Source organism: Cynocephalus volans, chromosome 2, assembly GCF_027409185.1.
Source record: "Cynocephalus volans isolate mCynVol1 chromosome 2, mCynVol1.pri, whole genome shotgun sequence".
Taxonomy (NCBI): Eukaryota; Metazoa; Chordata; class Mammalia; order Dermoptera; family Cynocephalidae; genus Cynocephalus; species Cynocephalus volans.
In genome coordinates, this window is record NC_084461.1 from 204,059,035 (window position 1) to 204,118,663 (window position 59,629).

Here is a 59,629-nt window from a genome sequence, read left to right on the forward strand (position 1 = left end):
ATTAGCTTGTCAGAGTCTGGATTTGAACCAGGCTCTTACCAACTGCTTATATTGGGAGGGATTGGCCAATTTTATCTGTATGGATTCAGCCCCCAGAAGCTGACTTTTGATCCCAGCAATTGTCAACTCTTGCAGCTATAATAATGGCTCCTCACTTAAGTCTAGTACTTAATGGTTTACAAATCACAAGCATGTTGTCATCTGACAATCCCCCACAGACCTGTGGGGGAGATGGCCAAGTGGTGAAAAGAGATTGGAAGAGTTAGACCTCAGCTGCAAGGCTTGGGACAAGCTGCTAGGGGCCCCAAGGCAAGCCCTAATAGGGGGTCTTAAGCCTTGAGTGATTTCACCAGCAGTTCCCTTGATGTCACATGGCTCACACATTCTTGAAGACTTCGCTAAGCAGTCTTCACATTCCACAGGTTTCTGGTTTTCAATAAACAGGGCAACAGCAGACATGGGAGTGGGCACAGGCTATTTTGGTCTTAAATCCTCAGTTTGGGAGGATGTTCCTCCTCTCCAGAGTGGTAAGTTTTTTGTTTTTTTTTTTTTCGTGACGGGCACTCAGCCAGTGAGTGCACTGGCCATTCCTATATAGGATCCGAACCCGTGGTGGGAGCGTCGCCGCGCTCCCAGCGCCGCACTCTCCCGAGTGCTCCACGGGCTCGGCCCCAGAGTGGTATGTTCTTAGTCCCCCCAGCTCCCAGGAGGGGCAGAGTAGATCTTACATGAGGAGTGTGGGCCTATCCCAGGAAAGAGAGAGGAGCCAGACATATCTGGAGACATGAAGCTGCAAGCACAGTAAATCAAAGTATCCATAACCCTTTGACTTCATAATTCTGGTCCTAGGGTCATATTCCAAACACGTTCTTACTCAGCTCTGTAAGGGCACATACACAGAGACATTCACCCCAGGGGTATTTGGGATGGGGATGGCGGGCTGGTTAGAGACACCTGTATGTCCATATTTGGGAGACTGGATAGATGTTACTCCGGTTAAGGCCTTGATACCCCAGTTCTAATTTTCTTACATCAAACCACCCAAGATTCAAATTTCTGTTCTGGCTGTCATCATGTGACCTTGAGCAAATCACTTCTCTCTGAGCCTGTTTCCTTATTTGTAAAATGCAAATACTGAAAATACTGAAATACTCCTCCTCAGAGTTGTTCTGAGACTTTAGTGTGACAATATGTGCTAAGCACCTGGCACATGGAGATGCCCAGTAATTAGTAGCTAGGAGCGGTGACATTTTTAGTTTGCAAAGCACTTGCAAATTTGTTATGGTCTTGAGTGTTTCTCACCACAGCTGGTGGCTACAGCAGGGGAGTTTACCCAATTTAATCAATGGCACGACTTAAGAGACTTCATTTCATGGTGGGGCCCCTCAGTAACCGGGCGTTCTTGAGAAAATTGCTTAACTTTTTGGAACCTGATTCCCTCTTCCGAAAAATAGGAAAGTCAATAATTACTTGGTAAAGAGGCTTCCTCTGAAGCCTCCAGCTCATAGTAGGCACTTAAGTGTTAATTTCTTTACTTCCTTTAATCTCCAGAGCTCTTTAACTTATGTAATACAACTATAATAGGCTGTGCATTACTCTAGTGAACAAGAGAGATTAAATTCTGGCTCAATAGAGTTTACAGTCCAGTGGAAGAGGGAGAACATGAACAAGTATAGAACATATGTCAGGCAATGTGAAGAAAATAAAGCAGGGTAAGTATAGAGAATGCTGGGGTGGGGGTGGGGGATGGATGGAAATGAGGTAGCCCATCTGGGGGATCTGGGAGAATAGTATACAAGATGTGGGACAGCAGGTGCGAAGCTTCCCCTTGAAGAAGCAGGCTCAGAATATGGTACGGTTAGATTGGAGTGAGAAAGCAGAGGGAGGAGTGAACAAATAAGTGATTAGGAAGGAATGCCCTGCAGAATCACGTGGTTCACTGGAATACAAAATAGAGGCCTTAGGCAATGCTGTGAAACATACTGGTGGACTGGTTGTTGTGGGCATTCTTTGAAAGGTGAGAGATGTTTACCAGGGCTACAGGAATGTGTTGATATCTTGGAGTGTCATCCTGCTGGGGTCATTCCCAAAAGCTGGGGCCGAGTTCTTCACATAGGCCCCTCTCCTGGATCCTGGAACACGTAGTTTGCATGTGCTCAGGTAACTTGTCACATGGGCCATGAGCAAAAAGTCCAGATGTCATAGCCTCTACCCATAATAGTAGAGTTGAGGCTCAGGAGGTAGACAGCTGGTGTCCGGCAGCCTACAAAAAGCAGGTAAGTTACAAAACTTAATTATTCCAACATGAAGGATAACAGTTAAGAATCTTTTGGCCCAAGTTGCAGAAAACACAACGCAAATAGGCTTAAACTAAAACTGTATTTAGTGGGTCCACAGCTTTGGAAAAAAAAAAAAAATCATAGGTAGGGTAAGCTTCAAGAGAAATTTGATCAAGAGGTTGTATCACCAGAGCTATGGTGTCATTTTTCTTATCCCTCCTTTTCTTTGTCCTCCTCACTGTGGCTGCTTCATCTTCAAGCTAGAGCCCTTTATGGCAGCAGCTCCTGGCCTTACATCCTTCCTCACACATCCACAAGTCTTCTGGTAGCTTCTGTTCAAGGGTGAGGAGGCTACACTCTCTCATGTCAACCACTTACGCTGGGTCACATGCCTACCCTAATCATCACAGCTCAGGGATAGGAATCACTGATGGGCTTAATTGAACTTGGTTTAAAGCAGCAGTAGTACCTTCTCTGTAATGATATAATGATGAGCAGGAGTTTATTTTGTCCTGGTTCATGGATTATAGGGCCCAGGGATACCGAGATTTGCTTACATGCTCTTTTTAAAATATAACAATGCAGAATAGTTAAAAGCAAATCGCCAAATCAGGCAGTTAATGATCATAACTCCAAAATCTTACATTTTACTTTTATTTTTAAAAAGTAAACTTCTAAAAATCTCATATACTAGTGTGTATACTCACATATACTCTTAAATATGAGCTGTACTATACTTTTCTGATTTTTTTAATATAATTTTTTAAAAAGTTGAAACATAGTTGTTATCTTGATTTCTTAATTATGGGGATAAATCATATTACATATGATTGCTGTAGTTACAATACATAGCAGATTTCCATTCAAGTATATATCCTAATATAACCATTACATATATTCTCTAACACAATATATAACTTTAAAGTGAAATGGGTCTGATCTAGTGACCTCCTCAAGGCTACATAAGTATTCACTTCAAGCAGCAAGTTCAACTGAAAGTGAAATTCCTTAATGTTTTTGACTCCTGGAGCTCTCTGCATACAAGTCTTTAAAATTATAGTGACTCTGAAAGTGTCAAGTTCACCTGGTTTTCCCAGGGGTCTCACAACGGGAACATTTTCTCCCTATTTCACAGCCTGGTGTGGCGGAGCAGTGCAAACACTGTGGTCACCAGGAATGGATGAGCTGCTTTGGCTTTTCAAAGCCCTCACTGATTATGTGACCTTGGGTATTATACCTCATTTAAAAATGGGACAATTAATCCTCAGGAGATTGCAGTGAGAATCAAAAAAGCTGTGCTAGCAGCTTTGTAAAGAGCAAGGTGCTACCTAGTGTTGCAGGCCCTAAACAGATGTGCAGTACTGGACCACATGCTGGGCCCGTCACCGCTGATGGTCACAAGGCCTTGTGGTCGATAGGCCTTCTGTGACTGAGTAGGCCAGGACAGATGTTCATTCAGGAGGTCCAGGAAACTGGGCTCACTACCCACAGGGTGGCTCAAAGAGCCCATTCACTTACATTGCGCCCAGCAGCATTCCTGAACCTGTCACAGCCTCAGCCACAGAGGCCCTCTAAGGTCTGTAAGTCCACGGAAGAGAGTACTCTGACACCATGTCCTGCCCCTTCCCACTCCCAGAAAGAAATAAGAGCCTAGAGTGTGGAATTGCCCCAAGTCCCTTGACCCCTTTCCCTCTTGGTATAAGACCCAGGTAGTCCTCAGGGGCAGTTTTGATGTTGGCCATGGAGAAGCAACCAGCAGTGGGCTCACTGTAGGTACCTAGATCATGAGGCCCACCTTCAGGAAGCCAAATCTTGACTTGTTTCCAAGGGCAAACTTTTAGCAATCAAGCTAAATGCAAATTTCAGCCAGGGTGAGGAACGATATCCCATCAACAAAGTTAAAAAGGTGATGAATCCAGCAATTTGTAATGGAACCATGACTGCACTGTGTAGAGGGGCTGCCTGAGCCCTAGGTTTGGAATTGGAAGCTCTGAGCTTGGCTGAGGTGGTGACTCGATTACTGGTTCTGTGACCTTGGCAATGGTCTCACCCCTCTGAGCCCTGGAGATGACCTGATGGGGCAGCTAGGAGGATCAAAAGCATTGGGAACTCTCAGGGGCTACACACGTGCCATCTTCAGGATGCAATGTGCTTTAGGTTTAAAATCAGGAAACGGTTATCAACAGGCTCTGACCTTCCTTCCTCTGAACACCCCACAGCAGCACCTATCTCCATCATAGTGTGATTCCAAAAATAACAGCCTTTGTCTGGCCCTTAACTCAGGGACCAGGACTATAACAAGTGTTTTGCATACATTCTCTTTTCATCTCTGTATTGTGTGGCTGTGGTCACGTGACTTACCCTCAGTCTCGGTGTCTCAGTTTATTCAATTGTTAAATAAGAATACTCTCATGAGGATTATATCAGTTAAAATTGATAAAGTGCTTAAGACAGTAAGGAGTAAAATAGCTAAATTTTATAAAGTCCTTAGAATAGTGCATGGCTTTGGCACTAGGTGTTTGTTAAGTAAACACATTTTAAAGAAACCTCATGTCCGTGTTCACACCGGGTGAGTCACCTGCCCAGGGCCACAGAGCCAGTCAGGTGATGGGTGATCCAGGCTTGCAGGAAACTGCTACCTTCAAGTCTCATCTCCACTGCCCACTGACCCAGGGACTGCGTCATGTGTCTTTGTTTTTCTGTGCTGCCTGGCATGCTGAAGGCATCCTGTGTTAGTCTGTTACAAACACAGGGCTAGGCCTTTGGAAGTTCCCGATGTTTTTTTTTTTTTTTTTTTTTCAAGATGACCGGTAAGGGGATCTTAACCCTTGACTCGGTGTTGTCAGCACCACGCTCTCCGAAGTGAGCTAACCAGCCATCCCAATATAGTATCTGAACCCATGGCCTTGCTGTTATCAGCATCACACTCTCCCAAGTGAGCTACAGGCCGGCCCTAAGGTCCTGATGTTTTAAGAGAGCAATACAAATACTTTGCTTTTTAAAAGTTTAAGAAGATTCTAGTACATAAAAGATATGATGGTGGCAAGAATTTACTTACAAAGCCTAGGATTCCTCAGAGCAGAGGACCCACATAGCACTGTATAGTGTTCCCACTGCCTCAAGTCTGGACAGGGCATAGGTGGCCAAGGGACAAGTCTCATTACACTGATTTCACAAGAAGGGTCCAAAAGGTTTATTAGCCCATGGCAAGATACAAAATGATTAATGACAATAACCATATTCTATCAGCCAAGTGCCACTTGGCACTATAAAACTATCCTACAGGACATCCCTGGGCTCTCAGTTCCTAATGGACTGCCCAAAGAAATGAATGCCCTCAAATCAAGTCCCTAACACAGAGGGATTCCAGAGAGTGGCTTAAAAGGCCCTGATACTCCTACCAATGTGGAGAAGGGGTGGGGGAAATGAACCTCTGCAGGACAATCTGAATTCTCAAACTGAGTAAAAGGGACACAAATGTACAGGCAGCTCCTGAGGCCCCAGGTAGGCCTCCTCATCTGGGGCAGGGGGTGGGGGACAGGAGAGACAAAACGGCAGGGACCGGACAGCGGGTTTCTTTCTTCTATTTCTTCCTCCCGCCTCTCTCCTTGAGAGCCAGGTGGATGACTGCACCATTGGCCATGTTGTAGTAAGCCAGTGAGTTGGAATCCTTGATGAAGATGCCCTAGAAAACAGATGGCATGTCTTAGTGCGGGACAACCTGGCCTTGAGCACACTGCCACAGCTTCACAGCTCTGAGCTCAGGCTGCTCACACTCTGAATTTAGCAAATACAGGCGCTTGAGGGAAGGTGGGGGGGAAGGGGTACAGTAGATTGGAGGGCTCTGGCTCCCCATCAGTATGCCTTTTCCTTCCTTCCCATTGACTTATGCTTCCCCTTTGTCAGCATTTGGCTCAAAGATCAACTCCCCAAGAAGCTGGCCCTGACCAACCCCTTGAAGTTTTAATTCTCAACTCATAAAACCTTTAGAAATCACCTGGTCCACAGCCTCACTTCATAGAGGATGAAACTAAGGCCCACAGTGGGGATTTGTTAAAACTCCAAAGACAGATAACATAGCACCCTGTGTAACCTGGTGGGCATCAGGCTGGGCTGGACTATCATCTCCGTGTCCACGCACAGAGCCATGTGCCTGACGTCACACTGGCTGGGATGGCCCCACCACTAGGTCAGAAACCCACCAGAGCACTCCCAGGTCTTGCCCCCAGATCTCTAGCCTCAGTTGCTAAGGTAAAGGGTTTTCTGGATCCCATACAAGACTGTACTGTCAGAGCCTCATGCTGTCAGGATGATATTGGCAGTGGGCTTGTCATATATGGCTCTTACAGTGTTGAGATACTTTCCTTCTATACTTAATTTGCTAAGAGTCTTTATCATGAAGGGATGTTGAATTTTACACTTCCAGCCAGCATCATCACTTCTAGGATGGACTCAGATATCCATACCCAGATATCTCCCCACTCCTGTTTGTTTCCACAGGGGATTTAGCTTCTGGGACAGCAGAGATGTTGCGACCCAAGGGGCAGGACCACGGATGCTTTGGACTCACCTCATACTGTAGCTTCTGTTTCCCTGCAGGCATGCCTGTGGCTTCGTGAATCTTCACCTTGATGACAGAGACCTGTGGGACAAGGAAAGGTTATTCACTCCCTTGCTAAGGCCAGCTGGAGGAAGCTGTCCCCTGATCCCTTGGTTCCCATGCACTTGATGTCAGTTGGTATTAGCAAGCCATACCTGGTCTGTGAGTGGGAGGGTGAAGACCAGCACCTGTCCATTCAGTTTCCATTCTGTTTTATCCTGCATGTTGGGCACCTGGACTTTGATGGACACTGGACCCTGCAAAAGAGGAGATGGCCTTATGACCTATGCTCTGCTATCCCAGACCCAGTGACAGATAATATAACCTGTCCATCTAAGCTCCTGGATTCTGGCCCTATTCACTACTGACAGCACTTGTGAGGTTGCACTAGTCATTCGCCCTTTTCAAGATTTGGTTTCTCTTCTTTAAAATGATCCCTGCCTTGCCTCCTGATAAATCTGGAGCTAAAGTGAAGAAGTTAGGTAAAAATTCTCTGTAAACCCCAAAAAATACCCCATGGGGAAAGAATATGACCTGTGAAGTCAGAAGACCTAAGTTCTCAATTCAGTTCCCAGCTGACTAGGTCTTTCTGAGCCTCAAGGTGATTACCTGTAAAATAGGGTCAATCACAACTATAGCAGAGTACTGTTGTGAGCATAAAACAAAATAGTGCCAATAAAGGACCTGGTTCTATCCTGGCACTTGAGTGAGTGCTCAAGAAACGAGAACTATTATTAGAAAGAAAACAAAGATTTGGTCAAATGCATTGGTGGAGTGGGGGCTAGGACTGTTTTCTGCGTCCTCACTGGAGCACAACACTTCGCCAAGCACTGGCAGTGACAAGGTTCCCATCTCTCCTTATTCCAGCACCACAACAGGATTCCACCCCAACATGCAGACCTCCTAAGTGCTGGAGCTCAGAGGAAGGCCACATTGAACTTATGTGCGGTGCACCCAGGATTTCCTCCAGGTGTCTAGAGGCCCTTTGTTTTTTGGTGGCTGGCCAGTATGGGGATCTGAACCCTTGACCTTGGTGTTATAACACCACACTCTAACCAACTGAGCTGACTGGCCAGCCTAAGAGCCCCTTTCATACCCAAGTCATACTACTACTGCAGCTAGGTCTCCTTGCTGGCCTCCACAAGAGTCCACACCAGGGGTGTTGATGACCACCACTGCTCTCTGCTCCTCCACTTGCCCCACATTTAGTGTGGCAAGAACACATTTACTGTGTTCAGAAGCCCTCAGAAGCCTTCAGTGGCTGACCTAGACCCCAGAAGCCAAAACTGTAGGAGTGGAACAGGATCAGCCAAAGGAGTGACTGGCTGATCATGTGCCTGGGCAGTATTGGATCCCCTGCTAAACACTCCAGGCCACAGGAAGCACTCTGGGATCCCGTACCTTGTTCCTACGCAGGAACTCCTCCTCAGGCATGAGGCTGTCCTCTGTCTTCAGTTTCTTGGAGGCAGGCTCATCTTCCATGGGTGGTGGAGGGTGCACAGGGGGCATTGGGGCTGGAGCTGGGACAGGTGCCACAGGTGGAGCAGGCACAAAGGCTGCAAAGTCAGGAATAATCAACCCCTTGAGTCAGGGAAACGGGGTGAAAATCTGACAGGGGAGACTGCAAAGGTTTTGCCCAGTCAGAGGTGTGAAGTGCTACTCCTTACTGAGTCTGGAAGCCAGCAGCTTCCCCAGCAGAGGGACCTGGGAGGCTGCCCAGATTGGGCAGCAGGGGACTGGAGGAAGGGCAGGACTGATGGATGGACTGATGGATGGAGTGGATGCCAGCTGACAACAAGCATCTGTCAGGTCTGAGCCTGTCTGGGGCCTGCCCCTCGTACACAGACTCCAACTACACTATTTTAGCCTCCTATCCCACCCCCTGCTGCCCCCCAGAGCTGTGGTTTCTGGCTCTGGGATCTTTCACTTAGGAAGCCAGGGCTCTCCTCTGTACTGGATACCAAGCTGGAACAGCTGGCACTAACATCAGCCACTGCTGTACTGACAGTGCTTAGCTTGTAGTCCCTGACCCAGTGGCCTGAAAAGCAATATGAGAGACACTGACCTGTTGGCACAATCATGGGGGGTGGGCGGGGTGCCATGATAGGAGGGGCCGAAGGAGGCATGGGCACCACATTGATCCTGGGCGCATGGATGATGGGCGGCATGGGGGCAATAACTGAGCCTGGGGGCAGCCGGACCACAGAAGCCATCGGGGGCCGGGGCATGACAGGTACTGCGGACACAACTGTAGTGCGGACGGGAGGTGGCATCTGTGGTAGGGAAGAAACCCACAGATCATAGGAAGAAGGGCACGCACAGCTGGTAGCTGGCAACATGCAGCTCTGAGGACTGGGACTGGATAGCTCCAGCTCAGCCCCCAAAGACCAAGAGACTACAGTCCCACACAGGTATCTGACAGAAACTGCGCTGCTGAAAGGCCCACTGTGACATTCTCTCCTCTTGGGATTTGGCAGGTCACACCCAACCAGCTGCTCGTGGAAGACGCTAAGAGCACCACTAAAGAGGCTGACCTTGACTCAGCTTCCTGTAGATGGGCTAGCAGTTTTCAAAGACCTTGAAGCCCTGCAAACTTTCTCTGCCTCAAACCTGCTTCTCATATTTGCCACTTGCCTCCCTCCCTGTTCTAATCGTCCTCTGTGGAGAGATCAGGCTATAGATTCCCACTTCCATTTAAAGGGTTCTCTTTCAACTTGACCCACTCAGCACCCAAGTCCCTCTATAAGGCACTTGCCCTTCGTAGCCAACAGTATCCAACCCCAAGAACCAAGCTCTAAAAGATCAGTCACATGAGGCTGCTGGCTTACTGCAGGTGGTCGGGGCACTGAGGTGATGGGTGGAGCAGAGCTGGGGATGTTGGTGGCTGAAGACGGAGGTGGTGGCTGCTGGGGGATCTCATTGGGCTTGCTAGGGCCAATCTTCTCTTTGGTGTCATCTTCTGGCACCAGGCCCTTGGCTTTGTGGATGGCCTCGATCTGTTCCTGGAGGGTAATGTTGGCCTGGGCAGCCTGCTGGGTCCGGGCCATGCTGCCTGAGTGGCCATCCCAGGTCACCTGCAAGGGAAAAAAGAGCCACAGCTTGTCAGAGCTCTTGGAACTGAGCCCAAGTATGGGAAACTGAGGGCAGGAAAGGTACTAAGATCCACTTTGGCCACACCTTTTCCTCTGGCTTCTGAATCTCCTCCTCACCGATCTTCTTACCGATGGCTGTTTCCTCTACACCAAAGATGTCAGTACGCCGCTCGGCCAACTGCTTCAAGCTGCTCTCAATATCCAGACCTGTACACAGTCACAGAGTGGAGGCAGGGGAGAGAAAGAGAAACTGAACTAGGTGCTCTCCTCACAAGGCAGCTGCTTTTCTGGTGTGCAGGTTGGAGGCCGATTCCATGGGATGAGGCTGACTCTAGGGCCTAACACAGCATTCTTGTTCTCCGAGCCTGGGGAAAGCTGCCCAGTCGGCACTAAGCCTATAAACCCAGTACTTGTCCAATCTCTGGACTTACAAAAGGACGGTGGGCCAGAGAGGGGAAACTGCAAGGACAAGGTCACATGAGAGGCAAGGAGCAGAATCGGGACAGAAAGCCTGGCCTCCTGTCTCTGGCACAGTTCCCTATCATACTGCTTCTCACACAGCAGGAACAGGACCATCGTTATTTCGTTTCAAGGACCTCAAGGTAGTCCAGCCACCAGTGCCCTCAGGCTAAAACAGACATGGGAATGAGTGCCCCTCCCAGCTATAGCCAGATCTTGTTCTGGGATGTCAATAGGCACATGTCATCTTTGCCAGTGCCTGCCTTTGGAGAGTTCCTGTGGAGAGTCCTACTGGAAAATGGGGAGTTCTTTTGCAATATCAGAGGCTATGTCTATCATCAAAAGCTTTTGTGGACCTTAATTATTGCTTTCTATGTTTGCTTAAAGCAAGTTGACCGTAATTCCATAATTTGGAGATTCCCATGGGCTCTCTCATAACCCCCATCTCACCTGGTGCATACACCTCATCGTCGCTCTGCTTCTCACGGATGGAGCGATCGCGCTGCTCCAGCCAGCGGGGGTCGAGGAGCCCGATGCGCATGTGTTCCTGCATTTTGCTGGCAGGGATCTTCTCCCCAGTGATAGGGGACACAAGATATTCATCTGGAGCAGGGGCTGGAGGCAGGGGCTTGGAAGCTAAAACGAAACAAAGATGGTGAGAATACTGGGTGGCAGCCTGGGTTAAGAGGGTGGCGTTTCATTCATGAACCATTCATTTGAGACATATCCATTCAGTGCCACCTGGCACTGCACAATGCACCAAGGCACCAGAGACAACTAAGCCCTGTTCCTTACCTCAAGGCCTAGAATAGAGGGGCTAGCAATGCTTTTATAGCAAGCTGCCTCAAACCCTCTAAAAAACAGGTCTGAGGAACCAAGAACACACAAGACCTTTCTGGGCAGTCCAAGGGCTGGGAAGCAGGCCCTACCTTTGGGATCATAGTCCTTTCGGACAATGACTTGGTCTGGAGTTGGGGGCAGAGGAGGAGGCATGGGCGTCTCTGGGGGTGGGGGCACTTTCTGCCCGTCTTCTTCATCATCTGAACCCTGAAAAGCAAAGCAGAGGCAGGACTCAGAGAGGTAAAAAGAGGTCACCTTCCTGCAGCTGATCCCTGGCCTTGGCTTCTGCCAGCCAGTGTCCATGTACTAAGCCTCCCATGGCAGTAGAGGCCAGCCGGCAGCAGGCCAAGCTGCTTCCTCACACCACGAATGGGAGCGCTGAGGGCCTTGGTGCTAATGCTCCTCCCAGGCATTTCCAGCAGCTGGCACCAAGCAGTCCCAAGAGGCCAAGGGCACTTAACATGCTGGGGAGGGGTGAGGGAGGGCGAGTCAGCACTCAATGGTAGCCGCTCATGGAGCAATGCTGGGAGGGAGAGAAAAAGTCAATTCCCACAGACACAGAGGCCCTTTCTTCTCAGGCTACACACAAATTCTTTCCAAAGGGTGGGGAGAACAGCTTGGCTCTGGCGACTATGCCTGCTTGAAGGGCCTGGCTTGAAGGGCCTGCTTGAAGGGATGTCTATAAGTGTAGGCTACATTTAGAAAAGCTCTGGGCCTAGCTAAGAGCTCAGAATGCACCAAAGCATAGGGCAACGTCGAATTCCCTAACTGAGGGCTGGCATGGGAGGGGTGGGGGAGCACGGCCTCTGAGTCAAAGAAAGGCCACAGAACAGGGCCGGCACAGCTTTTAGATCCTTGCCTGTGAATGAATCTTTGTTGCCAGAGCTGGAAAGAGACTCTGTGCTGACTGGGCTTCGGCAGCTGTATGGCCTTGTTCAGGGTCCACGCCTCCTTTCCAGCCTCACAAGGGAGCTGGATCTCTGACTCTGGTGGAGAGCACCCTGATCACCTGGGACTCCAGGGAGGAAGGTCACCTGCAGGCCTGCCCAGGAGCATACCTCATCCATGTCTTGCACTTGGGTGTCCTGATCCAGCTGGGAAGGAGGCTCCTCAGCTTTTTCCTGTTTCTCATCCTCCTCATCAGACTCAACCTCCATCTCGACCTCCTCACTCTCTCCAAACTTCTCATAGCGCTCCTGAATGAGGATTCGGGCTCCCAGCTCCTCCGGTGTGGTAGGTGGAGGGAAGTTCCCTGGCAGAAGGTGAGCCAGAGTCAAAGGGATTCCTGATCAAAGGCTCGTCTATTTGCCCTGTCTGTCTGAGCTCTCCAAGGGCCAGGGCTATGTCTGACTTCTCTCCCTATCTCCAGAGGCCCACCCAGGGTCTGGCAGAATATGTATTTGTTGAATTGTGTTTTATTTGGGCAAAATGGTAGAACTGAAGTCTTCTGGGAGCAGAGAGGAAACAGACACTGATAAAGCCCTCTGAGAGATACTGCTGCTCCCTGGGAACACTTGTGCCACATCTCCCAGGATGGCTCAAAGCTCCTGGCTCCCCACCTGGAGTCACTTTCCTCACAGACATACCCTGCTCATTGGGTTGGAAGTCCACTGTTTCTACCACCACAAAATCATGCCAATCGATCTGAGCATAGGCCACCCGCTCCTTCTCCTTCTCCTCCTCTTCTTTCTTCCTCTCACGCTCCTGGAACTTGGCCCACTCCACTCGGTAACACACCTGCAGGGACAGGAACCAGCATGTTGCTGAGCTGAATCGGGTTCTGCTCCTAATGAGACTGTCACTTCCAGAGCCTTCATCAAACCCAGCATCTCCTTCAGAACAGGATGCTGCTCTGTCCATAAGGGGAACTTCCTGGAGCAAACTATGGCATTTGCGTCTCATTTCAGCCAGGCCCAGAGTTTGGACAGGATAAAAATTCTCAATGCTACAGAAACCCTCTGTCTGGGCCCCAAGGGCAACTGTTTGTTATAACCTCAAAGTTTTCTGCTTGAGTTGGCAAGGGGATCTTTGTTCACAGAGCAGCAAAATCCTCCAGGAAGTCTGCATGACAACCTAGTGTCCTCAAGAGGAGCAGCAGTCTGACTGCCTGAAAAACAAAAACATTCACACAGCCTCCCCAAACACCCAGCACCAATATGTCTTTGCGACTCTGACAACATGGGAGCTTCAAAAGGCATTATCACCAGAGGATGTGCCTTGGAGTTGGCCTTCTAGCTATAGTAGATTAGAGAGAGACCTACTAAAGCTGAGAGCTAGGCAAGAAGTAGCATTATATCAGGAGGCATATGGAATCCAGGTTTCCTTAGCCTTTGTAGCCAGACAGAAGGCCTTTCTTCCTACCACTCCTATGCCTGGAACATAATAAGGTACTACCTCAGAGACTGTTTCCAAACACTAAACAGAACCCACATGGTAGAATTTGCACCATCAGTTACTTGTTGCAAGAAATCCTATTTAGCTTACCTGATCCAAAACTTCTCGAGGGTTTTCAGCCTCTTTCTTGAGCTTTGCAAATAAACCTTTGGGTGGAATCAAGATCTGAAACAGAAGAGTTAAAGCAAATATCAGTATACCACAACCCATGGGGCAAAGATGTGGCTCTCCTGAGCCTGCTGTAAGGCCCCGGAGATAGGAGAATATGGCACTCTAGGTCCCAAATCCAGCTCCACTTGGCTGTGAAACTTTGGGCAAGTTACTTAATCCCTGTAATTTAGTTTCTTTCTACAAAATGGTGACACCACCACTTAAAGTTGGCACCATCAACTTAAAAAGGTTGCTTCAGGGCCGGCCCATGGCTCACTCGGGAGAGTGTGGTGCTGATAACACCAAGGCCCTGGGTTCGGATCCCATATACGGATGGCCGGTTCGCTCACTGGCTGAGTGTGGTGCTGACAACACCAAGTCAAGGGTTAGGATCGCCTTGCTGGTCATCTTTAGGAAAAAAAAAAAAAAAAAAGGTTGCTTCAAGGATTAGTAGGGAAGAATACAAAGCACTGGCAGATTACCCAGAACACAGTATATGACGGCTGCTTTCCTGAAACTGATCTGCTCCTACCCTTTTGAAAATGCTACTCAGGCCTCCTCTGACTATCCTATTTAGGACTGCAGCCTACCTGCCCCACATCCCTATATTTCCATCCCCTTTCTTTCTCTCTAGTATTTAGCACCATCTGACATACACTGACATCGCACTTGTCTCCTCTCCACTAGACTACAAACTCCATGAAGACAGGGATTTCTGTCTTCTGTTCACTACAATTCCAGCACCCTGAATAATGTCTGACAATGTATATTTACTGAGCGAATAAATGCTACCTGTTCTAAACAGCCAGCCATTCCAACTACCCCAACAGTTATCTGTTGCCATTGGCGAAGTGGCTCAACCCCACCCTGATCCTCCCCGTACCTGTACCCCAAGGAACTATCTGCTCATAGAGGCTTCCACGGCTAGAGACAGACACCAGTACCCTCAAGTTAGAATAGTAAATGCCAATACCAAAGTTCTGAGGGGGAAACAAACAGGAAAGTAATAAAATAAACAGGGATCTGGGGATCTTCAACCCCAGAAGCAGGCCACTGGGAGAAATTAACCCAAGCCTCAATGTTTGATATTGTGTACTTAAAGTAACCCTTTGGCCTTGGGCCTTCAGTAATTGTTATTTTAACTACTCTACTACTAGCTTCTGGATTTGGTCATTTTCTTTCTTTCTTTCTTTATTTTTTTTCTTTTAAAAGATGACCGGTAAGGGGATCTTAACCCTTGACTTGGTGTTGTCAGCACCATGCTCACCCAGTGAGCAAACCAGCCATCCCTATATGGGATCTGAACCCATGGCCTTGGAGTTATCAGCACCACACTCTCCCGAGTGAGCCACAGGCCGGCCCCAAGATTTGGTCATTTTCTAAACACAAACATTTTTACAATTTTTTCTAATCATATACTTAGAGTGAATGAAGTTAGAGGAAACCCTTATGAGTTCTTTCAAGTCACATCTTTAATGTACTGTTTCTAGATATCAAGAACAGATGTGTAGACCATCCCACTGAAAAGTGAGGAAAACAATCTCTGCTATATATGTAGCAAGAAAAATGTGTGACAGGCCAATCTATACCAGTGCACTTTGCAATGAATTAATGATCTGATTATTTTATTTTATTTTATTTTATTTTTTTGTCTTTTTCGTGACCGGCACTCAGCCAGTGAGTACACCGGCCATTCCTATATAGGATCCGAACCCGCGGCGGGAGCATCGCTGCGCTCCCAGCGCCACACTCTCACGAGTGCGCCGCGGGCTCGGCCCGATCTGATTATTTTAAATACCAGTATTGACTTGTTCAGATACTTGATTGCAGTAATGTCACATGGTAATTAAGATCTTAGGGTCTGGAGTGAATAATGCCAGAGCTCAAGTCACAGCTCTGTAACCTCCTAGCTGTGTGGCCCTGGCCAAATTAACACCTCTGTGCTTCAGTTTTCTCTTCTGTAAAGTGAGCATAATAGTGGCTACCTTATAAGACTATTAGAGATTAAATGAGAAGATGCTGCATATGTAAGCTCTCAATAAAGGTTAGCTATTCTAACTTATATGAGTATTAAATGATTTCCCAACACCTATTTAAATGATATTTCTGATTTCAGGTATTCTGTAGGGTAAAGAACAAAGGTTTTAGAGTCAAATGTGGGTTTAAATCTCAGCACAGCTACTTAATAGTTGAGAGACCATGAGTACATGACTTTACCTCTCTGAGCCTGCTTCTGCTTCTGAAAAATGGAAAAAAACACTTCCCTCATGGGTTCTTGTGATGATTAAATTAGGTAATAGGGGGCAATTGTTAAGGACTTGCTTCTTTTCAGGCCCTGCACTAGGCAACTGAAAATGGAAAAGTAGTTAAAAGCAGCTAGCGTATCTTGACCTTGATACTTAGCAGGCAAACACCTAATGGTAGTAAGCAAGCATGTGTTTCATTTCTCTTTAGAAATAAGAGGTCTGTGTTGCATTTAAAGGAACAACTGAATAGAAAAAGGCAAGATTTTTTACATTAAACTGGGATTCATCTGCCCAGAGGCCCCACAGGGAAGCGATGTCCTCATAAATAGTGAGTGGATGGAATGCTTCCAGTGGTAAGATGCCTTTCTTTCCTGGGTCCAGCCCACCCAGCCCCCACTCGGCCCCTGCCCTGCCCAGGCACCTTGGTATACTGTTCCACCAGCTTTGTGAAGTAATTAAAAAGGCTGTGCTGCGGACGGAGAAAATCAAACTGGTAATTGCGCTGCTCTTTCTGCATCAGCTGGGTCAAAAACTGGCGCCCATTCCTGGCCACAAATTGAGCAGTCAGCTTCACCACATCAAGGTCAAAGGCTGAGATGGAGGGGGGGTCAGCAATGAATTCAAACTCAGGAGGAGGCTCTTTTGGCACGATGGTCTCTTGGATCACCTGGGCTTGGACCTAAGATGCAGAAGGAATATGAGGCAAGAGGTTCAGAGGTGGACTGACTCCAGAGAGAGGGGATGAGAACACACCCCCAGCAGGATGGTCATGGACTTCTACGCTTCTATTAATTATGCACATACTACTGGCACTTGGTGTGAGAGAATCCTAACTCACAAGGGCATCAATTTCTAGGCCAACTGCTGTTTCAACTCCCTGAACAGCTTTGAGTGTCTAAGACCCATGACCGTCTGTATCTCTGCTACTGCCCTAAAATCTAGGGTCAAAAGTGGGTGGTGGAACACCCAGGAGGAACATGGCTTATTAAATCCCACCTAAGGGGGACAGAAATGCAGGAAGGCCTACATGTGTGCCAAGAACCCTACTGTACACCAAGAACCCTACTGTACAAAGTGTTTCCACAACCTCCACATGAACAAGGCAGACAGAGCAGGTACTGTGAATCCTTTTTACAGATGAGGTAACTGAGGTCGCCAGAGGCCCTAGAAGTAATTAATTGCAATCCAAGATCTTAGAACCTGACTTTAACCTTTACATCCCACTGCAAAACAAGGGGCTACTTTTCCACCATGGCTCAGGAGAAGAACAAAGTGAAGAGACTGGTCCAGGTCTACACAGAAGCAAAATGTGTTGGCCCTTCCTATCTTCATTCACAGAAGTCCCCAGTGCTGGACCTTAGTGCAGGGAAGGTGGTATTAGGGCAGGTCAAACAGAGGGGCCCTGGGAAGATGAGACAGAAGGGAAAGGATGGCACAAGAAGGGGACATAGACCACACTGCATCCTTCAGCACAGCCAGGTCCTTCATACACCATGGCACTGCTCTCACACCACGGTCAAGGCCTTGCATAAATCACATTTCCCTAGGCCTCAGATTCCTCATCTGTAAAATGGTCGCTCTGCCAGCCTCCTCATGCAGTGCCTGTGAGGAGTCAATTAAGACAAGGCTCCTAAAGCACTGAGCACACAGCTGGACAAGCAGTGCTCAGGAACTGCCAAGCGTCATCAGCATTTCACTGCCTCAGCCTCAGCGTCTGCCTCTGTAAGATGGGGACAACCACCTCACTTCTCTCCCTGGCTGGTTGTGAGTATGGACAGCAGAGTTAAATACTATGCACCTGCTTCCTGTCCTTCCCACCCTTCTCAGCCCTGGGGAAGTAAGGGGAGGGTTTGGGAGGGGCTGGGCTCCAAACCTTCTGAGGAAGCTGCTGCTGAGTGGCTTGCTGCTGCTGCTGCATAACTTTGGGAATGGCAGCCGAGGGCTCCTGAGCCTTCCCCTCCTTGAACTCGCTGACCTTGTGGCGGTAGTAGGCATGGTAAGGATCATTGGGGTTCAGGAAGTTAAACTTGGGGTTATTGATCTCGTTCTGTCGTATCCTAGCTTCAAATTCAGGTCCATTTCTAGAAGAAGGAAAAATAGAAGAATAACACCACAACCTCATGACTGCTTAAATCCAGAATACCACCATATGAGCCTCCTTCTTGCCACCACCCACCCACTGCTTAAAGCAGCCTGTGTCTCAGCACAGCAGACATGATCCTTGAGCCCTCTAGCATCAGCGGGCAGTGCCATCTGCCTTCATTCCACCTGACCCAGGCTATCTTTACCACAGGGTCTTCCTGACTTTGGTCATTCCTTAGCCCCTCTGCCAATCTTGCCTTTTCCAAAACCATCTGGGCTATTGCTTTTTCCTCTTAATAAAATTAATTTACTTGAAAAAATGTGTTTAAAAAGGAAAGTACCTATTACTATATCAAATAAAATCAGTATGCCTTTACTAAAAAGTGTTAGTCAAAAATAAATACTGTACAAGACTACTTAGAAAAGTTCATGGAAAAACAGAAAAGATAATACATTCAGCAAAAAAAGATAATGCAAATCTTTCCATGAACTTTTTGAAGTACCCTCATACAAAGAAAAGAAAATAATGTTGCCAAAGTTTAGCTAGACGTTTGCTGAGACTAGTTATCTTAGTTAAAAGTGGGCATTAGTGCTAGAGTGATGTTAAAGATATACCAGCACCAAAAGGACTTTGTCCTTTCAAGAATGAGAAGGATTGGAAAAAAAATGAAACTTTAGATGATTTGACTAAAATACCTCGTCCAAGTACTGCCTAAAATCACCTCATTTCCCACTGGTGAGGCCCACACTAGTAGACTCTCTGCAAGGCGCATTCAGATGACATGGTGTGGCAAGGTAAGTGGGGGTGGGGGGGTCCTCCCCCTGCTCTCTGTACCCCAGATCTTTCCCATGTTTCCAGTTTGCATGCCTTCAAAACCTCAGGATAATGAAAAAAAATGTCCCTATCATGATGTTTAGGCTACCCTGATTTTTAAAGAACCCCAATGTAATATTTGAAGGCATCACCCATACAGAAAACACTTTTGTCAGTGAGAAAGCACAGTAACCTTAAAGACACAAGATGTGTACGCATTCAAGTTTCAGGTTCACTACTGACTCACTCTGACACAGCGAAAGTTACCAAAACTACTCTTTGCCTCGATTTCCCCATGTGTAAATGTGGCAAACACTGCCTTCCTTCTGTCTTGAAGAACTGTTGAGATCAAATCACTTAAGAAGATGCCAAAGTCTTTTTAAATCATACAGTAGCCTACAAATGCAAGGGGCTGTTCCATAAACATTTGAGATGATTTGGGTATTAGGAGATGTCTGTCAGGTTTCCATCACTCTTTAGGCCAGAACCCTGCACTAGAGATGCCCCAAACACACCAAGGGGCTGGTGCCAGTCAGGTTGCTCCACTCTCCTTAGACTTTCATACCCCCCTGGCGTTTTCAGTTAAAAAGAGGGCAGAAGACAGGGTACAGGCAATGCTGTGCCCAGATTAGGCACCACAACAATATGCACCAGGCTGGTGGTCATCAAAACCCAGGCTGGTTCCTCAGCAAGTTCTGGTCACACCCTGTAGTGTGACTAACACCATGAGGTCTCAATTTGACAGTATATTAGCCCAACTGAAACCTCATGCTTTTTTGAAGAAACATTTCCTCCCTCCTAAAATAATGCAAACCACACACAAGGAGTAGGTTGAATGCATACTTAAATCCTGCTAAACTAGGCCACCATCCCCAGCAAGTGCCCAGGGCAAATGAAGAGCTGCTAGAAAAAGGTTCCCTGATTGTTTCCTACATTACTGCCTCACCACATCTGGGAACAATCTGAAAGAAAAACAATGAAAAGGCAGACATGTTCATTCCAAGCTATTCTGTTGTTTTAAATCCTAATGTTAATTTTAGGACTATATCCTCTAATATAGAAGGAATAGATTTCAGCAGAAAAAGACATGATTTTGACTAAACGCAGCCAATGGGACTTTTTAAGGGTAATTTCCACTTCAGTTTCTTGACAGCAAAGTGCAAGGAAGGGAAGATCTAATCTGGAGGAAAAAAAATCTCCTTTTGCAAAACCACACTGGGTTGTTGATTTCTACTGCATGCTCCATGAATGTGTGTGAACCCAGCAGAAGTAGAGCACAGAGTCCTGCTTGCTTGTTTTATCCTAGAATGAGATATTGGTCTGTCCCTTCATTGCAATGTAAATGAAAGCAAGTTTGCAGATTTTAGAAATGCCCACAAAAGCAATCACCATAGCTAAAAATCGATTTAGAGATGTGGATGTATGCTCATTTTTAAGGGAACTTGGATAAACAAACTCTTATTTCTGTGGCAGCAGAGGACGGCATAAAATTAATTAAAAGCTACTTGGCAAAATGTTTAAGAAATCTTTAAAAACGCTCTTTCAGCCAGTAATGTGCCACACAGAATTTTATTCTAAGGTAACAATCTAAAAGAGAAGGAAAATGCTCAGAGACTTCCCCACAGCTTCATCTGCCAAACTGAAATGCTGGAAACAACCTCAAAGGAAAACATACAGGAGATGGTCAAGTCAAGGACGGCCTTCACCTCAGCAAGGTGCATCCTCTCAGAGAAGGACCGTGCAGTATCAGGAAGACCACAGAGCAATGCGGAAAAATGCTTACAACACAGCATGGGAGGGAAAAACGGGATGTGAATGTTATCTCTGCTAGTATTACAAGGACCGAAAAAAAGGATGTCAAGGGCTAGAAGGAAACAAGAAAAAGTGAAACAGTTGGTAGAAACTATACTGGTAGTAAGACTGTGGTGATTCTTCACCCAACACCCTTTTCCTATTTATTCGGTATCGGGGAAAAGGGGAAACATGACCGTTGCTATAAGACATTAAACATTTATCTTAAACTTGACACCTGCTGCCCTAAATATGACATGGCACAGAGCAGCTTTTAATTGAATAACCAAGTTAATCAAAACCCTCGAAATGTGATAAGATGAATCTGTACAGAGCTAATACAGTGAGACATCAACCAGAGTAATTTCTTTCTATGTTTAATCTTATTAGGAGGCTGGGAAAGGAAAGGTTTATTAATGATTTATTGTGATAGGGATGCTGCCTCGGGGGAGTGATTGTCAAGGTGTGGCCCCCCCAGAGAGCAAATGCCCTGACTGAAGGCAGCAGTCTGCTCAGGACCAGCTACTGTTTCTATGCAAGAAGGTGCTGTTCAGTTTATCAAGAGAAGCCAGAAATCCAGATTTATTGTGAAATCTCCTCATTTTAAAATAGCGGCGACTAATTTGAATTTAAAAAAAATATTTCTAAGGGGCCGGCCCGTGGCTCACTTGGGAGAGTGTGGTGCTGATAACACCAAGGCCACGGGTTCGGATCCTATATAGGGATGGCCGGTTAGCTCACTTCAGAGAGCCTGGTGCTGACAACACCAAGTCAAGGGTTAAGATCCCCTTACCGGTCATCTTTAAAAAAAAAAAATATTTCTAGAACAAACAAAACATCTCTAAGCTGGACATGGCCTACTAGCTGCCAAAGGAATACTTACTAGGAAATGCATTGACCTTTGGAGTCAAGTGGCCATCAAGAAGATTTCATCTAAGGATATGTGAGTGTGTAAAAGTACAAAAGGGAGAGACAGGAGAAACTCAGGCCGCTTTCCACCCCATCTGAGAAGACAGATAACACCTACGTCATGTAACAACTACTTTCAGTCCCATTACCGCACTCCTGCCCCACAACAAACCTGAGGTGGCATTGTATTCAATCATTTGAAGCTCTGTGGAATGTGGTCCTTGCACAATGAGAATGCCAAGCCCCCTTTTTATCTTCCTCAGGCCAGCAGCTCAGAAACAGACACACATACTGTCTGTGACAAAGCAGCTTTCCAGGGAAGATCTAACCTGGAGGAAAAAAATCTCCTTTTGTAAAACCACACTGGGTTGTTGATTTCTACTGCATGCTGCATGAATATGTGTGAACCCAGCAGAAGTGGAGCACAGAGTCCTGCTTGCTTCTTTTATCCTAGAATGAGATATTGATCTGTCCTTTCATTGCAATGTAAATGAAAGCAAGTTTGCAGATTTTAGAAATGCCCACAAAAGCAATCACCATAACTAAAAATCTATGGCCACTTGACTCAGGCCCATTTGGAAACAGAGATTCTTGGTGACTGTGGAAGTGGGTGTGACTCTCACTTTGGCTACTGCTGTGTTATGCTGGAGATGCCAGTCTGCATGTTAGGTAACATGTCACTGCTGTGAAAGTTTTGTTTTGTTGGTGGCTGGCTGGTACGGGGATCCGAACCTTTGCCCTTGGTGTTACCAGCACCATGCTCTCCCAAGTGAGCTAAGCAGCCAGCCCTATTGCCATGAAAGTTGATGAAATCACTTTGTGGGACCTAGACAAAATAGAGCCAGGAAAGGCAAAAAGAAGGCAGGGCTAATGCTTGCTTGTCCGAGGTAAGAACTGTCTCCAAGGACCTTCTAAAAACCCATCAGAAATCCCTTCATGTCTTTCATGCATCTCCTGCTTTGCATGTACACACATGTTTCTGTGACAAAGTTCATCATTAGATATTCTTTAGAACTGTAATAATTCGATAAGATGCCCGGAGAAGAAACTACATGCTTGGAGAAGAAACTATCCAGTTACAACACCTCAACCAATGAACTGGTGACAAATCTGACTTTGAGACTCTGAAACCAATGAATTCTGTTTCCAAGCAGCTTACATGAACCTCTCCCTTTTTGCCAGTATAAAAGTATTCTCTTACCCTTCCCTCACTCAATGCATTCATGGCCTGCCATGGTATGCATTCCAGATTATAATCCTATTTTTTCATCCTTATTTTTTTGGTGGCTGGCCAGTATGGGGATCCGAACCCTTAACCTTGGTGTTATGACTCCATACTCTAACCAACTGAGCTAACTGGCCAGCCCTATAATCCTATGTCTATTCCTAAATAAACTCAATGTACTTGGAGATATTTTTCTCTATGTGTTTTTTTTAGGTTAAACTGCCGTCTTGTAGTTTTAGATTAATTAACAGGCCTAAGCCAACAATGCCTCTCTAAAATCCCCAACATTACTCTTGTGCTGATTCAAGAACTCTTTGTGCCAAAATCCACTTCTGACCCACTCAAACAGAAGTAACTATCTTACCTGGCCACAAAGCTGGCAGTCTTGTCAACGATATTCCTGACCTCTGGAGGAGGATAAATAATCCCCACCACTGGCTTGGAAGGGGTAGAATCATCCTTTGAAGATGCTTCTTCTTCTGTGGGCTGTGAAAACAGGAAAAGGAAATAAGGTATTGAAGTCCCTGGTTTAGAGAGGGATCCCCACCATTAAACTCCTCCAAAATATTGTTGAGAGCACAGACTTCCCTTGGGTTAGAATGCTCTGCTTGAGAAAAGCAGTTCTCTTAACCACACTGTGCTTGCATGGGCTGCTCCCGGAGAACCAGTGAAAAGAGCAGCCTCCCTGACTTTGCCCTTGTTAGACTGTCTTAGTGGGACCCAGAGTCTGCATTTTTACCAAGTGCCCATGTGATTAAGATGCAGAGGCTTTGACTACATTCTGAGAAACCATGTTCCAGAATCCAGAAGGCCACATCTGTAACCCTGCACCCAGCGCTGTTTCTGGTACGGGATAGTTAATGATTTTTTGCTGAATAAACAGGAAATTCCCTGCTGGCAGCTCCTTTTTCCTTGAATGCCCTTTCCCTTTGCATCCATTCCACAGTCTTTTTCGTTTTGTTTTTTTGGCGGGGTTTTTTTTGGCCGCTGGCTGTAGAGGGATCCAAATGCTTGACCATGGTGTTATATAACACTGCACCCTAACCAACAGAGCTTTCCAATTTCACAGTCTTAACCACAATTCAATGCTCAAATGTTTTGTTCAACTCCACTTGAATATTCTACATTAACTGTCCCATCAGTTCCAATAGTCTTCCCTCAGCAGCTCCTTCCCTTTAGTAAACAAAGGGTCAAGTCTCTCATCATAGACAAATAAAGTCTCTCCCCTGCCTTCATGTTCTTTCTGCTGCTGCCTTCTTCCTCCTCTTCCCTCTGGTAGCTAAACGTCCTGAGTTCTCTGCAGTCTTGCTGTTCCCACTTCCTCACTTCCCCATTCATTTCAAGTGCTCTTGCCAGTCAAAAACCAATGCCTACAGCCACCTACAACCATCACCTGAGTGGGACTCGTGACCAGTCTTTCTCAAAATTCCCTACTCAACAAAACTCCCCACTCAATTCCCAGGCCCAATTGTCACCTGTCTTTTCTTCTTGCTCACCATGTCACCCAAGTTTCTTTCCTGGCTCCTGTTTTACTTCCTGCCCTGTAATGTTGGAGACCTTCAAAATTCTGTCCTTGGTTCTTTTCATAGTATTCCCACTGTCCTCCACTTCCCCTACCACCTGTAGGTTGAACAGTCCTACCCAAATTGATGTTCCAGATCATTCTTGTGTGACACAGAGCTTTAGATCCAGCTGACTCCTGGGCACTTTCATCTCTAACCTCTTTCCTCGTGAACGGCTACCCGGTCATCCATGCCAAAAACTCAGGCCTCCTCTCCCTTCCTCAGCCTCCACATTCAATAATAAAAACATTTATCAAGCACAGAGTGGGTCCCAGATATTTTTCTAAACACTTTAAATATATTAACACTTATAACCCTTATGAGAGCCCTGTGGGGTAAGTACTCTTATTATCTCCATATTACAGATGACAAAACAAAGGAATAGAGCTTAGCTAGCCCAATGGCAGACCAGGATTCCAACACATCATTTTGGCTGAAGAGCATGCACGATCAGCCGCTTTGTGACAAGAGCTTGCTTATCCCCTCTGCCCCATCCTCTGCCACAATCTAGGCCAGGCCCCAGTGTCTTTTGAATAGAGTATGACTGGTCTCCTGTCCTCCTAGCTATTCTCCACATCACTGCCTACCTGAATTTCTGAACCACAAATGTCACTATCCAGCTTAAAATTCTTTCTTTTCTCCCCACTGCCTTCAAGGAAAAGTTCTAATCCTTAGAATCACATCTCCTGCTACCACTGTTCCAACCTTATACTTCAACCACGCTTATTCATTTACCCTTGACTGAGGCACCATCTGATTCTTATCTCATTGTCTTTGCATTTATTACCTGGTATTAACTTGTTTATTTTCCCCCAGTGCCTGGGAAAATGCCAGGGACACACAGGCACTTAAATATTTGAGAAAAGGGCATGAGTCTCTTGAGTCACATTCCTCATTGTATTCTGAACTCAAAGCAGTGATCAGTACCTAGCATATGCTCAATAAATGTCTGCCAAATGAATCAAGGATGCTATTTCTCTTCCCCAATCTCCAACCCAATGAAGTCCTACTCATCCTTCCAAAAGCAATTTACCTCTCACTCCTGTGAGCTTCCCCTACCTTAATCTCTCCTCTACCCCAAAAAGCAATGTTGATTGGATTATCACCTCCTTTGTACCTGACGTTATAGGGCACATCATACCATACTGCAATTATTTATGCCCATCTTTCCATCTCAGCTGATTGAGAGCTTTTTAAGGGCTGGCCAGCACTGTATCATTTACAGCAATCTAAACAATACGTTGAACATTCAAGTATGTCTGTCTTCCCACTAATCTGAGCTCCCTAATGTGCCTATTCATTCCAGTAACCTCAGAGCCTGGCTCAGTGTTTGGCTTATGGTAAGCATCAAGTAGGTGCTGAGAATTAACACCTGAGAAAGAATGTAGCTCAGAGAAATCTAAGAAACACAAGGTTTGCTAAATTTAAAAGGCCCAAAGCACAGGGCTGCAGTCACATCTACCTCACCCTTGTCTGGCATAATTGCTAAAGCACACGTTTTAGCAATTGTTTCCAGACTAGATGCCACCTCAACAGGTATAAACTACCTAAACGTAATCACAAGTTGTACAACACAACCCTCATCCTTGCTGTATTTCAAGGGTTCTGGAATTTATGACGCAAAGAGCAATGTATAGCCAATAATTATGTTATTTTGGTGAACCAATGTAAATTCTTGGTAAACAATTTGGAACGGCCCCTTTAAGATTCTCCTTTTTCCTTTAAATATTACTGACTCCTCTTTTGTCCTCCGGAGCTCATTTTCACGACAGCTTGAATTTGTGGTTCCCGGGTTACAATCTTAAAATTTGGCCCAAATAAGCTGTTTTATATTTTTGCCTCAGTTTCTTCCTTTAGGTCGAAACAAACACAGATGTACCGGCCAGGCTGGGAAATAAAGGACTACTGGGCAAAGGCTGGGGGGGCCGGGGGGGCCCAACTGGCACAGAAGACCAGTGAATGGGTTGGTTCAGTGCTTCTCACGCTTTAACGAACCACCTTGCAATCTTGTTAAAATGCAGATTCCTATTTAGAAGGTCTGAGGTGGAGACTGCATTTCTGATCAGCTCCCAAGTGGTGTTGATCCTGAGGGTGCGCGGCCCACTTTGAGAACCACTGTTCTAAAGAGCGCGCTTCGCTACCGGAAGGCGGCGCAGCGCGAAAAGCGCGGTGCCTCCTGGGACTTGCAGTCCCTCTAAAACTTCCAGAGCCATCTCTTTCCTGCGCGAGCGAAAAGCGCCCGCGCCGGCGGGGAAGGCCCAAGCCAAGGCTGGGGGCCGCCAGTCGAGGTGAGGGGGGCGCCGTACCTGTTTGGGCTCGGTAGCCACGGGAGGCGGCGGAGGGACCGCCTGCACGGGTCCGGCCGGCATGACTGCGACGCTGAGAGCTGCCAGTCCGCCTCGGTGTCAGTGACCAGTGCCGCGTCAAGACAGGATCCCTGAACGGACGATACGACGAGCTCACAAGATGGCCGCGGCTCAGCAAGCAAGTCGTCCCTGGAGCGGCGGTGTGACGCACTTCCGGGACCCGCCCCCTCGCGGCGACGTGCCTCCCGCCCCTCCCTGCGGGCACGGCTGCACGGGACGCCGTTGCCACAGCAGTGGTCAGGGCGCCAGGCAGTGGGTTTCGGGGGCTCGCAGGAGCCTCAGGTTCGTCTGGGGCAGATCCATAAGCTGGCCAGACGCAGAAGCTTAGGTCGCTTCGCCGGAGACAGGTGAGATATCCTATGTCATCCTCCAGACGCCCCCTGCACTCACCTCGCGGCCCTGGCCGCTCCTTTACTCCACAGGCCAGTTCCTCTCTCCCTGTTACCCCGCCTTCCAAGGCCCCAGCTCCCTCCCGTTGGCCTCTCACTGCCGAGAGCCCCTCGTTCCTCAGGCCCGCCGCGTCAAAGCCCCACCTCCTTCTCCCTTCGCCCCCTCGTTCGCTTCAGGCGCACCTCCTCCAAGTCCCCTTCCAAGTCCCTCTCCCTTAAATCCCACTGATCCCTTTTCCCGTGGGCCTGCCTTTTCTAGGTTCCATCCCCTGCCTTCCACAGCCCCGCCCTCAAGCCCCTTCGACCTTCTCAAATCAGGGCCTCTTCTTTAGGCTTCACCCCTCACTCCCACAGGGGCAGCCCTCTCTTCCCAGAGGCACACCTTCCCGCCCGCTTCTCTCCCTCTCCTGAGATCCTCCCATCCCTGTCCTCTCTCCCCTCCCTCCCAGCTCCGGAATGCGGGGAGCAGGCTCTGAGTCCCTGCCTGGACCTCAGTTTCCTCTCTGTGAAATGGGGCAAGGATGAGAAGATCTCATCTCTCTCTCCCTCTGTCTCTCTCTCTCTCTCTCTCTCTCTCTCTCTCTCTCTCTCTCTCTCTCTCTCTCACACACACACACACACACAGAGCTGGTTTATGTCATTGTTGTTATTATTAATGTAGAATAATAATGATAGCTAGGATTTATTGACTATTTATTATGAGCCAGACCCTGTGTCAAACAATGCATGTATTACATCATTTATTTCCTATAGCAACCTATTTACAGATGAGGACAGTGAAGTTTAGAGTTGGTAGAGTGGGAATCCAAACTCAGGCCAATCTTACTCCTTTACTAGTGCAGTTAATTATTCCTTTGCCCTCCTCAGTCCTTTAGTGTTCTACGGGATCCAGGCAATTAACTCTCTTGGGTCAGAGACTGGCAACTGCCACATAGACGGTTTTAGAGTTTCTAAAGTGTCTTCATGGTGGTGACTTTGAATTTCACCGGGCACAATGGCTGGGAGGTAGGCATAACCTTTATCAGTAAGGTAGGGTACTAGTTTGAGAGAAAAGGAGCTTGAATGTTGAAAGGGAGTGAAGGAAAGACTCCTGCCCTTATCTGGGAGTCAGAGTTCACCTTGAGCCCCAGGGAACTGAGGAGAGGCGAGTTAGCTGCTGCTGTTACCTAAGGGCGGTGTTGGCTCAATTAGTGCCATCACCTGTGTCGTCACAGGTACAGTGCAGGGCTGGCAGCTTCAGGCTGAGGGTTGCACTCAAGACCTAGGAATTACAAAGAAAGACCATGTCAGATGCTCTTCACTTGACACACACCTCAAATCATGCTTCTCAAACCATGCTTATGTCTGAATGGCCTCATTTTCCAGAAGAAACAACGTAAGGTAACCTTGGATATTCTTGATGCTTTGGCATTTCAGAATCTAGTGGGACTTCGTATCCAAGATGGCCCCAGATGTACTTATTTGAAGGTGAACAGATCTGTTTCTTGGTGCCATCACAAGCAAGCTTATGAGTATTCAGCTTTGCCACCTGAATACACTTCCTCCCAGGTTGGGACTTCTTGTTAGCTTTTTATTTTCTTCATGCCCATCCCAGAAAGGAAGCCCAGAATGTTTGAGTCTGTTTTTGCCCTTTGTTTCCACCTCACTCCTTAGGGACATAAAATCTCTTGGGCAGCAATATCTTGTGAGAGGCTGTTGCCAAGGCAACACGTGTGCAGGATGTGGGCATGTGTGTGTTTTTGTGTGTACGTCAGTGTTTAAGGCTGACACACATTGCTTTCCATCCTGAGCTGACACATCCAAGCTTACTCTGTGTAAAGAGTCTTTCATACGTAATTGGTGATTTCTGGAAGACAGAGCTCTGTGTGCCCTACTCTGTCCCTATTCTTGATATGGTGCCCAGCATGTAGTAGACACTCAGTCCCTGTTTGCTGAATGAACATACTGCATCTCACCCTCTATACCTGCATTGTCCAGTACAGTAACTGCCAGCCCATGTGGCTGTCAAGCTTTTGAAAGGCATCTGGTCCAGATTGAGATGTGCTGTAATTGTCAAATAGACACTGGACTTTGCAGCTTAATGCCAAAAAAAAAAAAAAAAAAAAGAACATAAAAAGTTTTCTTAATTTTATATTGATTTCATGTTGAAAATGATAATGTTTAGGGTGTATTGAGTTAAATAAAATATTAAAATTAATTTACCTGTTTCTTTTTACTCTTTTTAATGTGGTGTAGGAGAGAAAAAGTAATATCTTTTCCTCACCCATCCTAGTGTTCATGGCTGAGACCCCTATAAGGTAAGACAGATTAACAAGAGAAAAACATACAAATTTATTAAATAAATGTCTTCTGTGACATGGGAGCCTTCAAAAATGAAGACCCAAAGAAATGGGGAAATCTGTATTTTTTAAGGACAGTTGTGCGGAAGTATAATTGGAGGACAAAAAGGTATGATCTAATAGTAACAAACTGGAGGGAACTTAGCAAAGCCTGTTCAGATTCTTCTTGGCGAATCTGTGTGACATTCCTTCCCAAGCCCACATAGGTCAGGACACTTGTCACATGAGGGTCTTCAGAGGAGAAGGGAGGGAGAAGGCCAGAGAGTAACCTTCCTAGGTTTTATGGCCTGTTCAGGGAAGAAGGACGAGTGAAAGGTGAGAGTGGCCTTCCTGCTTCTGCTGTTTTCTCAATTTCCAAGGTGCCATGTTTTGGGGTAGTATTTCCTGCACCATCAGCGGCTAGGAGAAAATCTAAAATCCCATATGTGGCTTGCATTATATTTCTTTTGGAAACTGCTGTTCTAGAAGCTGTGTGGCCTGAGGACAGAGCAGAGATGTCATACTCACAATCCCAGTTCCCCGAGTGACCTTGGGCTAGCCAACAACTTTCCAGAGTCTGAGTTTCCTCTTCTGTGTAAAGGAAGCAGATTCAAGGAAGTGGCACACAGTAGGTCCTTTAGACAGAGCTAGCACTATTGAAGCACACCCTCTGTGCTCAAGCTCAAGGCAGGTGTCCCACCTGTCCTTTCTTTCACCCCATTTTTCCAGCCTGGAACAGCCTCTGCATTCTCCCGTTCACCTTCCACCCTGCCCCCGAGGAAACGACTGACTGTGAACTCATTTACTCTCACCTTTATCCATTTTAGGGACTGGAGAGCTGCTTAGAAAAGCCCTTCACCTGAAACAGGAAGCCAGGCACCTGGATGAGCCTCTGACCTGGAGCCTACAGGCTAGTCCAAGAGCCAGACTTACTCAGGTCACTCCAACGCTACAGGCAGGAACCACGCAGAGGTGAGGGCAAGGCCCAGTCCTCTGAGAGTCCAGAGAGTCCAGTTCAGCTCTAGGGCACCACCCCTGGATGTCTGAACTTCCTAGCACCTGTGGGCACAGGCTGGCCCTCAGGCCTCTCGGCCCAGGTAGCCAGGTCATACTGCAGTGAACTCAAAAGACAAATGTGCTTGAAAGGGAGACAGACTCAAATAATGATTCTGTTCTGGTGGCAGTGTGTGCTGGGAAGAAAAAGAACAGGATGCTCTAAGAATGTGTAACAGGGGATCTCACCCAGCCTAGAGACCTGGGGAGATTTCCTGAGGAGGGGATGTTTGGGTGGAGACCTGAGGGAGGTATCTTAGCTAGAGGAAGTGTGGGGAGGGGCACATTCTGGGTGGTGAGATGCTAAGATGGGGGCAGACCACACAGGGACAACACCCCAGGGAGTGTCATAGTCTTTAGTGCTATAGAAAGCCATTAAAAGACTTTAAGCAGTTGCCTCTTTAACAGTCACTCTGGTTGCGTGTACAGAATGGATGAGGTGGTACTAGGCAGAAGGGATGTGGTGACCCCTCATGGGGGGCTGTGGTAGTGGTCTGGGGAGATAGAGGAGTCAGGAGCAGTGTCATAGAGAGAAGTACTGGGTTCCTAGTGTGGTCTGGACATAGGTAGCAGTTGGTGCTGGAATGAGGGGGTAGAGGAAGGGGATTTGAGAAAGCAAACTCAGTGGGGTGCCATTATCTGAGATGAGGGAGGTGGGGGAGGATAGGTTTGGGAGAAGAGGTTTTTCTCAGCTAGGCCTGGACTTGCTGGGGACAGAATGGGCCGTGGCCTAAATACTGGCCAAGAAGCCCCTGCATTTCAGGGGGTAGTGGGGGAAAGAAGAGGATTCCTTCTGCTAAGAAATCCAGAAAGGACAAGGGGCCCCTGATTGCAGGGTGGGGAGGGACTAGGGCTCAGCATCCACTCAGCTGCCCAGCTCCCAACGGAGTGCTGGCTCTGAAACTAGCTACCGACTCACAACCCAGGAGGGACCAGGACAGTGTTCCATTTCTCCACTTGCTGAGTCAAGGGCGATGGATGGTTCATCCAAATCAGTGTCTTCAGGTGTTCACAGAGTCCAGAAGATGGACAAAAAGCATTCTGTGTGGACTTTAGGGGAATTGGGGAATACAGTAGTCAGGCATGGGCTCAAGACAAGGATGGTCTTTGCTGTTGTTTCTGCCAATAATATTATTTATAATAATAATGCAGGCAGAGCTCCCTAATCTGAAAATCCAAAATCCCAAATGCTCCAGAATCCAAAACTTTGAGCACTGACATGATGCTCAAAGGAGCATTTCAGATTTCAGATTTTCAGATTAAGGATGCTAGGTAGGTTTTCAGATTAGGGATGCTCAACCAGTTAGTATCTGCAAATATTAAAAAATCCAGAAAAATCCGAAATCTGAAACACTTCTGTTGCCAAGCATTTTGGATAAGGGATACTCAACCTGTATTGCTTGAGAACTTTTACTGGTGCCTTGCCTTGGACCAAGGATTTTATTCATGACCCCTTTAAAAGCTTCACAACAACCTGGCCTGCTTGGGGACAGTGTCCCCATTTTACAGCTGAAGCAGCAGCTGGGGCTCAGAAGGGTATGGTGACTTTCCCGAGGCCACGTAGCCAGGAAGGGGCATGGCTGGGACTCTCTGTATCAAGATGTGATGGGCTCCCTGTCATCAGAGTCATTAGAATAGATCTCAATACAAGTTTTCAGGTTTTCCTCTCTTATACTTTAGGACTTGCTTTCCTCCAAAAGTCAACACATTTTAAATTTTCTTTGCATGGGTTGGCCAGTTAGCTTACCTGGTTAGAGCGTGATGATGATAACATCAAGGTCAAGGGTTTGGATCCCCATACTGGCCAGCTGTCAAAACTAAATAAATGGTTAAAAAAAATTTTTTTTTTCTTTGTGATTTTTTTTGTTTGCTTATTTTTTTGTTTGGGGTTTTTTTTGGTGGCTGGAGATCGAACAGAGATCTGCACAGAGATCGAACACTGGACCTTGGTATTATTGGTACCATACTCTAATCAACTGAGCTAACCAGCCCTAGGCTGGCTAAGCTGGGGATACCACAGAGACTGAGATGGCCAGGAGAGGAAGTTGTTCCAGCAGAGAGCAATCAGGGCTGATGGGGGAAGCCCAGAGGGATTATCTAACCCAGCCTGAAGGGTGTTCAGGGAAGCCTTCCCAGAGGAGGTGATAGCCAGGAACCCTAAAGGATGAGAGGAGTTCGCCTGGTAATGGGAATTGGATGGGGAAGTATGATTCAGACAGAGGGGACAGATGGGCCAGGTGTGCATGAGCTGCTGCTCATAGCTGATGGTGGTAGGAGTGGAGAGTATGGGGTAGAGAGGGGGCCTAGAGAGGGAGAAGTGAAGGATGTGCCCAGAGATGGCCTTTCTCCCATGGGCCACAGGGAGTCCCAAGGGGTGTTGGCCAGCATGATGTGGCCCAGATCTCTGGAGCTGAAGTTGATCAGATTGGAGTGGGCAGGCCTGTGGCCCAGCTGGGAGCTGCTGCAGTGGTCTAGGCAGGAGATGACAGTGGCCTTATGTGACCCAGCAGTCCCCATCGTGCTGTAGCTATAACTCTATTGGTTGTCTGTGCCCTGTTTGAGGGTTCGCTCTGGGAGGGAAGGATGGTAGGGACATTCTTGTTCACAGCTGTATCCGCCCAACATTTAGCAGGGAACCTGGCATACACAGGCTCTCAGGAGGTACTTATAGAATGTTGGAATTGTCGGGCCAGCCTGTGGCTCACTTGGGAGAGTGTGGTACTGATAACACCAAGGTTCAGATCCCTGTATAGGGATGGCCGGTTAGCTCACTTGGGAGAGTGTGGTGCAGACAACACCAAGTCAAGGGTTAAGATCCCCTTACCGGTCATCTTTTAAAAAAAAAAAAAAGAATGTTAGTATGTTGGAATTGTCATTATGGGTGTAGGGTACAGTGAGTGAGAGGGAGGCTAGTGAGGTTGTCCAGACCAGGCCCTGAAAGGCCTTGTCACCTAGGGCTGGGGAACAGACTTCTCCCCAGGGTCTAGGGTGGACTTTTGGCCTAGAGCAACTGGGCAGATTCAGGCTTTAAGAAGGTTCTTCTGGCAGCAGCCACATAGCTCTGGCTAACAGGGCTTCTCCTGCCTGCCCCAGGAGCTGTGAGGATGGCACACTTGCTGGGCAGCCAGGCCTGCATGGACAGCCTGCGCAAGGACCTCACCGACCTGCAGGGCACCATCGTAGACGTGTTCTCCCGCGCCGGGCCCGTGCACTTCCCCTCTTGGAAGTTCCCTGACCGTATGGCCTGTGACCTGGACATGGTGGCCCTGCTGGAGCACTACGACCATGTGCCAGAGGACCCTGAGTTCACACAGCTATCCCATGCTGTGTTGCTGGAGCTGGTCATTGATAGGTGAGGGTCTTGACTGAACCTGGTCATCCTGGAATGCCAGCACCTGTCCCTTAGACCAGTAGCAGCCACAGGAGCCCCTCCACAGGTAGTGATGACATTGGTAACCATAATCACTATTGACTGAGTACCTGCCAGATCAGCTCAGGACCCTCAACGTGATCTCACCTTTTTTGTGTTTTGTTGTGAGCTGTGCTGTGCTGTCATCCTTTCACCTCAGGGAGTTGCTAGCCACCCTGCTAGTCTCTGTGGCACCACAGCCCTGACTGCTGCCTCTCGGCCTCTCCCTGCTGCCTCCCTTGGGTTGCTGTGTGTCAGGGACACCATAGCTACTGCTCAGAGTTTCCATCCCAGGCTCTTTTTCCTGGCATCTTGTGGACTATGCTGTTCTTCCGTGTATAACAAGGCCAGACATGTGATGTGTTTTTCCAAACCCTGGCCCTGCTGGGAAGAGGCTAGTGGACTCCTCTGCAGCCCCACCACTTCTGTGCTATCATTCAAGTTAACATGGTCATCAGCCTTCCACTTCCTGGGGACCACAATCCAGGTTCCAGTGCTCAAAACCCTTATACACTAATAAAGCCATGGGATCCAGACAGGCAGCAAAGACATGAGAGGGACTTCAGCGGTTGCAGGATGACCTACCTGGGGACAGAGAAGCCAGGGTTACCAACTTGGAGGGCTGGAGGAGCCCTCGGTATGAAAGCACCATTTATGACCTATGAGGGGCTGAACGTGCTTGAGCACAGAACACACTTTATGTTATACCATCCCTGTACTAGGAATGTCCTGCCTGCCCCTTCCAGGTCTGGCCGAGCCCCACTCATCCATCAAGGCTCAGTTTACCTATCTTCTTCCTTGTGAAGCTATTGTTGACATGCCCCCAGCCCTGCCAGACCCCCTTGCCCACCTCTGGTTGAGTTAGCTGGAGCTTCCGCTGGGTTTCTGTGTATGTAAGTAACTCCTGGCAGAGGCCACTGGGCCTGAGACCTAGACCAGCCTGAGAACCCTGGAGGACAGGGCCATGGCACCAGCCCATGGTGTAGCATTTAGAGGTGCTCAGTTCATGTCAGGAGATGGGATTATGGCTAAGGTTGCAGAAAGCACAGCAGTCTCCCACTGTGAGGGTTTGTCTGTCTAAGCAGACAGATTGCTCTGTCAATGCCACATCTGTCCTTTTTCCAGATGCTTCCCCATTCCCTAGTGCTACTTGGCACTGTTGTCCCCATTCACAGAGGAGGACACCTTGGCTCAGAAAGGGGTAGGGCCTGGAGGCCAGGGGCCACTCCTCCCCCAGGTCCTCTCTGTCCAAGGCCCCAGTGGGCTTGGAATGACCCCCTTGCATCTACAACAAGAAAAGGTCACTTATCTTCCTGGTACGTGTTGTAAATATAATATAATACCGCTGCCTTTAAAATAGCTTGGTTCCCATGCTATTTTAAAATTAAAATATTTTATTTCCTTAAGATTAGCACCTGACTCTAATTTTGAACTTGGAGGTTAGGATAGACACCTAGCTGTCTTCAGTCTGTGTCTCCATTGTCACAGAAGCAGCTCCTCCTGCAGGAGAAGCCCCTGATTAGTATCAGGAGATTGTACATGTGCCTCTGCCTTGTTCACCCTGTGGCTATGGGTAGGTTTTTTCCCTCTCAGGGTCTCAGCTCTGTCATCTGTAAAGTGAAGGCTCTGGGCCACTTGATGTAAAGCAGGTGCTTACCCAGAACTTCCTGAACACTCAGAATACAACTGAGGTGAGGCCTGCCCGGCCTACCAGAATTCACTGGTCCAGTGGGGAATAGCCAGGCAGAAGTGCTGCCACCCAGAAGGCCCAGAAGAGGCCACTTAGCTGAGCTTGGGGCCAGGGAAGGCTTCCTGGAGGAATTAGCCCCTGGGTTGGGTTTAAAGCTGGCCCAGCAGAGCATGTTCTGGGACTCCCCAAGTCCTTGATGCCTGGGCCGATTCTCCAGAGCCAGAAGCTGCCAGTTGTGTGTATGAGGGCACATTGCCACCAGGCTCAGCTCCAGCCAACCCTGACATCTCTCCCTGCAGGCTCCTGCTGCTGCTTCAGAGCTGCATGAGCTATTTGGAGAACCTTGGCCCAGAGCAGATGATGCCCCCTGCCCGGGTTGTAGGGCCCTGCATGTCCGTGGGGCTCACAGTGCGGCGCTTCTGGAATAGCCTGCTGAAGCTGAGCATGCTCTACAAGCAAGTGGCCCCCCAGGTGGGCTGCCCCCACCCTCCACCCCCCAACTGTGGTCAGTCCCATAAACCATCCCAGCTCCAGCTTCCTAGAGCACCACATCCTTCACTGGCTCTCCACTGACCATAGGGGACAGTGTGAACTCTGGAGCCTCCCAGTCAAGGCCCACATAGTAAGGTTAAGAACACCAGCCATGAGGGTCATGTCTGGGCTGCCTGGCTCTGCCATTTATGCTGTGGGACTTTGGAAAAATCCTACCTACTGTGAACCTCAAGTTTGTTCATCTGTACTGTGGGGGTAATATATGCCCCATTTGTTACGGATTATCCCGTAATCCTCACAACCACCCAGTGGAGAAGGACCACCATCACTGTGATGGAGAGGAAACTAAAACTGAGAATGGTTATGGCAACATGGGAGCAGGCAAGTCCACTAAGCAAGAGTCCAGTAACCAGCAGCTGTTACTGTCACCATTATCCTCCCAGTACCATGCATATAATCACATCAAGCCTGGGGTGGGGATGGGGGCAGCAGAGAGGAGGAGGCCTGGGCTTGGTAAGTCAAGTCTGTGGAAAAAAGGGAGAAGTTCTCATTCAAGTTGGTGTCAGATAACATCTGAGGGTCTGAGCATCAGGCAAAACTGTCCTAGAACCTCCCCAGGGAACCAGTCACCTCCCAGGCCCGTTTCCCTCACCTGCTTTTCCTTTCTTTCCTGACCACAGAAAAAGGCAAACCAAGGGGAGACCCTTACCTCCAAGCCCACAGCCAGGGATGAGCCAGCCAGGAGCCCTGAATGTATGACTGCCAAGTTCATCCAGACCCCCTCTCCAATGCCAGGCTTGCCCCAGATTTGCCAAGAGCCGGAGAGCATACCCATCAGAGTCTCCCTGCGGTGTCTAGCCAGGATCTCTGAGAACACCAAGAGTGTCCACTCTCAGACCATTGAGACGGCCCTGGTGCCCTGTGACGCGTGCGCCAGTGTCCAGGGCAGCCTGCAGGAGGTGGGCAAGGTGGTCATCAGCCTTTGTCAGAGCCAGAATTTGCCCTCGTCCTTAGGCCAGTTCCAGCAGCTGGTGCAGGACAGCATGGGGCTCAGGCCACTGCCAGCTGCCACCATGAACCACTGGGCAGCAGAGCAGAGCAAAGACCTGATGCGCCTCAGTAAGCATGTGGGGGCCCTCACTCAGCTTGTTGGGCCCCTCAGGGCCCAGTTGGAGGGGGCTGAGGGCCAGAAGGATGGCCTGAGGAAGCAGGTGGACAAGCTGGAGCAGGCACTGCAGCAGGAGCAGGGGGAGCGGCGGCGGCAGGCGGAGGAGGCCGAGCAGTGCCTGGCCGAGTGGGAGCGTGACAAGCAGCAGCTTCTGGCAGGTCTGTGCCCCAGAGGATAACCACCTGGTGCCCCAGGGCTCTGCTACAGCCTTAGCTCCCAGACGCAGACCCCAAGACGGGGCATCAAGGACAAGCAGTGTGTGTGGAAGAAAGCCAGGTTGGGGAGTGGGCAGCAAAGAAGGGAGTGTTCAGCCAGCCAGTGATGTGAGCAGCTGCAGCTCGGTCCCACTGGGGAATGTGTAGAAGAAGGCTTGTCCCATCATGGGGAGTCAGCTGGGGTATTTATTCACCTACTCCTGTCAGTCACTGAGGGTTACTTCCAGGAGGCAATTCCCTGGCACCACCAGCTGAGCAGAGCAGCCTCTTTGGCTTTGGCCGTTACACAAAGAGATGCCACTACTGGCACTGGAAGTCAGCCAGGCCTGAGAGATTTGGCAAGTCACTGCCCTTTCTGAGCCTTACTGTCACCTCTGCAGAGGAAACCGAGGCCCAGAAAGGTGTAGACACATGGCAGCCAGTCAGTGAGAAGCAGGGTGGACAGGTCCCAGACTCCAGGTACTTCCCTTGAGCTCCTCCTGCAATCCCAGCTGTCCCTTCCACACGGTGATGGTCGCCTCCACTCTGCAGGGTGCACTGGGCATGAAGGCCACTGGCCAGGCCCAGGGACCCTCTGAAGGGCCTCTTTCTTGGCTGCCATAGAAACAAGTGACCTAAAGACAAAAGTGGCCACCCTGGAGGGAGAGTTGAAGCAGCAGCAGGAGTCCACGCAGGCTGTGGGTAAGGAGCCTTACCATATGTCCTCAGGCCACATCTCAAGCATCTTCCATCTCTGTCCCCTGAGCTTCCATGGTAAAGATATAGGGAACCACTGGAGGGTGGGCCTGACTGACCACACTGTTGGGGGATAACTTGAGCTGGGGTGCCACCCACTCAGAGAGCACCTTCTATTTTCCAATCCTACCTCAGGGGGTCCAGAGCCTCATTTTGTGGCTGAGGACACTGAGGCCCAGAGATGTGATGTGACTACCCAGCTTCAGGTCCCATCCTGGGTCAGAGGTAGTGCAGGGAGTCGAACCAGGGCTTCCCTGCCCTACCCTCTCCCACGCCTGCTCAGCCTGCTCAATCCTGCAGAGGCAAAGGCCCAGCAGCTGCAGGAGGAAGGTGAGCGCAGGGCGGCAGCTGAGAGGCAGGTGCAGCAGCTGGAGGAGCAAGTGCAGCTGCTGGCAGGGAGGCTGGACGGGGCGAGCCAGCAGATCCGCTGGGCCAGCACAGAGTTGGACAAGGAGAAGGCCCGTGTTGACAGCATGGTCCGCCACCAGGAGGTGAGGCCGGGGCCTCGCCAGGCCTTGGGCACATGCATCGTGGGCTGCAGGGAGGAAGAGCTCCACTGGTGGGGGTTGGGGGCTCATCTATGGAGTGTACCTGCTCCTGAGCACACACCCAGGTTTTAGTTTAACTCACCCTTACAGAGAGTCTGCCCTGAGCCAGGCTCTAGGGGAACAGTGGCCAAAGGACAGACACTGCCCAGCAAGGCCTTGCTCTGGAGGAGCCCTCCATCTGGCAAGGATGAGCAGACATGCCACAGCTCTCCTAACATTTGGCTAATAGGGGCAGGGAAAGTGCTACCTGGGGTCCAGGAAGGGATGGGCACCTCTGCTTGTGGGAATCCAGAACGACTCCTGGGAAGAAGTGGCCTTTGACCTGGATGCCATCAGCTGGTGATTAGTCTATCAGCCATGTGAAGGGTGGAGAGGACAGAAGGTGAGCCCAGGTGCCTGTGCCCTAGGCAATGGGTCCTCGTAGGTGTCCTTGGCTGTGGCCAAGGGAGCAGGTGACTTGTCACCTAGTGAAGGAGGCAGGTCTAGGGGCTGTCTTGGCTAGGTTTACTCTCAGAGGCTCAGCAGGGAGCCAGGAGCCCAGGTGAGAGTCCCCAGGGTCAGGCTTGGGCCCTGGATAGGGAAAGCCTTTCTACCCCATGTGGGTGCTTTTCTCAGGGTGGATGTCAGCTGTAGCCCAGGTACTGGGCTTCAGGCTCTGTAGCCGTCTCATTCTCACACCTTGCCACAACAGCAGGAGATAGATACTGTTGTCATCCCCATTTTATAGATGAGGAAACTGAGGCTTGGTGAGGTTAAGGAAGTTGTGCAAGGCTGCACAGCTAGCAAGAAGTGGAACCAGGACTCAGAGCAGACCAGTGTTGGAGTAGGAGTCAGGAATTGTGGGTTTCAGTGACACAGGCTGATGTGACTGGAGACCTAAGAAAAAGAAGAAAGCCTATTTCCCAGAATTCCTCTCTGAGTGGGTACTGAGTGTGACTGAAAAGAAGTAGGGGGCAAGGCCAACAGAGACAGCCAACGGCTTTCCAAAGGGGCAGGGTCTGCAAGCTGGGGCCTGGCCTGGACCAGGTCGGGTGTGCATCTGCTTGCTCTTGCCTTCCCTCTCCCCCTTCCCTTCCACGTGCGTGCACAGCCTCCCCCATACACAGACACATGGCACAAGGGAGAAGCTTAGAGGGTAGTAGATACTGTAGCCTCCTTAGTTGTACATGGCTGGGCCTCAACCTGTGGGCTGCACAGCCTCTCTGCCCATCCACTCCTGCTTAGTCCCTGCAGGCCAAGCAGCGAGCCCTGCTGGAGCAGCTGGACAGCCTGGACCAGGAGCGTGAGGAGCTGCGGGGCAGTCTGGACAAGGCCGAGGTCCAGCGGGCCCATGTGGAGGAGCAGCTGCAGAGCTTGCAGAGCGAGAGGGAACAGGGGCAGTGCCAGCTGCAGGCCCAGCAGGTGGGAGTGGGCAGGGCGAGGGCAGGGTGGGCTCTTCCCTTTCACCAGATGAGCCTCCAGCCAGCTGAGTGCCTGTGGGCCTGTCCATGTCTGGGGGGTGGGAGCAATGTCCCCAGGGGAACCAGGAGCCATCCTCAGAGCCAGATCTGAGTCTCCCCCTGCACCAGGAGCTGCTGCAGAGCCTGCAGTGGGAGAAGCAAGGCCTGGAACACACGACGACAGACTTGCGGCTGACCATCTCGGAGCTGGAACAGGAGCTGGTGGAGCTAAGGGAGAGGGAGCGGCTGCTGGTGGCCTTCCCGGACCTGCACAGGCCCAGCGAGCACCAGATCCAAAGTAGGAGCCCTGGGACGGTGCTGAGGGTATGCCAGGGCCCAGGGCGGGCAGCTGAGGGCTCACCTGGCAAGACACTGGGGCTGGTGGTGAGAGTGGTGGAGTGGGCGGGGGCGCCAGCAGTGCTGCCCTACAGAGCCACTATGACATGCAGGTGCTTAATGTGTTATCCACTCCTCCGGTAGACAGGGACATGGAAGCCCAGAGGTGACATGGCCGCGCCCAGTCACAACAGCTGAATTCAGACATAAGTCTGGCTGCTTCTGTAGCCTGTGTTCTCCATGACACATGCCGGTCCTTGCTCAACTTCTCCATGTCCCTCTTCCTGGCCTCTCCCCAAACCCCACCATAAGGCTGGTTCCAAGGACAGCCCCTAGCTGTCTGGTGTCCTGGACTCCATGGCACAGGAGTGCTAGGTACCCATCTTAGCACAGGATTGGATGTTAGGGGACCTGGATTCTCTTCCCAGCCTCTCCAGCTCTGGAACTGAGTCCATTTGCAGAGCTGTCAAGAAGATCTGCTGCAGTTTAGCTGGTCATGATAAGTCATCACTCTTGAGCACTGACTACATGCCAGACCCTTCTGTCCCCCCTTTGAACCATCCCACAAGGTGGTAGCAGCCCCTTTTTACAAACCAGGAAACCAAGAACCAGAACGGGCAGCAGCTTGTCCAGGTTTGTAGAGCTGGAAGAATGCATCCATCCCCAAAGCAGTGGGAGAAAACATCGTTGCTGAATCCCTGTGATTCACACCCAAGAGCTGGCTGTGTGACTTGGGACAACTCACTTTCTCTCTGGCCTGCCAAAAACAGGTGGCCTTGGAATAGATTCTTTTGCTTGTTTGCTAAGTCTTCTGTGAACTCGAGGTCCCACCCAGCTTGCAAATTCTATCATGCTGTTCTCACCTTCCAGCAGGCAGGGGACAGCAAAGGGGGAACAAGGCCACAGGAGAAGGAAGATGAGATGGGTGGCCCGGAGCACTGCCCAGGCCACCCACCTCAGCTGCTGTGCCTGCACTCTGGGGTCCTGTCCTATTGGGCACAAGAGGCAGACCTGATGGGGTGGGGTCCCAGATAACACATCTCCACAGGCTCTGGCAACATCACGAATGACATGGAAAGGCAAGTGCAGGCCAATGACATCCGCATCCAGGTCCTGCAGGAAGAGAACGGGCGGCTCCAGTCAATGCTGTCCAAAATCCACGAGGTGGCCCAGCAGGGGGGCCTCAAGGTGGGCCTGAGAGGGTGGATCTGTGGGGACTTGGAAGAGGCCCCTGCCCAGCAGAGGCCTTCATACTCCGCCCTGGGAATCTGTTAAGAACCTGCCTTATCTCATGTAGCTTTAGGCTGCACTTTTGTGAAACATTTTCCATGTTTCAAGAAGGCATACGGATGTTACAGATCAGTTTCTAGCCCCGCACAGTGCTTCACACCTTTATTTCAAGTGCAACCAGGAGCCTTGTCAGAAAGCAGCCTTCTCACGCATATTACCTGCCCCAAGGTTCGCAGCTGAGGAGCCCTGCCCCTTAGTGGAAGGAATTGTGGGTATGGGTTCAGGCCCTCCCTCCCAGTCCCTGGCTATGACACCCTTTCTGTACGGTGGGCAGGGGACTCCTGGGCCCTTCTGAGCTTGGCTTTCTTTGCAGCTGATCCCACAGGACCAAATCTGGTCCCCTCCCAGCAAGGGAACTCAGGGAGCAGCACCCCTCACCCAGGCCCCGAGAGCATCCCCAGGGTGAGTGAGACTTTGCCAGAGGCAGGGAACACAGGGGTGGAGTGATCCCCTTTGCTCACAAGAGCTCTCGTGATCTGGTCTCCCTCAGGCCCCTGGGCAGGCGGCACTCTCCTGGCACCAGGACAGGCAGCGCAGGCAGGATTCTGCCAGGCCAGCCTCGAGCATCCCCACCTCGGCAGCCCTGCAGCCAGCCCAGCAAGTCCTCCCTGGATGATGGGACCCACTCAACCATCTGCGCCCAGAACCCCATCCAGGCCTTGGCCAGGCTGAGGAGGAGGCTCTCCCCAGGCCGGGGCCAGGGCAGCTCTGCACACCAGCTGCAGGAGCGGCCCATGTAGCCTGCAGCGGGGTTGGGGCTGGAGGGCAGGTGGCTGGCAACCCACCCAGTGAAATAAAGCCACAGCTATCTGTCCGCAGCAGTCTTGGCTTCACAGCAGGGCTGAGCTGGAGGAGGAGTCCCTCTTTCCCTGTCCTTGGCAGGGGCCACTGAGTCCCCAGGCATGCAGATCATCAGCTAGCAGAGTCCTGGCACGGTGGGTCCTCAGTAAATGGGAGCTTACTGCCTCCCTCCTGACAGGGACTATGGGAGAGGAGGGCACACTGAGGGCAGAAAGAAGCTTCTAGCACCTGGGCCAGGTGAAGGAAGGGCAGTCTTGCTATCCGCATAGCAAGGGCTAAAGGGTAAACCTGGACTCAATGACCAGCACCAACTAAGAGGAGGGTCAGGATGGAGGGTGTGCAGGGCAAGGGCTGAGGCAAGGAGTCAGAGGCTAGCGTCCCAGCTCTGGGCTCATGGAAGACGGCAGAAGGCAGTGATGCTCTCAGTTCCCACCCTGGCTCTGGACCTGGGGCTGGGGACATGAAGTACCCCAAAATGGCAGGCCTCCTTTCACTGAAGAACTTGCCTTTAGGAAATGGTGAGAGTCATGAAAGTTTTCTCTAATTCCCAAGGTCAGAGCCCCGGGAGGCTACTGAAGGCAGGGCAAGGCCTCACCCAACCAGACAGCTAGACACCCCTGGCTTTACCAGGCCTGTCCCTTGAGGTCCACTCAGTCCAGAATGCTACGACTGGGCACTGATGCCACCAGTTTTCCTCATGAAGCCACTGGCCTGCCCTGAGTCACCTGGTCTGTGACAGGCTCTGATACCTTGCAGAGGGTGCACATTCGCAGCTTCCTCTGACATTTCCCCTTAGTGAGGAGGCCATCAGAGCACCTGTTTACAGAGAAGGGTCAAGAAAGGCCGAGTGTGCAACTGAGCTGGCACAGCCAGCGTCTTTCCAACTGCTTCTGAGGAGCCAGGGGGTTCCTGAAGGGAGGCTGCGATGTCCTGGGTGCCCCCTCATAGGGGACAGCCAGCCCTCTGGGTGGCTTCCTGAGCAGGAGGCCTGTGCCCATGTTCTGGGAAAGGACCTCTCATAGCTGACTGACTCTCATCCCTCCACCAACTCAGCATCCATTTATTAGCTCACAGGTCTGTAGGGTAAAAATCCAAGCCCTGCATAGCTGGGTTCTCTGCTCAGGGTCTCAGAAGGTATCTGCCAGCTTGCCTTCCTTTCTGATGGCTCTGGGGAAGAATCCACTCCCAAGCTCATTCTGGTTGTTGGCAGAATTCCAGTCCTTGGGGATGTATCACTGAGGTCCCCTTGTCTTTGCTGGCTGTTAGCTGGGGCCACTCTCAGCTCCTAGAGGCCATCTACCTTCCTCAGCACGTGGGCCCTCCATCTCCAAGTCAGCAACAGAGTTTCTTATGCATGGGATCCCCTTCAGGCTTCAAATTTCCGACTTCCTCCTCTTCTACTGGCTGGAGAAAACTCTGCTTTTCATGGACTCATGTGGTTAGGTCAGGCCCACTTGGATATTTTCCTTGTCTAAGGGTCATCTGTGCCATTTAGCATAACTTAATCATGGGAGTAAAATTCCTATACAAGGCGTGTTCATGATGGGGTGAGAGGATCTTGGGGGCCACCTTAGAATTCCACCTACAACAGGCTGTAGAACCCAAGGCAACTTTTTTTAATTTTAAAATATCCACACATTTTACATCTTATGTTAAAATATATCCATGTTTATTTCACTATTAAACCTTCCCTACCCCAACTCTTAGAAAAGTGGATGCCCCTGGAAGATGCACCACATTGATCCTGTGGCTTCAAGTATCCCAGTCAGTGACATAGCCCCAGCCACGAAGTACAGGACCGGATGGTTCTTAAGGCCTCTGGTCTCAGCCAAGCCCAGGAAGGGAGTCCAGCTACACAGGCAGTGGGACCTGCAGCTCCCAATGCCCATGGACTGAGGCAGCAGACAGTGGAGGAGTTTCTGGGTTTAACACCATGGCGTTGACCAAGAGGTATCCTGAAAGATGGTCAGGCCCAGGTACCCCAAGGCCAGACAGCTCCTCCCTCAAGCCACCCCCCAATAAATAAGCACAAAACCCAAACACTGTAGCCTCAGCCTCCAGGGATGCTGTGACAGGCCACACAGAGCTCCCAGAGCCCTAGGGACAGCTGCCCTGGCCCCACATTCTCTTTCCCCAGAGTCCTGGGAGTTGCCTATGAGGAGGGCAGATTCAGATGTCCCAGGATTGCAGAGAAGGGCCCCAAAGCGACCTCTCTTCCTTGACTGGTCCTGGCCCTATATCCTCAGCTGGGGGTTGCAGGTCCCTCCTTCCCAGTGTGGACACGGTGGGGTCCCTATCCTTCCTCCCACCCACAGGGCCTACTGTCCTGTCCCAGGAGCCCAGGCTGAGGGCTGGGTTGTGGGTGGGAGGGGTCTGTCCCCAAGTGGAGAGTCCCAGCTTGAGCACCTAATCATCTGAATAGCGGTTCCCTGCAGGGGAACAGGAAAAAGAACAGGGAGGGAGGCATCAGGTGGGGACCAGGTGGAATTGGCCGAGGGCCCCCCGTCCCTGATACTCACCCAAAACATTGAACTTGCACAGTGGGCAAGTCTGCTGGAGTATCAGCCAGGGGTCCACGCAGTCTCGGTGAAACTCGTGCTTACAGGGCAGCACCCGGAGCCACTGCAGGGGTGTGCGAGGAAGGGCTCAGGCCATGGAGCACAGGGGCAGGAATCCAGGTGGGGTGCCTGCCTGGTCCCGTGCCCCTCACCTGAAACATCGTGGCCCGCCCCTCTCCATTCTGCTTTCTGTAGCCCTGGTGTGGGCTAGAAAGAGAAGGGCCTGGCTGAGGTGGTTCCGAGATCTCTTGGGAATAGGGTGAGGGAGGGGACATCACAGGTCAACCAGTGGCTGGTCTCTGCCCAAGGCACTAACCTGCTTATTACAGAAGTAGTCCAGACACACGGCGCAGGTCTCCATGCCAGGCTCTGGGAGACCCTGTGCCGCCCTGTTCAGACGGCAGCGCCGGGTCTTGAGGGATGCCAGTCTCTGCACCACACGGCGCTTAAACAGGTCCACCTGTGGGGAGAGGACAGGCATAGTCCTGCAGGCCCTCGGGCTGGGATGCTGGGGCTCCCTTGGGCTAGCTCCCACCTGGCCTCCGGGCTCCTGTTGGCTCTGCCGCGATGCCTGCCGCTGGGCCTGGACCACAAGGCCTGTGCACAGAAGCATGGCCACCAGCAGGATGGCATTCCATAGCTGCTGCAGGGGCTTCTGGGGAGGCAAGCAGGTGTCAAGGATGCTGGGGCTGCCCCACATTCTTCCCTCAATGCATATGGTGGGAGTTAAGTCAAGGTCAGTGTTGTTCCTCCAGTAATTCTGAGGCCCCTGCAGGGCCAGGGCCTACACGTATTTTCTTCTTGGTTGGGGGTGGGGCGGGGTGGCTGACCTGTACAGGGAACCAAACCCTTGACCTTGGTGCTACAAGGCTATGCTCTAACGCACTGAGCTACCCAGCCAGCCTCAACCCCACTGGTTTTAAAGTGTCCTCTCAGTCATGTTTCCTTTCCAAATTCATTCATTCCACAAAGACTATGTGAGCCACTGGGGCTACAGAGGTGACCACATCAGATATGGTTCCCTCCCACTGATGGGAGCTCACAGACCACTAAGGGCAGCAGCAAGAAACTCGTGGTTAGAGTGGGTGTGAGGAGGGTTGGGGGCAGGCTAGGGGACACCCATGGTGGTCAGGGAGAACTTCTGGAACAAAGGGTATCAAGAGGCATTAGGCAAGAGAAGGGGTGGGGATGAAGAGAGTTCCCAAGACAGAGAACTGTGTCTGGAAGGACATAGACATGGGAGGGGGCGAGGAGCATGGGATGCTGAGTGGGGGTGCATGCTGCAGGGAAGGGGAGCTGCAGGGGTGGGTCTGCAGGTGAGATCCCTCTGGCTGTGGGTGGGAAATGGGTGAGTGAGGCCAGGGCAGGGAGGGTTGTGGGATGGGGGAGGGGCAAGTGAAACCCCAGGAGAGAGAAGTGACAGGACTTGGGGGGTGGCTCCCTGAGACTGAGGGCGTGTGAACATTCAGCCTGGACAGAGGTGGCTGCTAGAGGCTCTGACTACTACACAGCTGGCTCAGGAAATGATGTGGCAGAGTAAGCAAAGCATGGCCCACTCTCTCACACAGGCACGCCATTTCACACAGCCTGCAGATGTGTTATGACTAATAAACACATTAGCTTAAAAGCTTTCTGCATTCCTGGTAGCTCTCTGCCATCACGTTCTTCCCCAACTAATGCTGAAGTTCAACTACCACCGTGCTGGGGGAGAGGGGATGAGAAATGATTTGACGTTAAAGGAGGCCACCACTCCAGGCGAGGTTGGGGGCTGTCAGTACGAGATCTTGCTTGGAGTGGAGGTGCTCAATCAGTCCCGCTCCCCCTCCATCCTGCCCCCGTCTCCCCGCCAGTTGCAATGGGGTGCTGGCACCTGCTCCATGAAGTTCTCCCCAAGCCCTAGGCTGAGCTCAGGTGCCCTTGCTATGCCCTGGAGGGTCCTGTGCCTACCATCTCCTCAGCGCTCACCCCAGCAGAGTGATAGCTTATCTCCAGCCTATCTGCTTCCCAGACGGGGCACCCATGAGTCCAGGGCTGGAGCTGCCCTGCTCTTGTGCCCATGTCATACTGAGCCAGGCTGACATGTGGCAAGACTCAGAGTGGCCAGTACAGTGTAAGCTCTCCAGGGCCAAGCCTGCTCTAGAGCTCCTTGCTGTGGAGCAGCCAGCAAGTGCTGGGTGGGCCAGGGATGTGGCCAGCCTGAAGCTCTGCTGCAGACCAGAGACCCAGGCTCCCCAGGCTCAACACACCTTGGGGAGCCCCAGGTGAGGAGGGAGGGCTGGGGCGGGGCTTACCCATCAGAGCAGGACATGGTTCATCAGACCTTCCTGATGTGTGACTGCTGCAGTCTGGATTCCCAGGGGCTGCAGGGTCTGAGACACCTGCCCCAGCTCCCCTTCGGATGCCTCAGCTGCCGTGGCCATTCAACACTTGTATGGTCCTCCCCACTCTGGCCAGCAGTATGGCCAAGGCCATCCTGCTTTGCCCTCTGTACCATCCAGACCAATCTGCAGACTGTGTGCATTTCCACTGCCATGCCCCTATGGGCTCTCTCCTGGCCTGCTCCTGTCTAGCTCTAGCCTTTCTGTGGCACCCCCGCCTGGCCTCTCATCAGATGCCTGCCCTGTCCAGGGGTCTGTGTGAGCTGCCCATGAATGTACGGTCTCTCTTTACAAATGAGGAACATGAGACCAGAGTTTAAAAACTTGTCCTGAGATCACTCAGCTAAGATTTTGGAGCCAAGATTTGAACCTGAGTCTGCCTGACTTGAAGCTGCTGCACAGCCTATGTTGGCTGACACCTGCTGGGGGCTGCACACCAGAAGACCAGGGCGTGACTGCTCTGCACAGAGTAGGGACTCAAGAAATGCTTATGGATTACCTTTGAACCCCCTTGATGCAAAGCATTGGGAAATCCAGAGATAAACACAACACAGCCCTGGCTGTCAGGAGACAGTCACGTTACCCACCACATACAGGATGGCTTTCCTAAGAGCCCTAGGAAAGGCCTGACAAAGCACTGTTGTGATTTAGAAGAGAGAGAGGGACCTCAAGCTGAGGGTGCGAGAGAGGCTTTCCAAAGAAGGCAGCCTGGATGAGCTGTGAAGGTCTGGGTAGACTGGGACATAGGGAGACAGAGGAAAAGGGTGTCTACACATACAGCCAAGCATGGACAAGGCCCAGTGGCAGGAGACCAGGGCATGTGTGGAGGCCAGTGAATGGCACAGGGTGGCCAGAGCATAGGGAGAAGACTAGAAAAGTAGGATGAGTGACCAGGAGAGCTGTGAAAGACAGGCTAAGCAGCCTGAACTTTATTCTATAAGCAATGGGGAGCCAAAGAAGGCTACTGAGCAGAACGTGATGACGTTAGCAGTGAACACAGTCTGCACATGATTCTGGCCAGGTGCTGCACTGAGCACCCACTTGTACCATGTCACTGAACACTCACGACAGCCCCACGACTGAGAGAGGCTGTCCTTGCCACGAGGTGGGGAGAAGTCACACAATTTGTGAGACGAGTCATGTGTGTGGCCCCACCTGAGTCTCCTCTCCCTGGGTCCTGTATAATCTGCTGGCACCCACCTGCTCCTGGGCACGACTGCCTCCCAGGCATACCAAGTCCTGCCATCCTCCGTAGCCATCTTTGGAGAGGCCACAGGTAGTCCACAGGGTCAGCTTCCACTCAATATTGGCCGACAGGGACTCTCCACTGGTGATCTCGGCTGCAGCCTGGGTCCTCCTGGGAAGGAAAGTCACAGAGGGGCCAAACAGAAGGGCTCTTGGGAAGGAAAGCCCAAACGCACCTACCCCGGCCCTGTGGGAAAGGTATACTCCAGAATGTCACTCCTGCAGGCTTTCAGCTTTGGCCCCCAGGCCTTTCCCAGCTTTTTGTTTTTCTAGTTCTCATACCAGCCAGGCCAGGGAAACCTGCAAGTCCAGGGAGCTTGTTAATCAGGTATCCGGCTTCTTCCTAGCTGGGGCCAGCCCCCTCTGCCCACAGAGCTGCCCCCTTGCTCTAAGCACTGGCGCCTCCTTCCTGTCCCCTCACCCATTTTTCAGCCTGGGAGAGTTTAGTCTTAAGGCTAACAGATAGGGCCCTGGCCGTGAGAGCTCTGAGCCCCATGGGAGAGCCAGGGGCCCTCAGCATTCAGGCTCCCAGGCCCCGTCCTCAGGAGCCCAAACCCCAACTCACTGTATCAGTGCCTCCAACAGCTTGGTGACATTGGAAGAATAATGGAGGACGATCACTGGCCTGAGCAGAAGCTGTGATATGTCCAGCTGCAGGGGAACAGGGAGGTCAGCAGGCCCTGGTCCCCTGTTCTCCGGCGAGCTCACCCCCACAGCTTGTTCTGGTTTACCTCTCGGACTACATTGTGGTTCAGGATGAGAAGAAGCAGGGCAGAGGCTCCCAGGAAGAGGGCCCGCCGCATCTGCAGGACAGAAGGCGGGAGGCTGACACATACCCTGCCCACATACCTGACTCACCACCTGCAGCCCCAGGTGCTATTAGCTCCTGGCTCTGCAGTGAGTGTTTCCTCTAGACAGACTAGTTATAAGCTCCTGAGGTCAAGGGCAAAAACTCCTTGAGCATTCCCTTATATGCTCTGTGGGATCCAAACAATGCTGTGTCTTCCCTGGTCCTTGTAGGAGCAGCCCCCCACTGGCTCCCAGTTTCCCATACTCCCCATCCCATACTCAGAGCCTAGTGCAGCTTCTTGAACTCTCTCTGACCTCCCCCCACCTCTCTGCTTCTACACCATACTGACTCAATTCTCCAAATTGGGGTCCCCTGACCTACCCAGGTCCAGCGCTTCTCTGGAAGCTCCTTAGGGACCCATCTGGTAGCTGGCTCTAGCAGATGCCTTGAAACCCTTTCCTCCAGCCCCTCTCCCCCACATACACTCCCTGCACCTGCTGGACCAGGGCCTTGGGATAGGCCTGGGGGCCACTGTCCTGGTTCTCCTGGTGGAACTGGGCCGCCTGCTCCCTGCCCACATACGCCACTGCAATCCAGCTTTCTACCGGCACTTCCTGCTCGGCATCCACGATGTCCATCTGCGTGCAAGGGGCCATGAGCAGGGGGCGGAAGGGGGAGAAGGAAGAGAGAGCCGGGGTCGGTCACAGAGGATGCCAGGCCAGGGTTTGGGAGTTTGGAGGGGAGGGCATCTGGATCTCAAGTTTTGGAAGCCTGAATGCTGGGGGCCTGAGCAACCTGGGGAGGGGCTCTGAGCTGTCAGGGTTTGGTCCAGGATGAAGGCTGGTTCTGGGTGCAGGGTCTACAGGAGGTTTGGGAGGGGGGTATAGGCGAGATGGCCAGGTGGTCCTGCGGCGCTCACCAGCAGCAGTCGGCCGCCCAGCGGGGGCGCCGGGTCGGCTTCGTGGCCTATCCTGACACCCTCCAGGATCAGAGCGTCCTGCCGCTGCAGCTTCACTTCCACCCGCACGGCGCGGGCTCCGCCCCGGCCCGGCCTGGCTGCGGACTCGCTGCCGTCCGCCGCGGCCCCGGGCCCCGCCAGGCCCAGCCACAACGGCAGCAGGGGCAAAAGCAGCAGCAGTGGCGACGGGGGCGGAGGAGGAGGCGGCTGCGGAGACCTCAGCGCGGAGCGAGCGGCGGGGCCCATGACCGGACCCGGCGAGGTCGCAAGCCAAGGGGCCTGGGTCCCCCGCACCGCGGGGAGCGGAGGTAGAGAGGTCGAAGCCGGACGGGGCGGGGCGCCGGGAGGGGCGGGGCCGCGGCCGGACGGGGCGGGGCGCCGGGAAGGGCGGAGTAGACGCGCGGCGGTGCTCGCTCGCAGACTGGGCCGCGCGCGCCCCCTGGTGGCCACAAAGAACCCCTGCGCCGGCGGCCGGAGGAGCTGGAAAGGGGCGGAGCCTGAGTCTCGGTACCGAGGCGGGAAGTTAGAGAGAGGTGGTCTCAAAGCCACCGCGCTGTCAGACGGCGAAGACGCGGGCAGGGGAGACCGAGGGAGACAGATGGAAGGGGCGAGCTGGGGAAGCGGAGACACGATGAGGGCCAGAGAAGGGCAGGGACGGGAGACGTCTGGGGGATGGTTCTTGCTCTGCGGCGGCCCGACGGACCCACGGTGTTGCTAGGACCAAGTCACGCCCCCCTCTTCCTCGGGCCTTCATTTCACCACCCGGCCAAACAGCGGGAGGCAGACGGGAGAGATTGAGGCAAGGGTCCCAGAGAGGCAGGGAGAGGGGCTGCGGGCACGAAGCTTGATGTATGACACTTGGACACAGTTCATCAGTAGGGCAGAGAGGCTGCGTTACTTCCCTCATCTGTGAAATGGCTATGATATAAAACCAGCACTGCCTCAGCCCCAACAAATAATCTCTAATGCCTACTGGAATGTGAAAATTCACCACAGTCCTAAAACTTGTCCTTTTCTCCAAGGGTTAGTGCTGCTGAGAGCTGGCTCAGTCTGAAACAGCCTTTTAAAAATTGTACCCTGATAAAAGGGCAAAGGCCAGATGGCACTCTTTTCCCCCCAATATTTTATCATGAAAAATTTCAAATATACAGTAAAATGCAAAGAATTTTACAGTGACCACCGCTGTAAATAATGTGGTATGGCCAAGACGCTCCAGAAGAAGAGTAAAATGGGAGAATTAGGCAGTCTGATATCAATCTAAAGACAGACTGAAGAGGCATGAAACAGGTCAGAAACCCTCCCAGACATATAATATGGTATATGCCGAGCAAGCATCGCATTTTATTTTGGGGGGTGATGAGGAATTATGATGGATTACTTGATAAATCATGATAAGAAATAGGGTGAAACATTAGGAAAAGAAATGGAATTGGACCCCCATGGCACATCATATACAAAAAAATCAATTCCATGTGGATTAAAGACCTAAATATGAAAAGTGAAACTTTAGAAACCAGGTGGCTTGTTCATATATTATTTTTACATATTCTTTTACTTGGCTTGAAGTGTTTATGTATGTACAACAAGTTTTATTTATCACAGCACATACTCCTCCTATGTTACATAACTGGAAACCACCCCCACAATTGAATATTAATTAGATTGCATGAATATGTATTAGATGGCAAAACTATAAAAGTGGAATCTTGATAGAAGCTGGGGCTGTTGCTCACTCTCTTGGAGTCAGCCTGCGCTTTGCCTGAGATGAGTACTTATTTTTGTGTCAAACTTGCCTTTAGCAGGCTGTGCTCACTCTAGAGCCAGCCTGCACTTTGTCTGTGAAAGTGTATTTCTGACTTTTGTATTATACTTGGTGTGGACCCTGCTCAGTCTCTGAATCTAGAACACACTTTCTCTGTAAAGACTGTACCTCCTATCCATTACATTAAACCTGTTTTCACTTAAAAAAAAAAAAAGTGAAACTTTAAATAGTTTCTAGGAAGAAACAGGAGAATATCTGATTACCTCGAAGTCAAGAGAGATATCTTATGACATACAAGCAGATTGTAAAGGAAAAGATTGAAAATGTATGCACAATAAAATGAAAAACTTCTGTTCATGAAAACATCATAAATGCCAGTACACAATGGTAAAGAATGGTATTTTTTGTTTGTTTTTTGTTTTTTAAAAAGATGACCAGTAAGAGGATCTTAACCCTTGGCTTGGTGTTGTCAGCACCACGCTCTCCCAAGTGAGCCAACCGGCCATCCCTATATAGGGATTCGAACCCATGGCCTTGGTGTTATCAGCACCACACTCTTCTGAGTGAGCCAGGGGCCGGCCCTAAGAATGTTTTTTAAACACATCCTTATGGAGTTCCCTGCTTGTATATGATTCCATTCATATGAAATATCCAGAAAAGGCAAATCTATAGAGATGGAAAGCAGATTGGCTGGTGGGAGGGCGAGTGACTGCTTAATGGGTATCGGGTTTCCTTTTTGGTTGATAAAAATGTTTGGAATTAGATAAAGTGATGTACTAAATGTCACTGAATTTTCCTCTTTAAAATAGTTAAATAATAAAATGGTTATGGTCTGTGAATATCACCTCAATTAAAAGAGAACCTGCCCTTTACAAGATGGTGCTGAAGGTGAAGAAGGAAACTCCCCTCCCTGCCAAAGGCCAAAGCCAAGGCTTTGAAGGCCAAGAAGACAGTGCTGAAAGGCGTCCAAAGCCACACAGAAAAGATCTGCACATCACCCACCTTCTGGCAGCCCAAAACACTGCGGCTCCAGAGGCAACATAAATATCCTCGGAAGAGCGCCCCCAGGAGAAACAAGCTTGACCACCATGCCATTGTCAAGTTCCCCCGAGCACTGAGTCTGCCATGAAGAAAACAGAAGACAACAACCCACTTGTGTTCATTGTGGATGTCTAGCCAAGAAGCACCAGATCAAACAGGCTGCGAAGAAGCTCTGACATTGACGTGGCCAAGGTCGACACCCTGATCAGGCCTGATGGTGAGAAGAAGGCATGTGTTCGACTGGCTCCTAATTATGATGCTTTGGATGTTGCGAACAAAATTAGGATCATCTAAACTGAGTCCAGATGGTTAATTCCAAATATACAATTTTTTTCACCATTAAAAAGAGAGAGAGAGAGAGAGAGAGAACCCAACATGCAGGATTGAAAATATATATAGTATTTTTTCAATCCTGCATGTTGGGTTCTCTCTTTCTTTCTTTTTTTTTTTTTTTTTGTGACAGCTGGCCAGAGGACTGACTATATATTTTAGGGATGTGTTCATATGTAAGACTATAAAGAAAATCAAGGGAGTGAGAAAACAAAGTTCAGCTCACCAGAGTGGGATGTAATTGGGGAGGGATTCTATGGTATTGGTGACGTTGTGCTTTTAAGGCATATGTATGTTAGTTATATCATTCTTTATTCTTTGTACATGTTACTAGCATTCTTTTACATGTTTGAAATCACTCTTCATAAGTTGCAAAATGCACTGTGGCAGATCCTTGGTGCCCATGGACAGTCTTGCTTCTCCAATTCTGTAAATGTCCCAGCTCATCTGTCAACCCAATGACAGGGTTGCAAAGACACACCCTGTAATCAACCAGAATGTTGGCTCCACAGTCTGTCTATCCCTGTTCCCACCCCGCCCACCTAGGCAGGGGGCCCTTGCTGCCCATCCAACACACATACACCAACCAGACGCAGATCCTTGCTCACACTTGTCACCCCCAGAACACATTTCTGCTTCCCCACAAATATTCATATCCTAGCCTTCCATCAGTGGCAGCCAGAGCTCCCTTGCAAATATGGTGGGTAGCCAGAGTTCCCCTGTGGTCTGTCCTCATGGGGTAACCCTTGTTTATCCCAGAAAAGATGAGAGATTGAGGGTGTGGTCTCAATGTGGGCAGGTGTAACCCAGCCCAGCCAGGGGTCTTCTGCTGTGTGGGGTGGGATGCAGGGGAGGAAGGCGGGGGGTGGATGATGGATCATCACAGACTGAAGCCGCCCAGGAGTGGAGTGTAAGTCCAGGAAGTGAGGCAGCCAAGGACAAAAGATTGATTGCAAGGAGATGAGTGGAGGCCCTGTTGGGGAGTAGAGCATCTGAGGAAAAGGGGACTAGTAGACCCCAAAAGGAGTATCCCAGCAGGGAGAGGAGCGAGCCACCCTGCTCCCAGAGATGGATAGACTGGACACTCAACTCTGCAGGCCTCCTCCAAAGGAGCCAAGTCCACAGATCTCAGCTTGCTTGGCTTCTGGGACAGGGTGGAGAACAAGTGGGGATGGGGCTATCACTCTCTCGCCATGTGCTTCGGGGCAAGCCACTTCCCCAACTGTAAAATGGGAGCTTGGACTAAACAACTTGGGAGGTCCTTTCATCAGGCATGCTGTGATTCCAAGTAGGTGGTTTCTTGGAATACAAGATTTCCTGGCCTGGGGCTGGGCTGTGACCTGTATGGAGGAGGCCCTGATTTCTCTGTCTCTCTTCAACCTCTAAAGTTGCTAGGGACCTAGGAAGAAATGAAGTTGTTAAGGAAAGTGTAAGACATGAAATGTGTTACCTCAACCATGAATGGGGGTGGGGTGGTGAAATGTTTTAGAATTGGTACCAGGAATGGGGTGCATGGTAAGGCCAGTGAATTCCATGAGTGTGAGCGCTTCCCTGCTCTTCCTTTGTTGTGAAATGAGTTCTTTGACCAGACACCAGGCTGTGCAGATGCCATAAAAATGGATGAGTCATTCCATGAGTCCACGGATGATGGTGCTGGCAGAAAGATGAAGTGGGGGGAAGGCAAATCCACACCCAGAATATGTTTCTGTTCCAGTGAGCATGAACCTGTGCCCCTCTGTTGAGGAAGAAGGCCAGTGTAATCAAGCTGCCACCAGGTGGCAGGCTGGTCCCTGGGGAATGGGGCCACGTTTGGGCCCAGTGTTGGTCTCTGTTGTTTTGAACAAAAAAGGGCCTGGAGGAAGGCAATGCCTACCTCGCAAGAACACACCACGGTCAGGGGCTTCAGACCCAGTGGAACAAGAGAGGGCTAGGCTGGGGGACTGGAGGGTGGTTTTAGAATTCAGAGGTCCCTGAGATTCCTTCATCTTACAGGCATGAGCCCCAGGACATAAAACAAATTGTCTCAGAAAATCTTAAACTGTCCCTAGTTCCATTGCCACCTCCCTGCACTCACCCAGACACCCAGAGAGGGTTGACAACTCACCTAAGATCACACAGGGCAGATGCAGAGTAGCAGCAATGTGACTGTGGTATGGGGGGAGAGGAGGGGCTGGAAAGGAGAGGGGGCCTGCTCCTTCTCTGGGTCCAGCCCTCAGAGGTCAGGGTGAATGTTGGGTCATGCCCACAAATGGATGTCAAGGACCTACTGGGTTCCAGGCACTGGGTATGGAGCAGTGACCACGGAGCAATGGCTCCCGCCCTTGAGAACAGCAAACCATAACCACAGACACAAGCAAGATCATTTCAGGCCACAGTCTGCGCCACATGAAGGAGATAAAATAGCATTAGAGAGGGGCTGGGGACTGCTTCAGCCTCAGTACCAGAGGCACGAAGGCCTCTCTGAGAAGTGGTATATAGGTTGACACCTGAATGGCAAGAATAGGGGGAGGAAACAGGAAGTGCAAGTAAAAACAGCCAATAAATTCACCATGGTCAAGGCACTGTTCAAGGTCCTTGTTATGAATTAGCTCATTTAATCTCATCACAGCATGAGGTAGTAAGGTTATCATTGCAGTTTTATGGATGTGAAATTGAGGCATAGAGATCAAGTAACTTTGCTGGGTGATAGAACCAGGACCTGACCCCAAGCAGTCTGGCTCCAGTGCCATGGGCTCACTCCTATGCCAACCTGCTTCTTAAGGTCACTGGCGTGGAATGAACTAGCTGGCTGTAGAATCTGGATGCTATCTTAGATGCAGGGGTGGGGGCAGAAATGGCAGCCCACCCTTCCTAAGAGAAGTCTCCAGGCTCGTGCAGCTAGTGCCAGAGCCACTGCGGGGTCTCCAGCCACCTCCCGCCCTCCCTTCCTCTCTGGGGGAGTCCTAGGGCTCCAGATCCCTGCCCCCAACCTCTCAGTTCACAGCTAACTGGGCCACCTCATCCCCTTTAGGGATTTGACTTTCCGAGACAATTGGAGACGGGTGAGAAACAGCTTAGGGATTAGACAATGATACCCAGGAAGGTAAGGGACTTAATCAGGGGGGTTCAGGTGTGGGAAGTGGGGCGGGGAGAGGATTTGCGTCTTCACAAAGCCGGGGTGGACTGCGGAAGTGAGGAGGAAGTGGGGATCCTGGGGAGGAGCTGGACGGACTCGGTTTCTCACGTTCTGTTGTGCCTTCAGAAATAACACGTAATAGTGATAACAATCCCTCACATTGGTTTGCCCAATGCTTTTCGAGCCATTATTTCTCACGGAATTCTCACAGTGGCCCTGGGAAAGAGGCAAGGATTATTTTTCTCCCCAGGTCACAGCCCCCCAGAGAAGGAAGGCGACCTGAGGCAGCTGTGGCCTCACATGGCAGGGCTGGGAGGTGGAGAGGAGGCGCGAGGCAGGGCCTCTCTGCTGGCTGCTTGTGCGCACAAGGGCTTTCCAGAGAGTTCCTGCTGCCTTGGCCCCCTGGAAGTACAGTGTCCCACAATTATTTGTTGAAGGGTTTATAAGCCCGTTCTTTCCAACTCTCAAATCACTGTACCAATCTCTGCGCCACCGTTGTCTCACTGGCACCACAAAACCTGAGGTCAGGGCACCCAGGGGACCTCTGATCTCCAGATCAACACCCTCATATTAAGTGGGGAGGCAACTCAGACCCAGAGGGTATGGGCCAGCAGCCCCGAGGAGACCCCATTCATGCTTTTATGCTGAATAGTCACTGCAGCACCTTAACTCAAGAATGTGGCATAGGCTGGCAGGTTAGCTCAGTTGGTTAGAGCATGGTGTTATAACACCAAGGTCAATGCTTTGGATCCCCATACCGACCAGCCACCAAAACAAACAAAACAAAACAAGAACATGGTATAGAGCCCAGGCTCTGGACTCACAGCCCAGGGTTCCTTCCTGTGCCCAGAGCTTCCTCCCCAAAGAATCTAAGCCCCAGAATCCTAACCCCCAAAACATGCCTCCTCCTCAAGCAAGGTTTGCTCAGAACAACACACCCGTCACAGAAGGTTCTACCTCCAGCCTGCCTGATGTGGGAGGCTGGGTTCTTCCTGTTGGGCCAGGCTGTTCCCTGATAGTCGCCACTACAATACAAAGTACTGTAGTCCATGTCAAGATCAGCAGAGAAAGGCTTCTGGTTGGCAGAGGTCACATTGCATTGGGTAGATCATAGAGAGGTTCCTGGAAACAGCATTTGTTGGAGGCCTTGAAGGCTGGAGAGGATCTGGCAGGAAGAAACAGGAGAGAGCAGCAACTCTGACAGAGGCAGGAGGGCAGAGGTGTGTCTGAGGGACAGCAGGGAGTATCTCAGACTGAAACAAAAGTGTGTGGAGGGGGAGAGTAGCAGCCCAGGCCATAAGGGATGTTGAGATGAGAGCAGATAGGCCTTAAATGCAAGTCAGTGGGACTGGGCTGACTCCTGAAGGAACTGGGGAGCCATTGTAGATTCTTGAGCAGGAGTGCAACACACCTAGCAGGGAGGGAGAATTGTAAGGCAGGGGTTGGGGATAGAGAAAAAGTGGGGGTGGGAAGGAAGGACTCTCTTTCAGTAACCAGCTAGGAGGAATTTGCGAGGCTATTTATCTAGGATTTATATTATCAGATTAAGTAGCTGTTTCACAGTGGCTGGAGACAGGTAAGTCTCAGTGGAGGAAGAAGGGGAAGGAGGCAGCCACAATCTGGGAGCGGCAGACTCAGGAGAGTTTTTTACTTAGGCTCTTTGGTAATTCCAGATGGAGGGATGGGGTTTTCCCCGCTGGGCGAATGTGTTCTTTGTGCTTTCCCGGGCAGCCTCTGCAGGCAGTCCACACCTTGGCCTGACAGCAGTTGGGAGACTTTGGCCTAGAAACCAGAGACTTGGGTTCAAGTCCCAACTCTGCATACGCTCGCATGTGACCGCCTCTTTCCCTCAGGTTCCTCAATAAATCACCTGACCCGCCTACCTTACAGTATTGTCCTGCCCTTAAGTGAGAAGCTAGATCTGAAAGTACCTTGTAAATTGTAAAGTGCTGGAACAACATAAGGGGCTGTTCTTCTATTTTCCTTTGAGTAGGCTCTACCCTGTAAAGAACATCCTGCCCCTGGAAGGGTCTTAAATAAAGATCTTAGCCATATATCCAATATGGAAGGCAGTCATGCCCTGCCCCAAGCCAGAAGCCGATGAGTCTTTAACTAGGGCAAGACTGCTGGGACAGCCTGAAAACTCTTTGCAGAGGTGGGGGCTGGGGGCCTTCCAGTCACAGGACCGGACCCTCGACTGTCACTCTGCACCCTGCAGCCACAGACTCCTGGGCCTAGCTCTGCATTTATTTCAGGCAGCAAAGGCAGAGCATGACTGAGCACATTCCATGTCCCAGGCACTGGGCACTTTACATCTGTCATTATCACTAATGGCCCGGGGTAAGCTATGCCGTCTTTGGGCCTCAGTTTCCCCAGCTGTTAAATGAGGTGAGCTGCATGATCCCTGAATGATCTATGTTTACCTCTCCCTCCCAGGGCTCTGCCAGCACCTGGCTCTGTATTGGAGCATTTCTTGCATTCATTTGTTCAGCATACATTTATTAACAATCCCTTTGTGCAGGAGGCTGTGCTGGAAGCAGTGGGCTTGTGAGTATTTAGAAGTGAATAAAATAGGGCCCTGATCTCAAAGATCTCAGGCTGGTAGGGCTGATGCTACTAAGCAGGGCCACATCAAGGCTCTGAGGGTCCTCCCTGACTACTCCTCTCTCTACCTCTCTGATTGTAGCCACACTTCCCACCAACCACCAAAACTTTGCTCATGCCAAAGTGTTGTTACTTCCTGACAACACAGAGAATGAA

General features: G+C 50.4%; 3 protein-coding genes and 1 pseudogene across 6 annotated transcripts; 2 read left to right on the plus strand and 2 right to left on the minus strand.

Annotated features, from left to right (window-relative positions):
* Positions 1-5,448: 5,448 nt before the first annotated feature.
* SF3A1 (splicing factor 3a subunit 1) lies at positions 5,449-26,937 on the minus strand. Its single transcript, XM_063085854.1, has 16 exons — positions 26,750-26,937; positions 23,246-23,367; positions 17,934-18,141; positions 16,482-16,739; positions 13,755-13,829; positions 12,857-13,007; positions 12,329-12,522; positions 11,360-11,477; positions 10,881-11,066; positions 10,057-10,178; positions 9,708-9,953; positions 8,945-9,152; positions 8,281-8,435; positions 7,035-7,136; positions 6,850-6,921; positions 5,449-5,964 (listed from the first exon to the last, which is right to left on the minus strand). The coding sequence occupies exons 1-16, from the start codon at positions 26,810-26,812 to the stop codon at positions 5,863-5,865; spliced, it is 2,382 nt and encodes a 793-aa protein (XP_062941924.1). The 5' UTR covers positions 26,813-26,937; the 3' UTR covers positions 5,449-5,862.
* A 105-nt stretch (positions 26,938-27,042) lies between these two features.
* On the plus strand, positions 27,043-42,705 carry CCDC157 (coiled-coil domain containing 157). 4 transcript variants are annotated; one of them, XM_063086305.1, is made up of 12 exons: positions 27,043-27,156; positions 30,344-30,488; positions 33,663-33,921; positions 35,968-36,139; positions 36,841-37,486; positions 38,147-38,224; positions 38,579-38,769; positions 40,051-40,227; positions 40,395-40,563; positions 41,650-41,789; positions 42,205-42,293; positions 42,382-42,705. In XM_063086305.1, exons 3-12 carry the CDS (start codon positions 33,674-33,676, stop codon positions 42,629-42,631), a joined length of 2,160 nt encoding a protein of 719 aa, XP_062942375.1. In that variant the 5' UTR covers positions 27,043-27,156; positions 30,344-30,488; positions 33,663-33,673; the 3' UTR covers positions 42,632-42,705. The 4 variants fall into 4 exon arrangements, with proteins under 4 accessions (XP_062942375.1, XP_062942377.1, XP_062942378.1 ...); XM_063086306.1 differs by lacking the exon at positions 27,043-27,156 and adding an exon at positions 28,671-28,746; XM_063086307.1 differs by lacking the exon at positions 42,205-42,293 and having other exon boundaries at positions 42,382-42,543.
* A 1,634-nt stretch (positions 42,706-44,339) lies between these two features.
* RNF215 (ring finger protein 215) lies at positions 44,340-50,949 on the minus strand. Its single transcript, XM_063086309.1, has 9 exons — positions 50,583-50,949; positions 50,158-50,301; positions 49,605-49,676; positions 49,439-49,524; positions 48,829-48,985; positions 45,786-45,905; positions 45,567-45,710; positions 45,212-45,314; positions 44,340-45,121 (listed from the first exon to the last, which is right to left on the minus strand). Exons 1-9 carry the CDS (start codon positions 50,865-50,867, stop codon positions 45,099-45,101), a joined length of 1,134 nt encoding a protein of 377 aa, XP_062942379.1. The 5' UTR covers positions 50,868-50,949; the 3' UTR covers positions 44,340-45,098.
* A 2,310-nt stretch (positions 50,950-53,259) lies between these two features.
* LOC134371172 (large ribosomal subunit protein uL23-like) lies at positions 53,260-53,718 on the plus strand (annotated as a pseudogene).
* Positions 53,719-59,629: the final 5,911 nt, after the last annotated feature.

Coding starts and splice junctions, on each gene's coding strand:
- SF3A1 (XM_063085854.1), bottom strand. CDS start 26,812: ATGCCGGCCGGACCCGTGCAGGCGGTCCCTCCGCCGCCTCCCGTGGCT. Junction 23,368..26,749: donor TGGCTACCGAGCCCAAACAG/GTACGGCGCCCC, acceptor CTGTTTTCACAG/CCCACAGAAGAAGAAGCATC. Junction 13,008..13,754: donor CTCGAGAAGTTTTGGATCAG/GTAAGCTAAATA, acceptor CTGTCCCTGCAG/GTGTGTTACCGAGTGGAGTG.
- CCDC157 (XM_063086305.1), top strand. CDS start 33,674: ATGGCACACTTGCTGGGCAGCCAGGCCTGCATGGACAGCCTGCGCAAG. Junction 36,140..36,840: donor ACAAGCAAGTGGCCCCCCAG/GTGGGCTGCCCC, acceptor TCCTGACCACAG/AAAAAGGCAAACCAAGGGGA. Junction 42,294..42,381: donor GCCCCGAGAGCATCCCCAGG/GTGAGTGAGACT, acceptor GGTCTCCCTCAG/GCCCCTGGGCAGGCGGCACT.
- RNF215 (XM_063086309.1), bottom strand. CDS start 50,867: ATGGGCCCCGCCGCTCGCTCCGCGCTGAGGTCTCCGCAGCCGCCTCCT. Junction 50,302..50,582: donor TGGGCGGCCGACTGCTGCTG/GTGAGCGCCGCA, acceptor CCTTGCACGCAG/ATGGACATCGTGGATGCCGA. Junction 45,122..45,211: donor GTGCAAGTTCAATGTTTTGG/GTGAGTATCAGG, acceptor GTTCCCCTGCAG/GGAACCGCTATTCAGATGAT.